Source organism: Hemiscyllium ocellatum, chromosome 37 (assembly GCF_020745735.1).
Source record: "Hemiscyllium ocellatum isolate sHemOce1 chromosome 37, sHemOce1.pat.X.cur, whole genome shotgun sequence".
Lineage (NCBI taxonomy): Eukaryota > Metazoa > Chordata > Chondrichthyes > Orectolobiformes > Hemiscylliidae > Hemiscyllium > Hemiscyllium ocellatum.
The window spans coordinates 45,504,111-45,576,199 of NC_083437.1; the positions used below are offsets into that span (position 1 = coordinate 45,504,111).

General features: G+C 41.8%; 2 protein-coding genes across 3 annotated transcripts; one reads left to right on the forward strand and one right to left on the reverse strand.

Annotated features, from left to right (window-relative positions):
* Positions 1 to 17,821: 17,821 nt before the first annotated feature.
* ppih (peptidylprolyl isomerase H (cyclophilin H)) lies at positions 17,822 to 41,376 on the reverse strand. 2 transcript variants are annotated; one of them, XM_060852243.1, is made up of 9 exons: positions 41,228 to 41,376; positions 35,828 to 35,892; positions 35,703 to 35,726; positions 34,589 to 34,633; positions 27,675 to 27,717; positions 23,014 to 23,106; positions 22,441 to 22,528; positions 21,081 to 21,121; positions 18,372 to 18,534 (listed from the first exon to the last, which is right to left on the reverse strand). In XM_060852243.1, exons 1-9 carry the CDS (start codon positions 41,291 to 41,293, stop codon positions 18,466 to 18,468), a joined length of 534 nt encoding a protein of 177 aa, XP_060708226.1. In that variant the 5' UTR covers positions 41,294 to 41,376; the 3' UTR covers positions 18,372 to 18,465. The 2 variants fall into 2 exon arrangements, with proteins under 2 accessions (XP_060708224.1, XP_060708226.1); XM_060852241.1 differs by lacking the exon at positions 21,081 to 21,121 and having other exon boundaries at positions 17,822 to 18,534.
* Positions 41,377 to 46,407: 5,031 nt separating this feature from the next.
* taf10 (TAF10 RNA polymerase II, TATA box binding protein (TBP)-associated factor) lies at positions 46,408 to 54,565 on the forward strand. Its single transcript, XM_060852244.1, has 5 exons — positions 46,408 to 46,567; positions 47,154 to 47,302; positions 49,336 to 49,400; positions 49,897 to 50,011; positions 53,948 to 54,565. Exons 1-5 carry the CDS (start codon positions 46,495 to 46,497, stop codon positions 54,035 to 54,037), a joined length of 492 nt encoding a protein of 163 aa, XP_060708227.1. The 5' UTR covers positions 46,408 to 46,494; the 3' UTR covers positions 54,038 to 54,565.
* Positions 54,566 to 72,089: the final 17,524 nt, after the last annotated feature.

A 72,089-nucleotide genomic window follows, 5' to 3' on the forward strand; every position in this document is an offset into this window, starting at 1 on the left:
ATAAATGATATTAAATTCACCCCTTTCTGAAAGATGACATTGGTTGTCTGTAAAACTATATAGAGGCATAGTCACGGAGGTGTGCGGCATGAAAACAGACCCTATAACCATATAATTTCGCTGGAAAGAAATGCAGTATTTGCGTATTTCTGAATTCAAGTAGAAGAATATTTAGATCAGTTTCCACATCAATATTCCAAACAATGATAAACAATAAACCAGGTCCATGCTTCCAATGGATCTGACGACTTGCCATTACAATGATCATGATTAACCATTTCAATTAAAAACACAAAAACAATATCTGAACATTAAAATGTTATTTAGGCGATCAGTCGATGAATTAACATGGTTAAAACTAAAATTTGCATTATTTTTCATTCTATTTACACAAAACTTTCACCACAAGCTTGTAAACTGTTGTAAACAATACTCATTGAGAATCAGTTGGAGAGTGCTTCTGAAAGGACTGTACAAGAAGCAGGAGATGACAGGGAATGATTTGTGAGAACTACATTGTCTGAATCGATATGTTGGATCATACAGAAATGATAAGCTGAGGAAAGCACCCTTCCACAATAAGCCCTTCTCAATAAATTGATAAGAACGATTGTTGAATATCTATAAGAGACCAACATTCAATGCTATCATGCAGATGTGATGAGAATTCAGTGACTGCAGGAGCTTTGAGTAAATGTAGCAGGTTTTTATTGAAACATACTGACCCATAATGTAATGAGAATTCAAGGTTGGATTTCTTTACTTCTGCTGATGGTCTCGTGAGGTCATACAATAGAAATGCCTTCGAGAGGAGAAAATGGAAGATAACTAGCCTGTTCTCAGTTCCTGAATGAAGAGCTATCTTGCTGAACAATATAGACAGATTCCACATCTGCCCTTTCAACAAGGGGATAATGAGTGCAGTGACAGGGATTGAAACTTAAACAAAGGAGAAGATAAAAATTGAAACCAGAACACAAAATTAAGTGCATTGATTGTAATCATAGAGATGTATTCCTAAGTAATGAACCTGAAACATTCTGAAATTAAAGACATTGAAAATAGGAAATGTCACATGGATTCCAAAGTGCCATCATCTTTAAATAATGAATACACTTGATCAAGTAACAATGAAGCAGTCAAGAGTACAGGCAAATTCCCAGGTTGTGAATGAGTTCCGTTCTTGAGTCTGCTCACAGTCATACAGCAGTACACAAGTAGGAAAACAACACAGGACAATATGAAAAGCCTTTTCTAAGTACAGGGAATGTTCTTATTTCAGACGTTTAAACTGAATATCAACACACCCCTGCACGGGAGTGTGTTCTAACATCACAAGTGTTCTTAAGACAGATGTTTGTAAATCAGAAGCTGAGTGGGAGTAAGAGTTCACTCCCAAAAACTGGTGTGGGATTAGAGTGCACAGTGAAATTACACCTGTTCATTATACAACCATAAGAAACAGCAGAAGTAGACTATTCAGCCCATCAAGTCTGCTTGACCATTCAATGCGATTATGGCTAATCTAATAATCCTTAACTCCATTTTCCTGCCTTTTCCCCATAACCCTCGATTCCCTTAATGATTAAACTCTCAGCCTAGAATTCACAATGACAAAGACAGGGTACAAAATGATCGAGCCTTGACAGCTCTTTGAGGTAAAGAATTCCACAGTATCACTCACTTCCGAGAGAAGAAATTCCTCCTTATCTTTGTTTTAAATCAATGAACCTTATTTGGAGATTATTCCCTCAGGTCCTAGATTCTCGCCCAAGGGGGATAATCTTTCAGCATCTACCCTGTCAAGCTTCCTAAAAATGCTGTACATGCAGATGTCCCTACTCCCTGGAGCTCAATCATCTCTCACCATTTAGATTAAATGACTTTTGTTATTTCTTCCAGATTGAACTCTATTTGTCAGATCATATGTATTTCCTATTACGGTCTCCTTATGTCCCATCATAGCTTACTTTCCAACCAATTTTTACATCATCAGCAATCATAGTTTCTGTTCCCTCTTTCGCCTCATTTATATAAATTATAACATGGTGAGGTCCCAGCAATGAGCCCTGTGACATGCCACTTATTACATCTTGCCAACCAGAAAACAAACCAGTTATGCCTATTCTGTTTCCTGTTAGCCACCCAATTTTCTCTCCATACCACGACATTACACACTACAGCATCAGCCTTTATTTTCGGGAATCACCTTTAATGTGGCACTTTATCAAAAGCTGTCTGAAAAATCTAATTATTGCCCATCGACGGATTCCCCCTTATCCACAGCATGTGCCTCTTCCTCAACAAACTCCAAAAATTGGATAAACATGATTTCCCTTTCAGCAAACCATACTGACTCTGCCTGATTATAGTGAACTTTTCTGAATGCCCTGTTTTAACATCTTTTGTGATCGATTTTAGCATTTATACTACAACAGACACTAAGCTAATTTGACACATAGGGTTGGAACCTTGCCAACTCTTGTATGACATGGGCATTGGCAAGTCAGTTGAGAAAATAAGCTGCGATTGATCGAAATAAGTTTCTTGAAGTCAAGAGGAAGTAGTGAGATTGAACACCCAAGTGTGAACAGAGAGATGAGAATCTCCTTAGTGAGTGATAAGCAGTTCATTGGCATTAATTTTCATGTATTCACGTTAAAATTACCTAACCCAAGTCCCCTGGATAAAGTCCACCCAAACTGGAGCACCTGTCCTCCCACAGCTCCACAACTCATTCCGTGCCACTTCACGGTGATGTAATTGAGTTTCTCCTTTCCTTCCATTTGTGACGTATGTTTCACTGGGACTAAAGGTGTCGGTGGGGGAGCACTTTGGGGCCAGCGACCATAATTCTATTAGATTTAAAATAGTGATGGAAAAGGATAGACCAGATCGAAAAGTTGAAGTTCTAAATTGGAGAAAGGCCAATTTTGATAGTATTAGGCAAGAACTTTCAAAAGTTGATTGGGGGCAAATGTTTACAGGTAACGGGACGGCTGGAAAATGGGAAGCCTTCAGGAAAGAGATAATGAGAATCCAGAGAAAGTACATTCCTGTCAGGGTGAAAGGGAAGGCTGGTAGGTGTAGGGAATGCTGGATGACTAAAGAAATTGAGGGTTAGTTAAGAAAAAGAAGGAAGCATATGTAAGGTATAGACAGGATAGATCGAGTGAATCCTTAGAAGAGTATAAAGGCAATAGGAGTATACTTAAGAGGGAAATCAGGAGGGCAAAAATGGGACATGAGATAGCTTTGGCAAATAGAATTAAGGAGAATCCAAAGAGGTTTTCCAAATACATTAAGGGCAAAAGGGTAACTAGGGAGAGAATAGGGCCGCTCAAAGATCAGCAAGGCCGCCTTTGCGTGGAGCAGCAGAAAGTGGGGGAGATACAAAACAAGTATTCTGCATCAGTATTTACTGTGGAAAAGGATACGGAAGATACAGAATGTAGGGAAATAGATGGTGACATCTTGCAAAAATGTCCAGATTACAGAGGAGGAAGTGCTGGATGTCTTGAATCGGGTAAAGGTGGATAAATCCCCAGGACCTGATCAGGTGTACCCAAGAACTCTGTGGGAAGCTAGAGAAGTGATTGCTGGGCCTCTTGCTGAGATATTTGTATCATCGGTAGACACAGGTGAGGTGTCAGAAGACTGGAGGTTGGCTAACGTAGTGCCACTGTTTAAGAAAGGTGGTAAGGACAAGCCAGGGAACTATAGGCCAGTGAGCCTGACCTCGGTGGTGGGCAAGTTGTTGGAGGGAATCCTAAGGGACAGGATGTACATGTATTTGGAAAGGCAGGGCTGATTAGGGATAGTCAACATGGCTTTGTGCGTGGGAAATCACGTCTCACAAACTTGATTGAATTTTTTGAAGAAGTAACAAAGAGGATTGTTGAGTGCAGAGCAGTAGATGTGATCTATATGGACTTCAGTAAGGCATTTGACAAGGTTCCCCATGGGGGACTGATTAGCAAGGTTAGATCTCATGGAATACAGGGAGAATTAGCCATTTGGATACAGAACTGGCTCAAAGGTAGAGGACAGAGGGTGGTGCTGGAGGGTTGTTTTTCAGACTGGAGTGCCAGAAGGATCGCTTCTGGGTCCTCTACTGTTTGTCATTTACAACGATTTGGATGCGAGCATAAGAGGTACAGTTAGTAAGTTTGCAGGTGACACCAAAATTGGAGGTGTAGTGGACAGTGAAGATGGTTACCACATGGGCCAATGGGTAGAGACATGGCAGATGGAGTTTAATTCAGATAAGTGTGAGGTGCTACATTTTAGGAAAGCAAATCATAGCCGGACTTATACACTTAATGGTAAGGTCCTAGGTAGTGTTGCTGAACAAAGAGACCTTGGAGTGCAGGTTCATAGCTCCTTGAAAGTGGAGTCGCAGGTAGATAGGATAGTGAAGGCAGTGTTTGGTATGCTTTCCTTTATTGGTCAGGGTCTTGAGTACAGGAGTTGGGAGGTCATGTTGCGGCTGTACAGGACATTGGTTAGGCCAATTGTGTGCAATTCTGGTCTCCTTCCTATCGGAAAGATGTTGTGAAACTTGAAAGGGTTCAGTAAAAATTTACAAGGATGTTGCCAGGGTTGGAGGATTTGAGCTATAGGGAGAGGTTGAACAGGCTGGGGCTGTTTTCCCTGGAGCTTCGGAGGCTGAGGGGTGACCTTATAGAGATTTACAAAATTATGAGGGGCATGGATAGGGTAAATAGACAAAGTCTTTTCCCTGGGATTGGGGAGTCCAGAACTAGAGGGCATAGGTTTATGGTGAGAGGGGAAAGATATAAGAGAGACCTAATGGGCAATCTTTTGACACAGATGGTGGTATGTGTATGGAATGAGCTGCCAGAGGATGTGGTTGAGGCTGGTACAATTGCAACATTTAAGAGGCATTTGGATGTGTATATGAATAGGAAGGGTTTGGAGGGATATGGGCCAGGTTCTGGCAGGTGGGACTAGATTGGGTTGGAACATCTGATCGGCATGGACAGGTTGGAGTGAAGGGTCTGTTTCCATGCTGTACATCTCTATGACCCTAGGATGTTACTTTTAATGCCTACAGTGAAGACTGATTCAACATACCTGTTCAAATCATCTGCCAACGCTTCACTTTCTCCAAATGCCCAGGCCAACACTCACTTTCTTCACTTTTTTTCGGACCTCCTACCTATCTTTGTGTAGTTGGATGCTTTTTCTTTAGTGTTGCTGCTACTGTTTAAATTTTTCACATCAACTCTGGATGTTGGGTTCTGCCTTTTGAATTTTTCTTTGTGATTGAAAGTGACCCATAATGTGATTTTATGGGATGCGGGTATTGCTGGCTTAGCCAGCATTTAACACCCATCCCCAACTGCCCAGGGTCAACTACATATGACTCTGATATCACTTTCCTTCCCTACAGTGTGTTTGTGAAGCAGTTGGGTAATCATCTTTGTGAATTTAAAATACTCGTCTTGGATCCACTTTTCTCTCCTTTAATTGAATGCAAAATTAAAATATATTATAATTGCTGCTATAAAGGGATACCCTCACTATCAGGCCATGAAAGAATCCTATGTCATTGCACAACATCGGGTCCAGTTTCGCGTGCTCTCTGGTCAGCTCCAGAATGGGCTTTCCTAACAATTGGTAAAACATTCCATGAACTCTTCAATGACCTTTAATGTGGCACTTTATCAAATTCTTTTGCCAATCTGATTTTTCTGGACTAAATAAATTAAAATTTCCCAGGATTATTACTGAACCATTCTGACAAATTTAAGTGTGTCTTCCTTTCTCCACCATCCTACCATGTGGTTTCTGTTCCAGGGCCTATACACCACTTGCACATGATTTCTGATCTTTATTATTTCTTATTTCTACACCCTAGTTTCCTGAACTTTGATGATCCCTCTTGATTATGCTAATACCATAATTAATTAACAGAATATTATGTCACAGGATCACAAGAACCACTCTTGCATCCTTTCCTGTACTCTTCAATATTCAGGTCTGAATCTGTCATCCTGCAGCTATGTCTCTGCAGTGCCTCTTAGATTATACTTATTTATTTCTATTTGCACTCTCAGGTCATCTGTTTTGTTTCAGAAGCTATGTGTGTCCAGAAAATGTCTTTGGTCTTTTTATTATATAAGCAACCTCTAGCCTTATTAGCTGATTTGTACTTGCAACCCTCTCCTGTCATACTCTTTATCATTTTCTATATTAATACCATCTTCTCTTGCCTTGTCTCTACTTTTTAGTTTATCAAATCTTCTCAGATGTAATCCCTTACATCCACGACTTAAGTCTAAAGCACTTCCAGCTGGCCTAGCTGTATGACTTGCTGCAGCATTGGTGCCAGCATGGGTCAAGTGAAGACTGGTCCAGTCGTACAGATCCAATTTTTCCCAGCACTGGTGCAATAGGGTTAGTGAACCCTAACCTAGTCCTCTCACATCAGCCAAAAAGCCATGCATTCAACACTCTAATTTTATTTATTCAATGCTAACTTGCCCATGACGGAGAGAAAAATAGAAAAGGTTATTACCTGAGACTCTGCTCTTTAAATTTATCCCCAGTGTTTTTACCTTTCACCATTCCTATTGCTACATGCCTGAGATAATGACACTGGTCCCCTCCTCCCCAACCGTGAGCATATATCCTGAACATTATCTTTTTATTTGCAATAGCTGTCTTCCACAGTTTTAGCTTAAATTCCAGTGTCTGTGAAAATGATATGCCTTCTTCGGTAGTGCTGTTTTTTTTGGACTTTCATTTTATTTACATGTATATTTTCTAACCAAGCTTTAGACATTATTACACACCTCCTGGAACCTGAGCCACCTGTCTCAGAGTAGGGTCATTACCATTGCACCACAACAGCTCTCACACCAGTGATGCACCTTGTACTAGAGCAGACACAGCTACTAACAAACACCAAATTAGTCTGATTAAGGGCAGAAGCATTCTCCCAAACTCCCTGCCTATGATGTACTGGTTTCTGGTAATTTGTCTATCATTGAAACATCGCAGAAGGCTTTGTGCTATTTTCAGCTCATTAACTATTAATGAGGAGAAAATGCATCCTAAACTTTAGACAAGAATGACCATTCATGAAATAACCATTTTCTCTAATCCATGTAACTATTAATACAGTAAAAAAGACTTTCTTTTCAATACTCTTTTTTTAAAGCTGTGAGACAGATTTTGAAGAAACAAAGTCAATCATTTGAGATGTGCAGAGAAATTCTTGGAAAACAGAAAACGCAAATTAGGGATCGATATTCTCCTTCAGTGCTCAGTAACATGGGATTCTTCAATCAATTTCAAATGAATGAGGAGAAGAAATAGAGACTCTAGAAGTGAAACCATATAAAACCTGCTGGATTGTCAACAGCTTTTTAACTGACTTCACCAACCCTTTTAAAAAAAGTCATGGTGCTTGTTTTCCAAAGCGCAGTCTACTACTGCTCTTCAATTGAGAACAACCACTGCATACACTTACCAGTTTCTGATAATGAAATGAACCAGCCTGTTTGCTTAAAAAACTTCAGAGTTTAAATTACTTCCTTCAATATTATGGGGGAAAAAAGGCAAGTTAGGATTTGGAAAAGCAAAGACATTGGAATCTCTGGTTTGTCTGCTTCACAATCACCCACTTCCAAACAGATAATCACTGACCTGAAAATCGACACAATGCTGTTTATCAGGAGACATTTTTACTCACTCAAAGGGCTCCTTTTGGCTTTCAGGAGCTCCTCTTTCATTTGCATTGACTTATTTATCAGTTGATGCAATCACGTAGTAATAATCACATTTATACTTGTGTTAACGCATGGGGCATTCGGACTTTATACAGAAACAAAATTAGAAGAATTCATCAATATCCCACCCCCGAATAAATTCAAAGTCGCAACTTACAAGTATTAATTCCCTCGAAATTACAATATTTTAATTGGTACAGGACCACAGGCATAATAAGCATCGGAAGTACATTTTCAAAATAACTGATGCACACAAAAAGACCATCACCTAAAATATATCTTCAAGGTTGGTAAAGACAGCGAACACATTCCCATTGCATATTCATAAATTTGGAATAGATCAACCAAACAGTTACTATCTTTTTCACAGCACCTCAGATTTAAATTGAACAATTATGTCCATGTTCCTGATAATAACATCTGCTGCATTTTTCCCATATTGTGACTGTTGAACATTGAAACATGGAAACTACAAGCAATAGGCCATTTGGCCTATCAAGCCTGCTCCACCATTCAATGTGATCATGCTGATCCTCAATCTCAATGCAATATTCCTGCTTTCTCTCCATTACCTGGAGACCAGTAATATACAAGTTGCATACTCCACCTTCAGGTGTTCCCCTCAATCCATGTGGAAATGTACACAGCCTTAAAGTATAGATTCCACATTCGTTTGTAAGCAATTCAATACCCCAATGAATTTTCAAGTGTTCCTGGCTTTCAGTTAGCTGAGTGTTTACTTGCTGGCTGTTTAACAAATAGAGAGTTACTAACACGTGAGTGTGCCTCAAAATGAGATCATGCACATCATTTTCAAGTAATTTTGAAAATTCCAAAACATGTTTAAAGTCTGTCCAATAGAAAGGCTGCATTTTTGCGTAGAGTGGGTTCTTTTCTTGATATGTTTTTGAAGGTAAGTTTCTTGACTAAACTTAAAATATAAGCCATAACTATTAATTTAACCTGAGGCAGTGTTTTGTAGAGGAATAAGATGGTGTTATTTTATGGGTCTGTAGATTGTGAAGGAGCAAAAATGGCCTATAGTAGAGTGATATGTACTTCTTATCAGATGTGGGAGTTTAAAGAGAGTTTAAGGGTTACTGCGGATTATATCTGCCATAAATGCTTTTGGACGACAACCTTATCAGATCGAGTGGATCAGTTGGAGAGACAGTTAGAAGCGATGAGGAATTTGCAACAGTAACAGTATGTGATGGATGGTAGTTATAGGAAGGGGGGAAAGTCTTTGATACAGGAACATAGACGGGTTAACGCCAGGAAACGTAAGAGAGGTAGGCACCTAGGCCAGGAGTCTTTTGTGGATATACCCATTTCAAACAGGTATGCTATTTTGGAAAACGTAGGGGGTGATGGATTCTCAGGGGAACGTAGCACAAACAGCCAAGTTTCTGGCATTGAGACTGGATCTAATGCAACAAGGTGTACGTTGCCTTCCAAGAGATCAATTGTATTAGGGGATTCTGTAGTCCAAGGTACAGACAGACATTTCTGTGGCCAACAGTGAAAAAGCAGAATGGTGTGTTGCTTCCCTGGTGCCAGGATCAAGGATGTCTCAGAGGGTGCAGAATGTTCTCACGGGAGAGAGGGGCCAGCAAGAGGTCATTGTCTACATGGGAAACAACGACATAGGAAGGGAAAAGGTTGAGATTCTGAAGGGAGATTACAGAGAGTTAGGCAGAAGTTTAAAAAGGAGCTCCTTAAAGGTAGTAGTACCTGGATTGCAACCAGTGCTATGAGCTAGTGAGGGCAGGAATACGAGAATAGAGCAGATAAATGCATGGCTGAGGAGCTGGTGTGTGGGAGAAGGATTCACATTTTTGGATCATTGGAATCTCTTTTGGGGTAGAAGTGACCTGCACAAGATGGACTGATTGCACCTAAATTGGAAGGGGACTAATATACTGGCAGGGAAATTTGCTAGAGCTGCTCGGGAGGAGTTAAACTAGTAAGGTGGGGGTGGTGGTGGTGGGAGAACCTAGGGAGATAGTGAGGAAAGATCAATCTGCGACTGGTAAAAGTCAGGGCAGGCAGGGACAAGGTAGGAGTAACAAATTAAACTGCATTTATTTCAATGCAAGGGGCCTAACTGGGAAGGCAGATGAACTCAGGGCATGGTTAGAAACATGGGACTGGGATATCATAGCAATTACAGAAACATGGCTCAGGGATGGACAGGCAGCATAATGTTCCAGGATACAAATGCTACAGGAAGGATAGAAAGGGAGGCAACAGAGGAGAGGGAGTGGCATTTTTGATAAGGGATAGCATTACAGCTGCGCTGAGGGAGGATATACCCAGAAATACATCCAGGGAAGTGATTTGGGTGGAAATGAAAAATAAGAAAGGGATGGTCACCTTATTGGGATTATATTATAGACCCCCTAATAGGCAGAGGAAAATTGAGAAAGAACCTTGTAAAGAGATCTCAGCAATCTGTAAGAATAATAGGGTGGTTATGGTCGGGGATTTTAACTTTCCAAACATTGGCAATCCCAGTCTTAGTATTCAAGGTTTAGATGGAGAGAAATTTGTTAACTGCGTACCAGACAATTTTCTGATTCAGTATGTGGATGTATCTACTAGAGAAGGTGCAAAACCTGACCTACTTTTGAGAAATAAGGCAGTGCAGATAACTGAGGTTGTCAGTGGGGGAGCACTTTGGGGTCAGCGACCATAATCCTATTAGATTTAAAATAGTGATGGAAAAGGATAGACCAGATCTAAAAGTTGAAGCTCTAAATTGGAGAAGGGTCAATTTTGACGGTATTAGGCAAGAACTTTCAAAAGCTGATTTGAGGCAGATGTTCGCAGGTAAAAGGACGGCTGGAAAATGGGAAGCCTTCAGAAATGAGATAACGAGAATCCAGAGAAAGTATATTCCTGTTAGGGTGACAGAAAAGGCTGGTAGGTATAGGGAATGCTGGATGACTAAAGAAATTGAGGGTTTGGTTAAGAAAAAGAAAAAAGCATATGTAAGGTATAGACAGGATGGATCGAGTGAATCCTTAGAAGAGTATAAAGGAAGTAGGAGTTTACAAGAGGGAAATCAGGAGGGTAAAACGGGGACATGAGATAGCTTTGGCAAATAGAATTAAGGAGAATCCAAAGGGCTTTTACAAATATATTAAGGACAAAAGGGTAACTAGGGAGAGAATAGGGCCCCTCAAAGATCAGCAAGGCCGCCTTTGTGTGGAGCCACAGAAAATGGAGGAGATACTAAACAAGTAATTTGCATCAGTATTTACTGTGGAAAAGGATATGGAAGATATAGAATGTAGGGAAATAGATGGCAACATCTTGCAAAAATTTCCATATTACAGAGGAGGAAATGCTGGATGTCTTGAAATGGATAAAGGTGGATAAATCCCCAGGACCTGATCAGGTGTACCCGAGAACTCCGTGGGAAGCTAGAGAAGTGATTGCTGGGCCTCTTACTGAGATATTTGTATCATCGATAGTCACAGGTGAGGTGCCAGAAGACTGCAGGTTGGCAAACGTGGTGCCACTGTTTAAGAAGAGCGGTAGAGCGGTAAAGACAAGCCAGGGAACTACAGACCGGTGAGCCTGACCTCGGTGGTGGGCAAGTTGTTGGAGGGAATCCTGAGGAACAGGATGTCCAAGTATTTGGAAAGGCAAGGGCTGATTAGGGATAGTCAACATGGCTTTGTGTTTGGGAAATCATGTCTCACAAACTTGATTGAGTTTTTTGAAGAAGTAACAAAGAAGATTGATGAGGGCAGAGCAGTAGGTGTGATCTTACATGGACTTCAATAAGGCGTTTGACAAGGTTCCCCATGGGAGACTGATTAGCAAGGTTAGATCTCACGGAATACAGGAAGAACTAGCCATTTGGATACAGAACTGGCTCAAAGGTAGAAGACAGTGGGTGGTGATGGAGGGTTGTTTTTCAGACTGTATATGACCAGTGGAGTGCCACAGGGATTGGTGCTGGGCTCTCTACTTTTTGTCACTTACATAAATGATTTGGATGTGAGCATAAGAGGTACAGTTAGTAAGTTTGCAGATGACACCAAAATTGGAGGTGTGGTGGACAGCCAAGATGGTTACCTCAGATTATAACAGGATCTTGACCAGATGGGCCAATGGGCTAAGAAATGGCAGGTGGAGTTTAATTCAGATAAATGCAAGGTGCTGCATTTTGGGAAAGCAAATTTAGCAGGACTTATACTCTTAATGGTAAGGTCCTAGGGAGTGTTGTTGAACAGAGACCTTGGAGAGCAAGTTCATAGCTCCTTGAAAGTGGAATCACAGGGAGATAGGATGGTGAAGGCGGCGTTTGGTATGCTTTCCTTTATTGGTCAGAGTATTGAGTACAGGAATTGGGAGGTCATGTTGAGGCTGTACTGGACATTGGCTAACCAATGTTGGAATATTGCATGTAATTCTGGTCTCCTTCTTATCGGAAAGATGCTGTGAAACTTGAAAGGGTTCAGAAAAGATTTACAAGAATGTTGCCAGGGTTGGAGGATTTGAGCTATAGGGAGAGGTTGAACAGGCTGGGGCTGTTTTCCCTGGAGCGTTGGATGCTGAGGGGTAACATTACAGAGGTTTACAAAATTATGAGGTGCATGGATAGGATAAATAGACAAAGTCTTTTCCCTGGGGTCGGGGAGTCCAGAACTAGAGGGCATAGGTTTAGGGTGAGAGGGGAAAGATATAAAATGGTCTTAAGGGGCAACTTTTTCACGCAGAGGATGGTACGTGCATGGAATGAGCTGCCAGAGGATGTGGTGGAGGCTGGTACAATTGTAACATTTCAGAGGCATTTGGATGGGTATATGAATAGGAAGAGTTTGGAGGGATATGGGCTGGATGCTGGCAGGTGGGACTAGATTGGGTTGGGATATCTGGTCGGCGTGGATGGGTTGGACCGAAGGGTCTACTTCCATGTTGTACATCTCTATGACTCTATGTTACTCTTCCAGACACTTTCCATATCATCAAGTCAACGTTTTGGAAAAACTGTCATGTAAAATATTAATAAAACTATTTAAAACATGCAGGGCAGTTTATAGCTAAGTTTAATCATAATGCTTTGAGACATATCATTTTGCCTTGTGTTACTACTTTAACTTTCCATTCTGCACCTGATACCTTCTGTATTGCCATTTTGCTGCTTTTCCTGAAATTTTGTCTGTTTTATCTGTGTCCTAAAGGAACTGCAATGCTGCCTACTGTCAAGCTTTTAAATCCTGAAGTAGAATGCTATTTTTCTCTATCAGTCACTAAATGCTTCTGAATTATGCCCAGAATATTAAAATCTCTGATCCTGGCAATTAGTGAAGATTTAAATTATTCATAATGCTGATTGGCCCCATTCTGGCCCCTTTCTATTTGTCAGATTTATTCAAAGAATGTTACCTTCAAGCAACAATTAGGAGTTAGGAGTCTTTATTTCTCATCTAGGCAATAAAGCCATCAAGTTTTCTAATTTGCCAAAATCCATTTTAAAATGAACCACTACAAGGAAGTGACAATGAAGTGTTCAGAGAAGTGATGAATAGTGAAAGGTTTCTTTATGTATACTGCATTATTTCATTACCAATTATTCAAACAATAAGATTTCATTAAAACAAAATAAGATTGTTCTCCATCAAGCTAATTCATCTTTGCCAAACAAAATTACACCAAGTCACCACCAAACGTCTTCATTTTAAACTGGGTTACTACAATGCAAGTGTAATGAAACCCATGGCCATAAACCTGGACTTTATGACATTAATTACAGGTGAACTTTAGAATGCACAGAGTAATTTAAAATACTTGAGAAAATGATGCCTTTAAACATGAAAATTACATAAAGTGAAAAGATAAAGCTTAATTAACTGACTTATATCGGAATTATTGACACCTAAGTTTTTACTTAGGATTATTGGAATGATAAACAACAAGTAGCAGATAACAGTTCATTAAAACTCAAAGAACATAGTTTGAATTGGAGGAGTTTCATTCAAGGTTCAAGTGGTTGATGTGGATAATTTCCTGCTGTACTGTGTCAAGCTCAAGTCCAAAGTGCACTGTAGGACCAACAGTGGAGGAAACGCCTACTTGAATGAACATGCACTTCAGTTAAGCATAAGCGTTTCAATCTATTGGATGTTTGCCTCATTTTTCGCTATTGGTCCATGCAAAACTCTACAGAAGGAACAGGTGAAATTACTTTGAATGAATGCTACAACTAAATATTTGTATTGATTATGGAAAGTTCTCTAAGATTAAAACAAATATATTTTGGAAATTTCTTAATTATATTATTTCCTGCTTGATTTCTAGAAAGGTTTGTACCAATTGTTAATCTTTTTACCACCAAATAGATTTCTAATGGCATTGCCTACTTGACTTTGGAGGAAAGTGTTTTTGCTGAGACATGTCACATTGCATGGGAGATACTCCATGTTTATCAGCCAGAGCTCCTGGTTACTGTCCTAGTTATGGCAGGGAAAGAGGCCATTTAGCCAAATGAGTCTGCACCAGTTGAAAAAAAAACTCACTCATTTTAAACCTAGTTTCCAGCACCTCATTTCGAAAGGTGTTTAGACAGGGTTGCATAAGTATGTTGTATGCATTTGGATTCTTGTTTGATGAGGTCAAATCACTTTAGTCATACCTTCAGTTATACACTAAGTCTAACCAGCAGCGCTGTGATACTGTTCGGGTTAGTTCTACCTGCACTAAGAAACCCACCTGGAGTGATGGTGGGGAAAAGATCTTCGCAGCTAGAGTCAGCTGCAGAGTCATGCCATTTTGTGCTTGAAGAATTACAGCTACCTGCAATATTGGACTCAGAAATCCAGTGACAGTGCTAACAGTCCACTACATCTTCAAATAAGACACTACCTTCTTATTGATGTATGGTTTCATGTCGGTAATTCTGCAGTATGACACAGATGATCACTGTCTTACTACTGAAACCAACAGCACAGGTTCCAGTTTGGAGCTATATTGTTGAATTGCTAGTTGCCCGCAGTCAGTTTTAGAAAAACTGTTTATTTACATTTCATAGTTCAATACAAATTCCAATCGGCTCTCTCCCTTTACCAACCATCTCCCATTACTGAAGAAAATGAGCCCACCCTCTTTTTTTTTTTACCTCCACTAAATCACCTCCAACGCTAAATTAACAATTTTTAAAAAAGACATCCTGAAGAAATGAACCCCTTGTTCCAAAATCAACTTGTTCAGAGATGTTATTGAGAAGGGGTGATTGAACCCAGGCTGCTTAGCTCAGAGGTAAGAGCACTGCCACTGTGCCACAATAGCCGCAGAGCGGACGTTTAGATATTTTCCAAACAAAGATATTACGACACATCTCTCAAGCAAGTTGCTTCACATGAGCCTCAGTTTGTTCCAGAATGAGCAAATCTATTCAGAAATGTCAGGATCCATCACGGAATTTGTAAAGTGTGACTTACACTGGAGATTCAATGTTAAACATGCACAACACTAACAGTGGAGGCAATAGCCTCGTGGTATTATCACCAGATGATTAATCCAGACACCCTGGTAATATTCTGGGTGCCTGGGTTCATAGGCCACCACAGCAGATGGTGGAATTTGTATTCAATGAAAATGCGGAATTAGGAGCCAAACAATGAACCCATGGCCGATTGTCAGAAACACCCATCTTGGTCACTCATGCCCTTTAAGGAAGGAAAGTATCATCCTTACTTGGTCAGGCCTACATGTGACCCCAGACCCACAGCAATGTGATTGACTCTCAACTGTCCTCTGGGTAATTAGGCATGGACAATAAATGCCATTCTAGCCAGCAAAGTCCTCACCCCATGAATGAATTTTACAAAAAGGTCTGATTCAGTGCTGCAGATTTGAATTTTAAAAGTTTTCAATCACCATCATTCCAGTTAACAGGCTCCTGAATGTTCCAGCCACATTCAAACAGAGGATAAAACATGACCAACTTCACCTTTGCTTTTCTTATAACCGAAATTACTTCATACTATCATATGGGATGATAACTGCATTGTAAACATGTTTAAAAAACCTTTATATTTCTTCAACATACCAATGTAAGGACTGTATGTTGATCAGTTTCAAGTTGCAATCTATATTAAATTGTTTGAAGGTTTGAGTTAATGCAATAAATCAGCAATTGAAGCAGAACCCATAATTCTACTTTTATTAGACAGTGCTGGTTTCAAATCAACAAAATAGATGACAGCTATTCTCCAGTTCACATCTCAGGGCAAGGTTTTAATCAATTATGTGTCAACTTGCCTGGTTTAAATTTAAACCAAAGTATATCTGATAACATCAGTCATCATTAACTCATGCATTCACCATCATCAATGAATCAGCATTGGAAACACAGATCTACAGTACAGAAAAAGACCCTTCAGCCCATTGGGACTGTGCCTATTTTAATCCCATTTTATAGCACTTGGGCTATAGCCTTGTATGCCTTGCCTTGCCTTCACAAGCGCATATCTGAATATTTCTTAAATGCCATGAAGGTTTCTGCCTGTACCACCCTCTCAGACTGTGATGCCCAGTGTCCTCAGTGGAAACGATTTTCCTCTAAACATCCTGCTCGGATATATTCCCGGGCCATCGATCCCTCCAGCAAGGGGAGAAGTTCCTTCCTACCCAGACCCCTCACTCCTCCGGTCAGACAGCATCCAAGGAGCAGGAGAATCGATGTTCTTACTGTAATCTAGGGATAGCGAGAGGCCTACATAGTAGAGCAGAGTGCAGGGACAATCTTTCAGAACTGAGATGAGAAGGAATGCTTTCAGCTGGAGGGTGGTGGATCTATGAAACTCTTACTTGCCACAGACCTCTGCAGCAAAGTCATTCAGTATCTTAAAGACAGAGGTTCTTGATTAATTAGAGGGTGAAGGGTTATGGGGAGAAGGCAGGAGAATGGAGTTGAGAAACTTATCAGCCATGATTGAATGGTGGAGCAGACTCAATGGCCAAATGGCCTAATTCTGCTCCTATCCTTTATGGTCTAAGTCAGGTTACCTACATATTAATCAGAACAACACTTAGTGGAAACAGACCTTTAGAATCCATATGCCAAGGTAATATTAATGAGTATTTTGAAAGGCATGCATTTATCAAGACAGATGGAAAGGATTTATTTCTACAAATTCAATCAATTTAACAGCTCTGAGATAATTAGAAAAACAAAAATCTACTGGAAGTCAATATGGATTTTCAGATGGTATTTAATAAGCTGCCTCAAGAGATTTGTTAAGAGTATTGCTGGCCTATCTTACACAGAAAATGTAGCAACAGATAGTTAATTGACTAATGCAAGGTTGTCAGTCAGGCTTTCAGTGTGGCTGCCTTCCAGTACTGGGAGTTACATACATTGACACTCAGGGCCTTGTTGTTTGCAGAAAGAACAAATCGGTACATTCACTGCACCCACGGTTTCATTTTGCACGGCAAGGCCTTGACCAATTAAGAGTCAATTTGTCAGGTTTAAAATTTAGACAAAGCTTGACAGCTAACTGTTAGTCGTCATTAACTGGTGCATTCTTTGTGGCAATGTATCTACCAACCAGAGTCCATTTGCAAACCAACCATCACTTTCCTATCTTACAGTATAAATTCCTTTTACATTGCTGCTTCGAGAATTTCTCTGATGTTTAAGAAAATATTTTTGTAAGAACATACAATACTCAAGTTTCATAATACCAAATACCTAAGCTGTTCGCAATTCTATTCTACACCAGTTCAATTAAGTTAAACTCTCTCGTTACTGAAGAAACACGCTTTGCTGTCACCATATTTGGCCTCATGAAAATTTTTTTTTTTACGTTTGACAACTTCTATCAGTGTATTTGTTAATTTATGTTTAGTTGGTTTGGGCCAGTTCCCTTCTTATTGCTGCCAGTGTCTGTACTTAACCAGAAATCAAAAATTTTAAATGCATTAGCTGTAAATCAATGAATTTCAATGTTCACTATTCGTAGAGCATTTTGGTTCCAAAATGTGCACAAAAAGAACTCCATGAAATGGTTAATACTGGGAATTATCAATCACTCACTAAATAACATACAATTGAAAGTTTTATTTCAGATCTAATGGTATAGATCATTCATACCGCTCAAAACAAATTGCAATTGTCTGAAAAGCGAATATGAACTGAAAATATAATATAAAACAAAATCACAACTGCAATAATATTCCTTACATTCTGTTCTAGGTAAGTGGGAAATTTACAATTTGGTTAACAATATAGACTGCTTCTCAAAAACAAAAATAAACGATTTGATGTTTTGGCTGTTAAAAAGACAAGTGAATTCAGATTTCACTTACAAACACAATGGATGAAAGTATTTCCAAAAACAAATAAAAAATGCACTGGGCAACTCAGACTCTACTTGTTCACCAGGGCAAACTTTGGTTTCAAGTTGAGGTTTAAAACAAGAACTCTACTAAAATGATGTTTTATTTTTAAGAGAGAAATGGTTTTGGAGTAGCTCATTCACAGCACAGGAATTTCCTATTCACCTTGGTCTCAGGATGAAATAAATTAAGTTGTCAAAATCCCAGATTGTGCTTGTTAATTATTTAAACCAAAGACCCCTGGCCTCTCTGAACATCACTACAATAGTGTGCAGGGCATTAACAGGTCTCTTTCCACTTCTAAACAAATAGCGAAGAACTGCTTCTTCTCTTTTCTCAGTAAACTCTACATTTCTCCACATTGTGCAATCACCACAGGAAGTTTCGGCTTGTTGCTGGGTCCAGCAGGAACATTCTGTGGGCAGAAGTTTTATAATGACTAATAACAAACAATAAAGCTTTCTGAAAGACTATGCTGCTTTATTCTCATAATCACAATTTAATTAACTTGTCCAACTTTCAAACAGCTGATTAAGAGGAGCCAAAACAAAGTTCAACATCCTGATGAAGATAAACAAAAAAAACACACTTACGCTGATTTCTCTCCACATCCTGCCAAACCTGCTGAGTTTTTCCTTCTAATGAGGCAAACAGTTTGAGAGGATGGGGGGGGGGGGGGGGGGGGGGGGGGTGGGGGGTGGGGGAAGAAGATTCATGACACTGGGCCAGGATTGATGGAAGTGTTGACTGTGAAACAAGGACTGATGGGCACAGGGAATGATCTAGTAATGAAGGTTATATTGTTCAGTTGTGGGTCTATGGCAGTTTAAGGATGGCAGGGGAGGGACTGGGCGGTTGGTTATGACTGGCTGAAATCCTGACTTCTCAAAGTCTCTTCACCATAAACAAGGCGCAAATCTGGAGTGTGATGAGATTCTCTTTATTTTCCTGGCTGGGAGTAACTACAATATTGAAGAAGTTCTGCACCATCCAAAACAATGTACTCCTGTTTAATGCTATTTTATCCACAAGTTAAGCATTTATTCTGCCTAAACATGTTTCAATGGTACAACCTGCCATAGCCTCTTCAAAAGCACCAGAGTTCACTGTCTCCCACCACCCTGAAGAGCAACAGCAACAGGGGTATTGCAACATTTTCACCTCCAAGGCATGAAACTTTGACTTAAAGGTTATCACTGCCACTTTATTGTTGCTGGGTCAAAATCCTGCAACTCACCACCGGCCAGGCAGGATCACATCCGTCACCACCAGCCAGACGGGAAGTAAATGGAAGTTCCAAGAATTAAGTCTTTCTTTGGAAATTCTGTAAAGTGATGGGTGAAGAAAAAATAAAAATCTAACTAAGCTGTTGTCACTATTTTGCAGTGTGGTTCAGTGATGAAAACACTGACCAAATGGGAACAATAATTCAACAGTGTCTCTCACTGGAGGGTCAATGCATAGACACAGCTCCTGTGCATTGTTTCAGCACTACATTGTTTTCATTTACCATTTTCAATTTTGTTCTCTTCAATTGCAAATGAATTACTTGCCCAATGCATCGTAAGATGGGGTAAAGCAGAAGCTGGTAGAGCTGCTTGGTTATGTGCAAGAGTAGGAATTAAACATTGAAGATGGTGTAGTCTGAGCTGCTGCCTGAAGTAAACAGTGTTCCTTTGGAGGCTGCAGTGAGAATAAAAGTAGATAGGCATGCTACAGAGACGGTAGAGCAGCTGGTATGAGTCAACAGGACATTGGAAGCTGGTTGTAAGTTCCCAAGCTCCAGGCACTTAATGTGTGTGCAAGCAACTCTGAATCCTGTGTGTTGGTGAAGATGGAACATTGGTGTAAACATCCAATCCAGGAACAATAACGGTGATACAGATTATTGACAGTAATACCAGTCGTATGGCAAGTTAAATTAGCCATACTTTCAACTAGTTAGGTTAGTTAGCATCAATCATGATCTTAGTTTTACAATCAAACTGTGTAAACTTGCAAGGGTGTACAAGATGCAACAAGGACAGACTGTGGGGAAGGGAGGGAGAAGGACAGAACAGAAAATTGGCATGAAGCTTCCAGGTAGCTTCACATGCCTGCTTGCAATTGGTCACATGAAGGATTCCATGAATCACCTAGCTGCTATTGGACGAAGACTAAAGATAGGAAGATAATTCAGAGTGAGAGTAGAGGGAAGGACAACATTATTTAAGAAAGCCATACAAAGCAGCTTCTTTAAAAAGAGTTGGATGAGTATCTGGCTAAAAGATTCTATTGCAGAAAATGATGCTGACAATAACTGTGGAACATTTTCACCCAACCCTGCCTAACTCAAAAGTGCGTGCGGAATGCAGTTGGTCAAAGATATGAAAGCAGAAAATGCTGGAAAAACTCAGCAGATCTGATTGTATCTGTGGAGAAACAGTCAACATATTGAGTGTGATCTATCAACAGAATTTTGTTCAGATTTCCAGTAAATGGAGTGTTTTGTTTTGGTTGCAATATTATATCAAGATCCCAATGGAGTATTTTTTAAACTCAATCACTTGCAGGCTCAAGGAGGCATCTGAAGGGTTGTTCAGAGTTCTGCTCTCTCAAAGTTTTACCTGCCTCTGGGAAGAATATGTGGTGAAAAACTTACAAATGCAATTGCACATTGATTTTCAAGAGAAATCTATGATTAATTTGAATGAACTTTTTTGGTCCATCTTTTATATTCCAATTATTAGGCTGCAGTTTATTTATCTGAGTCAAGGAAGAATGATCGTTTTACCACACCGCCCCCTACCCTGGTCCTCACTGGAAAAAATCCAAGGAATGTTTTTGCTGAAATGTGTACACATTAGATGCAAATGAAAAATATTTAGCAGAGTGCACTAATCACTGTTTATACAGCAAATGTTTAACTTTGCGACAGTACTTGCTTTGCAGCAATAATTACCAAAACAGATAACTGCTTACCTCAATTTTCCTCATTATAAGTAATCCATCAATTATTCTACCTGGATAAAATTAAGATTTTTAAAAAAGGTATTAATTCCTTCAAGAAGCTAAATAAATAAAGTTACTTTCCAAGGAAGTGGCAAATGAAAGATAAGTGTAGATGACTAAGTGGCTATGTTTCTGTACCCTTTCTATGCTGACAGGGAAGGCATGCCACGTACAAACGCTTTGCACTGCAAGCATTCAGTGACTGGAAGCCCCTACCCACAGGGAGAACAGGAAAAAATGCAAAAACCACTCCATTCAGAACATTTAGAGTACCATTGATAGCCCTAGAAGCAGGTCACATCAACACTCCTGTTGAGTGTTAAAATACACAAATAACACTAGAGCTTCTTCTTAGATATGGAATCTCAATTTTCTGTAGGAAATTCTGGAAACATGCTCATTTCCACAACTAAGAATCATCAAATCTGCAATGAACACAAACTATTGTCTGCCTTGGAGGAGAAAGTGAGGTCTGCAGATACTGGAGTAATCAGAGCTGGAAATGTGTTGCTGGAAAAGCGCAGCAGGTCAGGCAGCAGCCAAGGAACAGGAAATTCGACGTTTCAGATGCTGCCTGACCTGCTGCGTTTTTCCAGCAACACATTTTCAGCTCTATTGTCTGCGTTCTCAACATTATGAAGACTGCTGCAGTTTTGAAAGTTGAATTCCAAAATTGTTGGCATGCAATTTGCAAGACGTTACAGTCATCAATAATTTTAAAATGAAAGCTATTTATAACTGCAGCCTGGTAACACAAAAAGTGCCACTTTTGGCCTCAGCTTCCCCAAATTGACAAGTGGGAAATTGGTCAGGATTCCTGCTCGTAATCACTTTCCAGTGTAAGGAGCCTGGATGATGGCAGAGTTAGGAGGAGAAAATGAGGACTGCAGATGCTGGAGATCAGTGTTGAGAGTGTGGTGCTGGAAAAGCACAGCAGGTCAGGCTGCCTGAGCTTCTCTAGTACCATATTCTCGACGTTGATAACAAAGTCATGATTATGACAGTGCCACATGTCACCTGATATCATTTGCATGAAAGGGAACGAGTAACTACTCTGAGGAGGCATTGGACAATATTGGAACAGAGGTTTCACCTGCCAGTTACACTCCAGGTTACCTGGTACTCCCACACTCGACCACAGATTGGTTAACTTTAGTAACAAAGGGAGTTTAGTCATCTGGTTTCATCAGTAAAATCTGGATTGAAGATTTGGAAATTTGTCCTTCCTATACTTAATGTAAGATTGACTTTTGTACTGACTGTATAGAATAGACATATTCCCAGAACAACTGCTCCTACTGAAACCTTTCAGACAGAACTGCTTCCTTACCAAAAACAACATGCTTTCCATCAAGCCAATCACATTTAGAACATGTGATGAAGAACTGACAACCATTTGTATTTGGGCCACTGTTTGCCTGTTAGAGACACACAAAAAAAGGTCCTGGTTAGTAAAGCACAGAAATTTCATAGCAGCTTTTGGAGTTTCCCTCTGTCAGGTTCAAGTTCCACTGCAAGGTTTGGGCAGATCTTCTGCACTTTTGGAACTGCAGTTTTTCAGATATTCATCTTAGGGCCCACCTGCCTGGTCAGATGGATATGTAGACCCAATGGCATTATTTTCAAAAAGAATATGGGCGAAAGCCCCATTGGTCTGGGCAGCATTTATGTTTTAATAACAGCTTAGCTAGAATTGATCCCATTGCTGTTTGTGCAATCCCAATGTATGTCCTACATCATGTTAACAATTACACTTCAAGAACACTCCACTAGCTTTAAATTGTTTTGAACATCTTGTGATCATGAAAACGGTTACCTCAATGCAAGTCTCTTTTTCTTCTCTTAACAAATACATATTTTTCATTCGTATCAATGTTATATAAACAATTTGAATCTCCCTTACCATGGATAAGAGACCAGGGGCATTGTGCTTCAGTTTGAAGTTTTCATCTGCAAATGGTCCTCTGTAAATACTACACACACCAGTCCCATCGCCCTGTGTACAAGAGATTCACTACATTATCACAAGCATTCAGTAGATTACACAGAAAATTTATAATTTTAAAGTTAAGATCACATACCAAGCACTGGACTATCACACTTTTATATGTCAAGAATGCTGATTAATAAAGGGGGACAGTATAGGCTGCAACAATGTCCCACAGCTTTGGCGAGTACAAATGTTTTATAAAAATGGAGAATAGTTGTGCTGATACAATGGTCACAAGTACTATGTTTAAACAAACAGAGAATGCTGGAGAAACTGGAAGGTCTGGCAGCAAAAGTAAAGACAAACAGTTTATGGTTGGTGAGACTGCACCTGGAATACTGTGTTCAGTACTGGTTACAAACTTACAGAAGGATATCGATGTGTTGGAAGCAGCTCAGCAAAGACTAGACCTGAATCCGTTGGAGTTTGAGTCAGAAGTGACTTAATTGAAACATAAAAGGTCCTGAGGGGACTTGACTGGGTGGACATTGAAAGGATGCCTTCTCTGGTGGGGGAATTTAGAACTAGCATTTATTGTTTTAAAATACGGACTCACCCATTTCAAACAGGAAACATGATTTCTCCAAAACGATTGGCAGTCTTTGGAATTCCTTTCTTCAAAAGGCATTGAATGCAGAGTATTTAAATATTTTTAAGGCAGAGATGGTAAATAGTTGATTACCAAGGGGATGAAAAATGATCAGTGGATATGCAGAATAAAGAATTGAGCATAAAATCTGACCAACCATGATCCTATTAAACAAAGGGACAAGTGGTTTACGTGTTTCTTGTTTGTAATCTGGTATGACTCTTCTTTAGAAGAAGTGGTGGAGTAAAGTCATTGGACTTGAAACACTAACTGTTTCTCTGTCTCCACAGATGGTGTCAAACCTGCTGAGTTTCTCCAATATTCTTTCTTTAAACAGATTTCCAGCATCGTGAGCAATTTGCTTTAGCTCCATGCTTATTGGCATCTGGCTTTTATTCGTCTTACAATTACACAGCTGTATTTGAGAGGCATGGGCAATTCCATTCATGTTGTTACACAATGCACACTTCTGCATTTACTGTCCAGTATCGATAATAGGGTCTGCCTTACAAACCTTTCCTGTCTTCTCTATACGTGCTTGTAAAAGTTAAGCCTCATTCTAAAAGGGATCTCTTGTGTTTTGCACCATTGTAACTCAGAAACATGACCACTTTCAGCTTATCTCCTTGGATGACTTCTACAGCAAGCTTTCAGGTGCCAACTAATTCTCACCTGATATTCAAACCTTTAACTTGGTTTACTCGATATAAGCCAGGCAGCAGTATGGTTATGGAGCTGGAAAGAGCACAGCAGGTCAAGCAGCATCAGAGGAGCAAGAGAGTCGACATTACAGTGACTCTGGCTTTCCAGCATCTGCAGCTCTCACTATCCCCAAGCAGTATATAGAGGAACCTCGATTATCCAAACAACACACGCAGGGAGTATTTTGTTTGGATAATCGAATGCCAGATAACAGTTTGACCAAGCATTGGGACCTTTCTGATAATCTGAAATTCAGATAATCAAGTGCAGGCTAATTGATGTTCTTCTGTAGTTATTATTAATTAGAAGATTGGATCCCCTGCTCAATTTCCCAGTGCCACTATATGCTATTCAGTGTTTCTGTGGGTGATCACACACCCATTGTCTGTTGATTACTGAGTCCCTTGGACGAGTGGTTGAGGGTAATATTTAAATCCAACTGATTATGTCAATCCAGCTTTCCCCATTATTGCAAGTCGAATTTTTGCTGATTCTGCTCCCTGATCCATTTACACCACAATCACTCTCACCTTGGAATTCTTGAACACTAATGTAGGATGAAAGTTCCATCCCACTGCTTCAACAATCGCCCCCAGCATCACTCCATTCAGTTCCAACTGCCATAGAACTCCGACAAATCTCATTCTCCTTCATCCTGTATACTGCACTCACTGTCAGGTTAACCAAGGTCTGGATTGATGTCGCTGAAAATGTGTTGCTGGAAAAGCGCAGCAGGTCAGGCAGCATCCAAGGAAGAGGAAATTCAACATTTCGGGCATAAGCCCTTCATCAGGAATGGCTTATGCCCGAAACGTCGAATTTCCTCTTCCTTGGATGCTGCCTGACCTGCTGCGCTTTTCCAGCAACACATTTTCAGCTCCGATCTCCAACATCTGCAGACCTCACTTTCTCCTCTGGATTGATGTCACAGCATTGAGAGATAGCAGTGGCTCCTGCTGGTCACCAAGATCAGCTAGCTGTTGGCAGCTGTGTGAGACAGCTCAAGCTCAGTTCCAAGTCTTTAGGTTTCTAATCACATAACATCCCACTTCTGATACCTCTACCTGGTCAAACAGCTTCATTTCCCATTACTGTTAGTTACACAAGATAATGGTCATAAAAGGGTTAATGTTCATGTTATATCTACTCCGTTCACTCTACTGATGTTATACACAGGCTGTGGGTAGAGACAGAATTCTACTTGAGCTTTCACAGGGAATAGATAGATCTGTAAGAGCCTTCTAAAGGCTTTTATAATTTTGCTTGACCAAATGTAATTGTACTTAGACTCAGATGTGCAGCACAGAAACATATCCTTCAATCCAACTCGTCCATGCTGACCAGATATCTTAAGTTAATCTAGTCCCATTTGACAGCACTTGGCCCATATCCCAGGATTATAAGAGATAAGATATATAATCATCTAGCAAGCAACGATTTGATTTCAGATAGTCAACATGGTTTCATCAAGGGCAGGTCGTGTCTCGCAAACCCCACTGAGTTTTGTTGAGAAGGTGACCAAGCATGTAGATGAGGATAGGGTAGTTGACATGGTGTACATGGCCTTTGATAAGGTTCCACATGGTAGGCTGTTAGAGAAAATGCAGAGGCATGGAATTGAAGATGATTTAGCAGTTTGGATTAGAAACTGGCTTTCTGAAAGAAGGCAGCGAGTGGTGGTTGATGGAAAATATTCAGCCTGGGGTCAGTTTACTAGTGGTGTGCCACAAGGATCTGTTTTGGGACCACTGTTGTTTGTCATTTTTATAAATGACTTAGACGCAAGCACTGGTAGATGGGTCAATAAATTTGCAGATGACAATAAAGTCGGTGGATTAGTGGACAGTTTGGAAGAATGCTTCAGGTTGCAGGGGGTCTTGGATAAACTGCTGAATTGGACTGAGAGGTGGCAAATGGAGCTAAATGTGAGGTGACGCACTTTGGGAAGAATAACAGGAAGGCAGAGTACTGGGTCAATGGAAAGATTCTTGGTAGCGTGGATGTGCAGAGGGATCTTTGGGTTTATGTACATAGATCCCTGAAAGTTGCCACCCACGTGGATAGTGCTGTTAAGAAGGCATACGGTGTGTTAGGTTTCATTCATAGAGGGATTGAGTGTTGGAGCTGCAATGTCATGCTACAACTGTACAAAATGCTAGTGCAGCCACACTTGGAATATTATGTACAGTTCTGGTCCCCATATTTTGGGAAGGATGTGGAAGCATTGGAAAAGGTGAAGAGGAAATTTACCAGGATGTTGCCTGGTCGAGTGGGAAGGTCTTATGAAGAAAGGCTGAGAAACTTGGGTCTGTTCTCATTGGAAAGAAGAAGGCTAAGAGGGGATTTGATAGAGACATACAAGATGATCAGAGGATTAGATAGGGTAGACAGTGAGAGTCTTTTTCCTAGGATGATGACATCAGTGTGTATGAGGGGGCATAACTACAAATTGAGGGGTGATAGATTTAGGACAGATGTCAGATGCAGGTTCTTTACACAGAGAGTGGTAAGGGTGTGGAATGCCATACCTGCTAATGTAGTCAACTCAGCCACATTAGGGAGATTTAAACAATCCTTAGATAAGCACATGGATGATGATGGGATAGTGTAGGGGGACAAGCTGAGAATAGTTCACAGGTTAGCGCAATATCGAGGGCCGAAGGATCTATTCTGCGCTGTATTGTTCTATATTCCAAACCCTTTCTATTCATATACTCATCCACAGTTTTGTTTTAAATGCTGTAATTGTACCAGCCTCCACCACTTGCTCTGGTAACCTATTCCATACACACTGCATGAACAAGTTTCCCCTTAAGTCCCTTTAAATGTTTCCCTCTCCTAAACCTATGCCCTCTAGTTCTGGATTAAACTCCATCCGCCACCCTTCGGCCCACCTGATCAAGATCCCATTGTACTTTGAGGTAACCTTCCACGCTGTCCATTACACCCCTAAATTTGGTGTCATCTGCAAATTTACTAACTGTACCTATACTAACTATACCAAATTTACTAACTATAGCTATGTTCATTGTTACGTTGCAGTAAACCTTCCTGTTGAAAAACAGTACTCCTTCTGCAAATACCCGAGGGTGCTATATCCTCTGCCACTGATCATTAGACAGACCCAAGACAAAAGGAAACTACGTGGCAATGAACGATCTCAAACAACCCTTGCCTAGTCCCAGACACTGGTTGAGGTGGCAAATACACAAGGTGCCAGCAGTACTTGTCTGGGAAAACAGCACAGTTACTGTCACAAAATGTCATTCAATAACTTACTTACATTTACAAAGTCTCCCCCTTGTATCATGAAGTCCTTGATTATCCTGAAAAAAGAAATACTCTTTTGCAGCAAATGAATGGAAGTTACAATTAATGCACAGAAATGAGCACTGCAATAATTGAATGTTTTGAACACAGATGAAAAACTGCAACTATCAAACGGTCAAATAAAAACAAAATGTTGGAAATATTCAAATCAGCCATCAGCAACTATACAGGGCACAGATCAGTTTGCATAAACTAAGGACTCAAATTTTTAAAAATTACAAATGAGCAGCATTTACAAATAAACTGAACACAATAAAGGAAAAGAAAGAAAACAGACAGATAAGAAAGGAAATAAATTTCTTCCTGACATCCCTTTGCCACTCCACTTTCCTTACTGCTTTTAAGTCCTTCGTATGATAAAGCTGTCATAGTTGTGGGCGTGTTCACTGAGCTGGGGAGTTGATTTGCAGATGTTTTGTCCCGAGTGACATCTTCAGTGCTTTGGAGCCTGCTGTGAAGTGCTGCTGTACTGTCTCTTCTGGAATTTATTTGGTTCCTTTCCTGCTGCATCCGGTTGCTGGTTTCAGTTTTTTTGTTGTCGTAGTTGGTCTATGGGTCAAGGTCTGTGTGCATGTTGATGGAGTCCGTGGATGAGTGCTTCTAGATATTCTCTGGCTGTTCTCTGTTTAGCCTGTCCTATGAACATACGTGATGTCCCAGTCGAATTCATGGTCCCAGTCATCTGTGTGTGTGGCTACTAGGGACAGCTGGTTGTGGTGTTTAGTGGGTTGTTGGTGTTCATGGATGTGGATTGCTAGCTGTCTGCCTGTTTGTTTGTTCTATGTAGTGTTTTGTACAGTCTTTACATGGAATCTTGTTAATTATATTGGTCTTGCACATGATGGGTACAGGGTCTTTTGTCCTGGTGAGTCATTGTCTGAGTGTGCTATTGGTTTATGGGCTTTCATGAATCCCAGTGGTTGGAGAAGTCTGGCTATCTGTTCAGAGATTTTTTTTATCTAAGGTAGCGTGGCTAGTGAGTTAAGCATTGCCATGTCCTCGACGCGTTGTATGCCTGTTCGGCATCTGCAGATAAAGTTGTGGGGATATCTGTTCTTGGTGAAGACTCTGCAGAGATGTTTTAATGCAGCTCTCGTGTGTTCAGGTGGTTGCTGTTGTCATGCAGGACCGGACTGGTGTGTGGCTTTTCTGTACACTTGTGTTGTATTCATTGTTCTGTGTTCTTTGTACCATCACATCCAGAAATGGGAGTTGATTGGTGGTTTCCTTTTCTCTCGTAAATCTAATCCCTGTGAGCATGGTATCGATAATCTGGTGTGTTCTCAATCTATGTTCTCTTAATGATAACAAAAGTGTTGTCCACATCTCCGATACAAGGTTTGGGCTGGATTTGTGGGAGGGCTATTTGTTCCAGTCTTTGCATCACTGCTACTGTTATGAGCCCAGAGATGGGCGAGTCCATCAGTGTTCCACTGATCTGTTGTTGAATGTGATATTTGTCGTCAAGCAAAGGTATAGAAGTTTGAGTACGCAATCCTGGCTGATAGGTTCCCCATCATTTTCTGTTCTGCCTGTCCGGGAGATTGGCTATTGTTTCTCTGGCTCACAGGGACCAGGCTTACGAAAGAGGAAACCAACAATCATCTCCCATTCCTAGATGTAACGGTAGAAAGAACAGAATGTTGTATGCACCACAAAGTGTACAGGAAAGCCACTTACACACCAGTCAGCTTCTGCACTACAACAGGAACCACCTGAACACAAGAGAAGCTGCATTAGGATCCTGCCCAAAAGAGCTACTGCAGCACTCCTGACCTACAAGGTGAAGAACACCTCTACAGAGTACTTAGCGAGAACGGATATCTCCGCAACTTCACCCGCAGATGCCCAACAGCATATAACGCGGCAAGGTCATGCCACTACCTAAATCATTAGCAACACTACCTTACATAAAAATATCTTGGAACTGATAACCAGACTTGTCTAACCATTGGGATTCATGAAAGCCCATAAACCAATAGCCACGCTCAGACAATGACTCACCAGGACAAAAGACCCTGTACCCATCATGTGCAAGACAAATGCAATTTACAAGATTCAATGCAAAGACTGCACAAACCACCATGTAGGACAAACAGGCAGACAGCTAGCTATCCACATCCATGACCCACTAAACACCATAACCAGCTGTCCCTAGCAGCCATACACCCGTGACAGGGACCCCAAACTCTACGAGGACAACACAACAATCATAGGACAGACTAAACAGAGGACAGCCAGAGAATTTCTAGAAGCATGGCACTCACCCATAGACTCTACCAACAAACACGTAGACCTGGACCCAATATACCGACCACTCCAACGAACATCTGGAACCAGCAACCGGAAGCAGCAGGAACAAAACCAAATAAATTCCAGAAGAGACAGTACAGCAGCACTTCACAGGAGGCGCCAAGTCACTGATGATGTCACAGACAGGGGACAAAATGTCTGTAAATCAACTCCCCAGCTCAGCAAACACACCTACAACTACAACAGCCAGCACCCAAGCAATAAATCTTAACGCAAATCTTGTATAATAAAACTCTTTGGACATGCATCATTTTAGTTTTTGAATACATTTTTGAAAGGCCTCGAGGTGTTAAAGAATGATAAAAATGCAAGTAAGTTTTGCAAAGAAAAACCCAGAAAAATGTGGTGAAATGTTTATTACAATGTTAACACAAGATTATATGAAAAACAAATTATATTGTAACAGAAGGAATCAGAATAGTCAAGGTTGTTGGATGTGGCTAATGTATATTGACAATGGAGAGTGTAGGAGCTGGCAAAGTGAAACACCATTTTAATAGCCCCACCATTTTCCATTTCAGACTTACCACAACTCCACCACCACAACTGTTCATACACGCATTCATCAATTATCTAGTCAGAGTTGCACAGCACAGAAACAGACCTTTCAGTCCACTCATTCATGCTGACCTGGTATCATAAATTAATCTAGGCCCATTTGCCAGTATTTGGCCCATAGCCCTCTAAACTCTTCCTATTCATATACCCATCCTTTTTCATGTTGTAATTGTACCAGTCTCCACTACCTCCTCTGGCAGCTCATTCCGTATACACACCACCCTCTGCATGAAAAAGTAGCCCCTTAGGTTCATTTTGAATCTTTCCCCTCTAATCTCAAGTCTATGTTCTCTAGTTATGGAGTCCTCTACCCTGGGAAAAAGATCTTAGTTATTCACCTTATGCATGGCCCTCATGATTTTATAAACCTCTAGGGGAAACAGCCTCAGCCTATTCAGCCTCTCCTATAGCTCACACCCTCCAACCCCAGCAGCACCCTTGTAAATCTTTTCTGCACCCTTTCAAGTTCAACAACATCTTTTCTACAGTAGGGGGACCATTAATAGAACACAGTACTCCAAAAGTGGCCTAACCAATGTCCTGTAATGCTGCAACCCTTACACTCAATGTACTGACGACCAATAAAGGCAAGCGTAGCAAACACCTTCTTCACCCTGTCTACCTGCGACTCCACTTTCAAGGAACTTGGAATCTGTACCCAAAAGGTCTATTTATTCGGCAACACTACCAAAGAGCTACCATTAAGTATCTGACTTGCCTTACCCCAAAATGCAACATCTGACATTTATCAATATCAAAACATTGAATATATTCAAGAAGCGACTAGATATAGCACTTGGGGCAAATGAGATCAAAAGGTTATGGGAAGAAAGTAGGAATAGGCTTTTGAATTGGACAATCAGCCATGAACATGATGAATGGTGGAGCAGGCTGGAAGGGCCAAATGGCCTGTCTCCTCCTCCCCCCTATCTTCTAGGTTTCTATCTAAATTAAATTTCATCTGCCATATCTCAGCCCATTGGCTTACCTGATCAAGATTCTGTTCTACTCCGAGAAAATCTTCATTACTAGCCACTACACCACCAACTTTGGTGTCATCTGAAAACTCACGAACCATTCTCTCTATACTCGCATAGAAATCATTTACAGAAGAACCTTATGATCCAAACAAGATGGGCGGGCACTATTGTTTGGATAATTGATTATTCGGTTAAGTGATTCAATGGCTTTCCTCTCAGGCTTGGAGTTTTTTTTAATATAAAGTCCACTCCCTGTTCAGGATACTAGGCAGCAGCACACCACTCGCAAAGACCCCACCCCCCAACCCTGTCTAATACCACCTGTGTGCCCACATCTGACCCCATCTCCCAGCCCACCCTCACTCATGCCCAATACTGCCCTGCACCAGCCTCCTAACTCCACCCAACACCTCCCTGTCCCCAGTCCTAACCCTCCTACCCCATCTGCCATCACCCCCTCCTCCTGCCCTCCCCACCAAATCCGTCCAAACCCCCCCCCCACACACCACCCCCTACCCCCCATGACTTCCTGCATCTCACCTGTTTCGTCCTGTTAGAATGAGTTTTCTCTGCAAGATCCCCCTCAATCCTCTAAACACGAGATAATATAACCCTAAACTACACAATCTCTCCTCATACACCATCCCAGGAGCCAATTTGGTAAACCTTCACTGCACTCCCCCTTTAGCAAATATCCTCAGATATTCCAAGTTTGGATTCATTAAAGCCCTATATAATTGCAGCCAGACAACCCTGCACTCGAATTTTCTTGCTATGAAAATAACATACATTCGGCTTCTTTCCTGCCCTTTGCTCCTGAACATTTATTTTCAGAGACTGTTACAGAAGGATGCCCACGTCTCATTGAGCATTCTCACCTCTCAATTTACAGCCATTTAAGTGTGTATCCAAAGTGGATAACCTCACTTTTGTCCATATTTAATTCATCTGCCGTGCGTTTGCCCACTCCCTCAGCCTGTTCAAATCACACTGCAACATCTCTGCATCCTCCACACAGCTCATCCTTCCACCTAACTTTGTGTCATCTGCAAATGTTGAGATATTACATTTAATTTCCCGAGCTAAATCAACAACATACATTGTCAACAGCTGATCCATTTATTCCTTTTTGTCTGTCTATTAACCAATTTTCTGTCCGTCTCAGTACATTATCCCTAATCCCATGCACTTTAATTTTGCACATTAAACTCTGATGTGGGACACTGTAAAAATCCTTCTAAAAGTCAAAATAAACCACATGTACTGCCTCCTCCTGATCAACTCTACTAGTTACATCCTTGAAGAAGAATTCACGTAGGTTTGCGAAGCATGATTTCCCTTTTGTAAATTCATGCTGTAGCTGTATCTTTGCAGGTCATTCGATTTCCTTTCTAGTGTATTTTCACCATCTTCTGCTGCTTTCTAAATAACATTCATTTACAATTTTGATCTGATTCTTAATGTGTCACACCTGAAACAAGGACCTGGGGCTTGTGGTGGCACTGACAATAAAATGATCAGTTTTCACCATTGGTACTCCTCTGTAGCTGACAGCAACCTTTGGAATCCACGTAAGCAGAAACTGAGAAACTGTTGTCAGTAATTCTATTTGGAGAAAACAGTGTTCCAAGTATCCTCTAATTGCAATCAATTGAAATCAACTGACCATTTTGTCAAAACGTTTCACCTCACACTTATCAGGACAATTCACAAGAATAAAAATTCAATGGGAGTACCAACGTTTATACTGAGTGAGAGGACATTGCCGACCAGTAGCCAAGTGGGTTCTGGTTAGTTGAGGTGTTACATTGGAAAGTGCTCACGTAAATGCTGATTAAGATTTTAAGATATAAGATCAGAATTACATCACACAATATCAAATCCTTCAAAAGTTTTGAAGACTTTGACAAAGTCACTTGAGTTTGTTTTCAAGATGAAAGAAATACCTTCTCAGTCTCTGCATGTTTTCTATTACTGAAAGGATGGAGACACAAACTTCCAGTGATTTGCAATGGAAACAAAGCAGACATGAAGAAAAACATATCCTGCAGTGAGTGGTTATGGTATGATGCATTAGAGGCAGACACAATTGAGGCAAGAGGGAACTGAATTGTTAGCTGAAGAGGAAGAATGTGCAAGGTTAAAGGAAAAAGGTGGGAACTGCCACTAGAAGAATGCTGCTTAGGAGAGCTAGTGCTGACATGATGGGCTGAATGGCTTGTTCCTGTGCCGTAACAATTTGGTGATAGATGTAACTTCACAGCTCTTGTAAAATTTGTACACTTTCCATTGCCTCTGTAGCCATTTAAAAATATACCAACCAGAACCTCATTCAATACTCCAAATTTGGTTGAACTACTGTTTGATACAATAGGATAACAAGCCAGATTCTAGTGTTGGATTTCAGGTGAACTGGAGGCTTCATCTACTTGACCAACGTTTAAGTCACAGCCCGGTTTAAGGTATCCAGTGTCCTATGGAGCGGAGAAACAGAAGCAAAATACTGCTCATATGGAAATCAGATAAGAACAAAATTGGTGGAAAATTTCAGCAGGTTTGGCAGCATCTATGAAGAAACACAGTTAACACAGTACTGTGTGCAGTTTTGGTCTCCTTATCGCAGGATATAATCCCTAAATAAGAGGGATGCCATTTAGGTCAGAGGTTTAAAGAATTGTTTTTACTCCGTGTTGTAAACCTTTGGCAATCTTGACCACAAAGGTCTGTGGAAGCTCAGTCTTTGAAAATGTTTAAGGTAGGGATTGATAGATTTCTGATTACCATTGGTGTTCAGGGTTATGGGGATGGGAAGGTAAAAGGCATTGAGGAGTTTAAATCAGCCACGATCATATTGAATGGCAAAGTAGCTTCAAGAACAGGAACAAGAGCAGACCGTCCAGCCTATTAGTCTGATATGACTCTCCTTCAGTTCTGTTCTGTTTTCATTTCTTAGGAAGTCGTGATTGAGTAATATAAGTATGTCAAAACCCAAAGAGTTGTAAAACTTACGGCATACCTGTGAAATGTACTTCCTTTATAACCTATAGGGACACCATCCTTCCTGTTGAAAGAAAAATCTTCAGTTTATGCAGTTAATAAATTAATTCAAGGCAAACTGACATGAACCACTTATTTTGAAGAACGTAGTGGGTTTTTTTCCTAATTCAAAGCAGTGACAATCCAAAATCATTAGAGTCTGACCCAAGGCCACAGATCAAACAGCTGTTTCTATCCGTATGAGGTACAGAAGTAACATTATTTCAGAAACAGCCTCTAGTGGCTGATGCCTAATCTATTACATAACTGAGACAACAGTCTGAAATAAGGGAACAAACAACATCACAACCTGAAGGTCTGCAGAAGCATTTCCTATGCACACAGAACATTTCACCTCTCTTCTTTACCATGCAATGAATTTGATTTCATTTTCAGTCCATTGCATGAGTAGCATGTTCAAAATAACTGAGAGTTGGCAGTTTATATCGTGGTGAGAGAGCAGGCAAATTAGAGTGAGAAAAGCAGCCTCTGTTGCTTAAAAAAACAAGTTGCCCATTCAATAGGCCACATACCATGCTGTCATTCTTATCTAATAACCAATTTAGTCAGCAAACCCGTGCGTTCAACTCCACTATTTAAAGTTTGGTGATCTAAATCAGAATAACATGTTTATTATCCCCAGTACTGGAAAATGATGGGAAAAACAAATCAGTCAGGGTTGCTGCATATTATTGTTGAGAGGTTCACTTCATCAATTGATTTGAGACATGGGCTTCATTTCAATGGCCCCCACTGTGGGAAAGAAAGCGCTCACCAACCATGTTTATTCATGATAATGGCTTCACTAGTCTGGGGAAGTCGACAGTGCAGTGAGTATTAAAAGCCAGACATCAGGAAAGATAAATGCAAAAGTGTGTAGATAAAAACAAACAGCAACATGTTTAGTCTTCATTAGACACCAAAATGCCTGATTCAGCCTCTGATTTAAGTCACTGCTCACTCCTGATCTGGAGGAAAGGAAACTACAAGATTGGCTGGCTGAAAAGATAAGATAAATAATTATTTCTTGCACTGGTAACATTGGGAGTCCTTCGGTAAGCCAATAACATCAAACCAAGATCAAATATACTGACCTGAATTCTCCAGTGCAGAACTGCCTAAAATAGGAAAAATATAAAATCATAAATAATGCATGATTACCAAGAGTATTATTAAAAGAGACTGAAATAAATCTTGCAAATTAACAGCAGCTGTATACCTGACATTCTCTGCTACCCTTGGCACTACATCAGCAAATAGTTCAATCTTCATGCGTCCCACCTCCTGTTACAAATAAATAGGTTTAACTGTATAATTTAGTGTGTGTTTATAGCACAAATGCAATCAGTACTTAAAAGAAGTTTGAACAGAATAACAAGCAAAATGCAGAATTGTGAACAAATAAAAGTTGCAGCACTCCTGCTGCTGAACAAATGAGGTCAAGGATTGTTGATATGAATATGGTTTGTCATGAAGGTTGACAGCTCTGCAGCTGCAAGATTCAGCAGAAACTTTCCAAGAGACCATTTCTTGTTCATCATGGGATGTGGGCCTCACTGAAGAGGCAGCATTTATTACCCATCTCTGGGTAAGTCAATCTGTGGTCACATAGAACCAATGGAGTTTTCCAACAAGTGACAATGTTTCATGGTCACTCATTTAGATTCCTAACTCCAGATCTTTATCGGATTCAAATTCCACTATCTGTCACAGCAGGATTTGAAGGCAGGTCCCCAGAACATTACCAGGGTCTCTGGACTAATACTCTAGCAATAATACCACCAGGCCATCATCAGTTTGCCCACTAGCCATTGATTCTGGTCTTGTTCGGCTCCTTGGTGCTACCCTTAGTCAAATGTGGCCTTGATATCAAAAGCTGTCACTCTCACCTTCAGGTAGAAGTCAAGATTAAATTAATCATGATCTTTGTAAATGGCAGCAAAGGGACTGGTTTTCAAAACCATATTTCTTTTGGTATGTTTTTCAGCCTAGTTGTCACTTGTGTTATCAACTTATTTTTTACAACTTTATAAGTTTACTTTTAAAATTTGTCCCTTTTGTCCTCCAAAGGTCTGGCTTTCTTCATGCTATCTGTTGCCCTTTTGGGAATATACTTCAATTATAGCTGAAATAAGAGGCAGCTAATTACATTCAAAACCTTTTTTTAAGGTATTTTAGGTGTTGGAGGTGATTTCCTCAAATTCCAGGAGCAACGATTCTTGTTTTATATGCTGTTGCATTATTTTGGAACTGTGTAAAAAAAAAGTCAAAACAACAGCAGTTTGAAAAGAGAGAGCGAGAGAGCGAGAGATGTTGTTTTAAGTGTGTCCAGAGAAAGGTCGCAGTCGTGGGTACAGTGAATTCTTTCTTGATTATGTGTTTTTGGAGAGAAGTCTCTTGATTCAACTTTAAATATAAGCCATAGCTATTAATGTAACCTGGGGCAGTGTTTGTAGAGGAATAAGACGGTGTTATTTTCTGGATCTGTAGATTGTGAAAAATGGCCTTTGCAGTGATATGTGCTTCTTGTCAGATGTGGAAGATTAAAGAGAGTTTAAGGGTTACTGCGGATTATATCTGCCATAAATGCTGTTGGATGCGAATCTTCTCAGATCGAGTGGATTGGTTGGAGAGACAGATAGAAGCGATGAGGAATTTGCAACAGCAACAGAATGTGATGGTGGCAGTTATAGGCAGGGGGGATGTCTCAGATACAGTCACATAGATGGATTAACTCCAGGAAGGGTGAGAGAGGTAGGCAGCGAGAGCAGGAGTCTTTTGTGGATATACCCATTTCAAACAGGTATGTTATTTTGGAAAATGTAGGGGGGTGATGGATTCTCAGGGAAATGTAGCAAGAACAGCCAAGTTTCTGGTATTGAGACTGGCTCTAATGCAATGACAGGTACGTCGGCTTCCAAGAGATTGATTATGTTAGGGGATTCTGTAGTCAGAGGCACAGACAGACGTTTCTGTGGCCAGCAGAGAAAAAGCAGAATGGTGTGTTGTTTCCCTGGTGCCATGATCAAGGATGTCTCAGAGAGGGTGCAGAATGTTCTCACGGGGGAGAGGGGCCAGCAGGAGGTCATTGTCCACATTGGAACCAACGACATTGGAAGGGAAAAGGTTGAGACTCTGAAGGGAGATTACAAAGAGTTAGGTAGACATTTGAAAAGGAGGTCCTCAAGGGTAGTAACATCTGGATTACACCTAGTGCTACGAGCTAGTGAGGGCAGGAATAGGAGGATAGAGCAGATGAATGCATGGCTCAGGAGCTGGTGTATGGGAGATGGATTCACTTTTGTGAATCATTGGAATCTCTTTTGGGGTAGAAGTGACCTGTACAAGAAGGATGGATTGCACCTAAATTGGAAGGGGACTAATATACTGGCAGGGAAATTTGCTTGAACTGCTTGGGAGGATTTAAACTAGTAAGGTGGGGTAGGACCCAGGGAGATAGTGAGGAAAGAGATCAATCTGAGATGGGTACAGCTGAGAACAGAAGTGAGTCAAACAGTCAGGACAGGCAGGGACAAGGTAGGACTAATTATTAAAGTGTATTTATTTCAATGCAAGGGGCCGAACAGGGAAGGCAGATGAACTCAGTGCATGGTTAGGAGCATGGGACTGGGATATCATAGCAATTACGGAAACATGGCTCAGGAATGGGCAGGACTGGCAGCTTAATGTTTCAGGGTACAAATGCTACAGGAAGGATAGAAAGGGAGGCAAAAGAGGAGGGAGAGTAGCATTTTTGATAAGGGATAGCATTACAGCTGTGCTGAGGGAGGATATTCCCAGAAATACATCCAGGGAAGTTATTTGGGTGGAACTGAGGAATAAGAAAGGGATTATCACCTCATTGTGATTGTATTACAGAGCTCCTAATAGTCAGTGGGGGACTGAGAAACAAACTTGTAAGGAGATCTCAACTTCTGTAAGAATAATAGGGTAGTTATGGTAGGGGATTTTAACTTTCCAAATATCGACTGGGACTGCCATAGTGTTAAAGGTTTAGATGGAGAGGAATTTATTAAGTGCGTACAAGACAATTTTCTGATTCAGTATGTGTATGTACCGACTAGAGAAGGTGCAAAACTTGATCTCTTTGGAAACAAGGCAGGACAGGTGACTGATGTGTCAGTGGGGGAGCACTTTGGGGCCAGCGACCATAATTCTATTTGTTTTAAAATTCTGATGGAAAAGGATAGACCAGATCTAAAAGCTGAAGTCCTAAATTGGAGAAAGGCCAGTTTTGAAGGGTATTAGGCAAGAACTTTCAAAAGGTGATTGGGGGCAGATGTGCACAGGTAAATGGATGGCTGGAAAATGGGATACTATCAGAAATGAGATAACAAGAATCCAGAGAAAGTATAATCCTGTCAGGGTGAAAGGGAAAGTTGGTAGGTATAGGGAATGCTGGATGACTAAAGAAGTTGAGGGTTTGGTTAAGAAAAAGAAGGAAACATATGTCAGGTACAGACAGGATAGATCGAGTGAATCCTGAGAAGAGTATAAAGGAAGCAGGAGTATAATTAAGAGGGAAGTCAGGAGGGCAAAACGGGGACATGAGATAGCTTTGGCAAATAGAATTAAGGAGAATCCAAAAGGGTAACTAGGGAGAGAATAGGCCCCTCAAAGATCAGCAAGGCAACCTTTGTGTGGAGCCACAGAAAATGGGGGCAGATACTAAATGAATATTTTGCATCAGTATTTCCTGTGGAAAAGGATATGGAAGATATAGACTGTAGGGAAATAGATGGTGACATCTTGCAAAATGTCCAGATTACAGAGGAGGAAGTGCTGATGTCTTGAAACACAAAGGTGGATAAATCCCCAGGACCTGATCAGGTGTACCTGAGAACTCTGTGGGAAGCTAGAGAAGTGATTGCTGGGCCTCTTGCTGAGATATTTATATCATCGATGTCACAGGTGAGGTGCCAGATGACTGGAGGTTGACAAACGTGGTGCCACATTTTAAGAAGGGCGATAAAGACAAGCCAGGGAATGACAGACCGGTGAGCCTGACCTCGGTGGTGGGCAAGTTGTTGGAGAGAACCCTGAGGGACAGGATGTATTTGGAAAGGCAAGGACTGATTCAGGATAGTCAACATGGCTTTGTGTTTGGGAAATCATGTCTCACAAACTTGATCGAGTTTTTTGAAGTAACAAAGAAGATTGATGAGGACAGAGCAGTAGATGTGATCTGTATGGACGTCAGTAACGTGTTCGACAAGGTTCCCCATGGGAGACTGATTAGCAAGGTTTGATCTCATGGAATAAAGGGAGAACAAGCCATTTGGATACAGAACTGGCTCAAAAAGGTAGAAGACAGAGGGTGGTGGTGGAGGGTTGTTTTTCAGACTGGAGGCCTGTGACCAGTGGAGTGCCACAAGGATCGGTGCTAGGCCCTCTACTTTTTGTCATTTACATAAATGATTTGGATGTGAGCATAAGAGGTACAGTTAGTAAATTTGCAAGAGACACCAAAATTGGAGGTGTAGTGAACAGCGAAGAGGGTTACCTCAGATTACAACAGGATCTGGACCAGATGGGCCAATGGGCTGAGAAGTGGCAGATGGAGTTTAATGTAAGGTGCTGCAGTTTGGGAAAGCAAATCTTAGTAGGATTTATACAGTTAATGGTAAGGTCCTAGGGAGTGTTGCTGAACAAAGAGACCATGGAGTGCAGGTTCATAGCTCCTTGAAAGTGGAGTCGCAGGTAGATAGGATAGTGAAGAAGGTATTGAGTACAGGAGTTGAGTGGTCATGTTGTGGCTGTACAGGACATTGGTTAGGCCACTGTTGGAATATTGGGTGCAATTCCAGCCTCCTTCCTATTGGAAGGATATTGTGAAACTTGAAATGGTTCAGAAAAGATTTACAAGGATGTTGCCAGGGTTGGAGGATCTGAGCTACAGGGAGAGGCTGAACAGGCTGGTGTGGTTTTCCCTGGAGTGTCAGATGCTGAGGGGTGACCTTATAGAGGTTTACAAAATTATGAGGGGCATGGATAGGATAAATAGACAAAGTCTTTTCCCTGGGGTGGGGGAGTCCAGAACTAGAGGGTATAGGTTTAGGGTGAGAGGGGAAAGATAAAAAGAGACCTAAGGGGCAGCTTTTCACGCAGAGGGTGGTACGTGTATGGAATGAGCTGCCAGAGGATGTGGTGGAGGCTGGTACAATTACAACATTTAAGAGGCATTTGGATGGGTATATGAATAGGAAGGGTTTGGAGGGATATGGGCTGGGTGCTGGCAGGTGGGACTAGATTGGGTTGGGATATCTGGGTCAGCATGGACGGGTTGGACCGAAGGGTCTGTTTCCATGCTGCACATCTCTATGTCTCCCCCTAAACCTGTGCTCTCTAGCTCCGGAATCCCCGACCCCAGCGCCAATCCGGGCGGCCTTCTCTGTTTAAATTTCTGAAACCCCTCGCGATTTAACAAAAGGCCATTTTTCCTGAAAAATCAAACGGCACAGAATTACAGCAGATCCGCCCAGTCCCGGGCTCGCTCCCCCCGGCCTCGGGCCTGGGGCCTGGGGCCTGGGGCCTGGTCCCCGCTCCACCTGCCGCAGGCCGCAGGCCCCGCTTACCCAGCCTCCCACTCGCCGCTTACCTGGCCGCCGATAGTGATATCAAAGAAGACGACAGGGTTGTTAGGGTTGGACTGGACCCCCGCCATTGCCTCACTGAGAGCGGCAGCGCACACCAGCCCCACACCCGGAGACTAACCGCACAGCGCCCGAGGCCCCGCCCCCGACCCAACAATCCCAGCGACCGAGGCCCCGCCTCCGACCCACCTCCCCCTGGCTCGAGGCCCCGCCCCCGACCCAACTATCCCCGCGCCCGAGGCCCCGCCTCCGACCCACCTCCCCCTGGCTCGAGGCCCCGCCCCCGTCCCAACTATCCCCGCGCCCGAGGCCCCGCCTCCGACCCAACGATCCCCGCGCCCGAGGCCCCGCCTCCGACCCAACTACCCCCGTGCCCGAGGCCCCGCCCCCGACCCAACTATCCCCACGACCGAGGCCCCGCCTCCGACCCAACTATCCCCGCGCCCGAGGCCCCGCCTCCGACCCAACTACCCCCGTGCCCGAGGCCCCGCCCCCGACCCAACTATCCCCACGACCGAGGCCCCGCCCTCGACCCAACTATCCCCGCGCCCGAGGCCCCGCCTCCGACCCAACTATCCCCGCGCCCGAGGCCCCGCCCCCGACCCAACTACCCCCGAGACCCCGCCCTCGACCCAACTATCCCCGCGCCCGAGGCCCCGCCCCCGACCCAACTTCTCCTGGCTCGAGGCCCCGCCCTCGTTCCAACTACCCCCGTGCCCGAGGCCCCGCCCCCGTCACCGCTACCGCCGAGGCCCCGCCCGCGACCTAACTACCCCCGTGCCCGAGGCCCCGCCCCCGTCACTGCTACCGCCGAGGCCCCGCCCCGCCCGCGACCTAACTACCCCCGCGCCCGAGGCCCCGCCCCCGACCCAACTACCCCGAGGCCCCGCCCCGCTCCCTCCCCAACTGGCCCCGCCCCCGACCCAACTACCCCGAGGCCCCGCCCCGCTCCCGCCCCAACTGGCTCCGCCCCCGACCCACTCCCCCTGGCTGGATGCCCCGCCTATTCGTGATTGACAGTTGCCTTCCCCTCCCCCACAGTGTCAGGTTAATGGGATCTTCCCCTGCAATCTGAGCTGGGGAGATGTTGGGTTGGGGGCAGTCTTGCTGCATTCCCAACCCGCCTGTACGGCAATCGGACAGCAGGGAAACAGGCCCTTCGGTCCACCCCGTCCATACTGGCCATAACCCCAACCCAGCCCACTCCCTCCTGCCTGCCCCAGGCCTGTCCTGTTCATGGACTTACCCAAATGTCTTTTAAATGTTGTAACAGCGCCCAAATCCACCACTTCCTCACACAAACCACCCTCTGTGAAAAAGGTTCACCCTCCTATACTTTTTAAATGATTAGATTAGATTCCCTACAGTGTGGGAACAGGCCCTTCGGCCCAACAAGTCCACACTGACCCTCCAAAGAGTAACCCACCCAGACCCATTCCCCTACATTTACCCCTGACTAACACTACACGCAATTTAGCATGGCCAATTCGCCCAACCTGCACATTTTTGGACTGTGGGAGGAAACCCACGCAGACACGGGGAGAATGTGCAAACTCCACACAGACAGTCGCCCGAAGCTGGAATGGAATCCAAGTCCCTGCCGCTGTGAGGCAACAGTGCTAACCACTGAGCCACCGTGCCGCCCACAGAAATCTTTCTCCTTTCACCTGAAATCCCAGTCCTAGGGGAAAGATACCTATCATTCACCCTATCTATGCCCCTCCTGATTTTATAAACCTCTATAAGATCACCCCTCAACCTGCGTTCCAGTGAATAGATTTCCATCCTCTCCTTATAATTCAAATCCTCCAATCCTGGCAACATCCTGGTAAATCTTATTTTGAACCCACTCCGACTTCATAACATCCTTCCTATATGAGAGCAACCAGAATTGGACACAGTACTCCAGCAGAGGCCTTAACAACATCCTGTACAACCTCAACTTCATGTCACAACTCCTATACTCATAGGTCTGAGCAATAATTGCAAGCATGCTAAATGTCTTCTTAACCGTCCTATCTGCATGTGACGCAAATTTCAAAGAATATGTGTCTGAATCCCCCCCCAGTCTCTGTTCTCTGAGATGTTTCACTGGTCAGTGAATCCTGGAGAAAGTGAGATCTGTAGATGCTGGAGATCAGAGTCGAGAATGTGTTGCTGGAAAAGCGCAGCAGGTCGGGCAGCAACCGAGGAGCAGGAAGATCGATATTTTGGGTTAGAGCCCTTCATCAGGAATGGCACCCAGACCACCTCTGTGCTTAACCCTGTCCCTGAAAGCTAAGGGCACTTCTCAGTAAAACTGAGTCACCTACCTTCCGAGATTGGGAGAGAGGGGGATCCTCCAACTGTTCCATGCTGGCCCTAGTAGCCAGAAGGGGGTCAGGCAGTGATAGATGCCCCATTAACCTGGCTTCTGACACCCTCTGTCCCATCCAGGGACAATCCCCGTGCCCCCACCTCTGGATTTCAACATCAATGTATCAGCATCAACCTTGGCCACTGATTAGCTTGTTCGATAATTATCCAGCTCCCTTTGGAAAACCGGGATTGAACCAGCCACCAGTGCTCTCAGGCAGTGTACTCCAGACCTTATCCACTTATTTGTGACAATATTTTCCCAAAGGACCTTTACATTCACCTGATATCATTGTGCTTTGGTCCTTGACCCTTCTCCCATCTGATGTTGATTACATAGGAACAGGGAACAAGAGTTGGCCAGTTGCCCTTTGAGCCTGCTTCGCCATTCAATAAAATCATGGCTGATATGATTTTAATCTCAATTCCACATTTCTGGGTATCATTTGATAATCTTTCACCCTCTTGATAATCAAAAATTCATCTACCTCTGCCTTAAAAATATTTAAAGATTCTGCATCCACTACCTTTGAGGAAGGGAATTCCAAAGGGAATTCCAAAGATTCACAACCTTCAGAGAGGAAGACTCTGTCAAGACTCCACGTGATCTTGAACTCCTGTATCAAATTTCCCCTCAACCTTATTTTCAACAATCCCAGTTTCTCCAATCTGCCATGAAGTTCCACATTCATGGGATCTTTCTTGTGAGTGTTTCAAAACTTTACACACTGCAATGTTCACAACTGAATGAAACTGTACAATTCAAGATTGGAGACGGTTACAGAGAGTGGTGAACTCAGCCCGGACAATCACAAAGGCCAACCTCCATCTACCAGGCCCCGCTGTCAAGGAAAGGCCGCCAGCATTCTCAATTATCCATCCCACCCTGGCAATGTTTTTCTACAACCTCTACCATTGGGGAGAAGGTACAGAAGCCTGAACACACACACCAGCCGGTTTCATAACTGTTTCTACCCTACTGTTGTTAGAATACTGAATGCATTTGCAAACTCTTAACATTCACCTGTATCTGTGTTTTGGTTTTTGCTGCTGTTTACCTATTATTTACTTATATTTGCTATCTAACTCTGTGATCTGCCTGTATTGCTCGCAAGACAAAGCTTTTCAGTGTGCCTCAGTAGACGTGACAATAAATTCAATTCAATTCAAATGCACCATTTGAAGCTTTTATAAAATTTCACAATAATACCTTCTTCCCCGCGGTTTTCAGACTTTTGAACACACCTCTCAAATGTTGCTTCTGTTCTCTCTCTCTGCACCTTCCCTATGTTTGTAACACCATATTGTGCTACACTTACATTCTTTGTATACTACAGTCTGCCTGTATAGCCTGCAAAACAACACCTTTCACTGTATCTCAGTACATATGACAACAATAAATCAATCAATATATCATCTTATTACTGTTATCGTGAACCTGTAATCTTATGCAATTTGTCGACCCCTAACCCAAAGCAGATGATTTGATTTGATTTATAATTGTCACATGTACCTAGGTATAGTGAGAAGTTTTAGGCAGAAGTGAGGACTGCAGATGCTGGAAACCAGAGTCTAGATTAGAGTGGTGCTGGAAAAGCACAGCAGGTCAGGCAGCATCCAAGGAGCATGAAAATCAACATTTCGGGCAAACGCCCTTCATCAGGAATGGAGGTAGGGAGCCTCCAGGGTGGAGAGATAAATGAAAGGGAGTTGGGGTGGGGAGAAGGTAGCAAAGAGTACAATAGGTGAATGGAGGTGAGGATAGAGGTGATAGGTCAGAGGGGAAGGTGGAGTGGATAGGCGGAAAGGAAGATAGGCAAGTAGGACAGGTCATGAGGACAGTGCTGAGTTGGAAGTTTGGAACTGGTGTAAGGTGGAGGGAGGGGAAATGAGGAAACTGGTGAAGTCCACATTGATGCCCTGGGGCTGAAGTGTTCCAAAGCGAAACATGAGGTGTTCTTCCCCCAGGTGTTGGGTGGTGAGGGAATGAAGATGGAGGAGGCCCAGGACCTCCATGTCCTCGGCAGAGTTGGAGGGGGAGTTGAAATGTTGGGCCACGGGGCGGTGTGGTTGATTGGTGCGGGTGTCCTGGATATGTTCCCTAAAGCGCTGTGCTAGGAGACGTCCAGTCTCCCCAATGTAGAGGAGACCACATCGGGAGCAACGGATACAATAAATGATATTAGTGGATGTAGAAGGCTCCTTTGGGGTCTTGGTGGGAGGTGGGAGGTGGGGGGGGGGAAGTGTGGGTGCAGGCTTTACAGTTCGTGGTGGCAGGGGAGGGTGCCAGGATGGGGGGGAGATGTGGGGACGTGGACCTGACCAGGTGGTCACGGGGAAGCTGTGAGAAGTTTTGTTTTGCGTGCAGAACGGGCGGATCAAACCTTACAAAGTGCATCAGGTTAATAGAACAGAGCGAGGTATACAATGCTGTGGCTGCATAGAGAGATCAACATTAAATTTAAAATTTGAGAGGTCCATTCATAAGTTTGCTAATATCGGAGAAGAAGCTGTTCTTGAATCTTTCTCTATCCGAGTTGCTGCAGCTCCATCAGGAGTTAATGTTTATTTTATTTTATGTAGTTTCTCCCATTGGCCTCAGTGAGGGACCCCCTTTGGTTTTGAGATTATTCCCTACTCCAGTCCTGACTCCTTGGACACTTGGCTTTGATGTGTGCAGGGGAAACCTTGCTGCTCGGGGTTAATGTTGCTGTCACAGAGAAGCGGGAGGTGGCTTGGTTTGATTTGATTTAATTTATTGTTTGGTCTTTGGTTGGGGGACGAACCAAACTCGGAACCGAGTTTTGGGGCCGTGTGTTTCCGGTGGGAGGGATTTATCCGGGGACCGGAAGGGAGGCTATTTCCGGTGGAGCCCAATGATGGCGGTTCGAGGGTGAGGCGCCGGCAGTCACTCACCATGAACCCGGAGACGGTGCAGCTGAGCCTGGGATCGGGGGGATCCACAGGCGGGGCCTCGGGGACGGCCACTGGTGAGTGCTACCCCCGGGAGGGGGTGGGGGGAGAAAGACAGGACAGTTACCGCATCCTCCACCTCCCCCCCCCCCCACCTCTTCCCCCCCCCCCCCCCCAAAAACCTCCCACCCCCCCACCTCTTCAGGGGAGTTACCGCATCGCCCACACCCCCACACCTCCCCGCACTCCCACCTTCTCTCTCTTTCCCCCCCCCCCCCCGCACTCCCACAATCCCTTCCCCCCCCCCCCCCCCCACCTCTTCTACCCCCCCCCCCCCCTCCATCCTCCCCTATAGCTCCCTTGGAACTATTATACATATATTTTGAGGTATTGCCCCACTATTGGTGTGAATATTAATATGATTAAAACAGAGCTGTTTTATTTAGATTACTTCAAAGAATTTGCAATATAAATATCTTGTATTGTGAATCTCTTCAATAATGTAACAAAGGGGAAAGCTGTTTAGATTTAACATCAGAAAACATTGAATTAAAATAGGAAAATATTTTCCTGTTATGTTGTGAAAGCTACTGTACATAAATGGTTTGCATTGAGTTGCAATACTTTGTTCACAATATATCCTTCTTTCCTGAATTCTTTTAGTTCCAAATGCTGCTGCCTCTGCAGCAGAGACATCTGTTTCAAACGGTGTTTATGTACCTCAAGGGATTGCCAATGGGGATGTCAAACCTGTTATATCAACAACGCCACTGGCAGACTTCCTTATGCAATTAGAAGATTATACCCCAACAGTAAGTTCATTCGTTTAGTTTTAATAATTCTGATTTGTTTGAAAACAAAATTTGACTGTATTTCTGTCCTTTTTGCTTGTTTATTAATTAACCATGTAAATAATACTGAGTTGTGGTATAAAAATAAAGTTGGTAGAGTGACATTTAAACTGACATGGTTTTCAATGTTTTAGTCATCTATCCCAAATCCTGACAAATCTGCGTAGTTAGACCGATTCACTCTAAAATGAGTTGATTTTAGGTTGAATGGATTGGGAGGCTACTAGAAACCAGAATTCAAATCCATGTAGAATTTAATAACTGATTTCTGCAGATGGAATGCACAGTGTTTAGAAATTATCTTTTAAGTCAAGTTTATGAATCGTAGTACCTATAATCTTGGAAATGTGGAACAGGTTCTTCAGGACCAGAAAAAAAATGTTACTTATAAATGTTATTTCACCAGGATGTTATCTGGACTGAAAGGCTTGAGTTCTAAGGAGAGGGTGGATAAGCTGAGATTTTCTCCCCCTGGACAGTAGGAGACTGAGGGAAACCTTTTTACTGGCTTGTCAAATCGTGAGAGGTGTAAATAAGGTCAATAACCCCATGGTAGGGCAGTTTAAAACTAGAGGGCATCGGTTTAAGATGTGAGGGGAGTGTTACAGAAAGGTCAGGAAGGGCAATTTCTTCATATACAGGGTGGTGAGCGTGTCTGGAATTGGCTGTCAGAGGTAGTGATGGAAACAAGTACAATTTCATCATTTAAGAAACATTTAGACAAATACATGGATGGGATAGGTCTGGAAGGATGTGGGCCAAATGCAGGCAAATGGGACTAGTTTAATTGTGAAAACTGGACAAGTTGGGACAAAGGGCCTGTTTCCATTCTGTACACCTTTGACTTTTAGGTGAGATCCTTCAGTGAAGAAATCAAATAATTGCTTAGGATTTACAACACAGAAACCGCCCTGTTAACCCTGAAGGTTAGGGCAGAATGGGCTTATAATTTCTAGCATTTACAAGAATGGGAGGGGATATCACTGACATGTCCACAATAGTGTTGATGCTAAGAAGCTGTTTATCCTTGTTAAAATGAGGAATTGTAGTCACAGATATGGAGTTGGGGTTTGGATGAAGAGGAGTTTCACTAGTGTTGCAAACCTTTCAAATTCATCAGCTGTGAATCTGTCATTGGATACAAAACTGGGAGTTTACGCAGAAATATGGAGATGAGGCAACACTTTAACCATGGTCATATCAAATGGCAGAACAAACTTGAGGGGTGAAGGATTTGCTTCTGCTCCTGCTCCTATTTCCCAATTGCTAATATATCTCTTGACATCAGGAATTCTAAACATGATTGTTTAGAAATTGTTCAAAATCTAGAAGTTAGAACTCTTTTAAGTGCAATGCTTTTTGCAAAGCCTTAGAGCATATAACATACCTTCAGTGACAATATTAAACACAGTATCTGAAATGTTTGATTGTCCAGTCATATTGACCACATGTAATCTCAGTCATCAGTGCTTTGTGTCAGCTTTTATTGCATTGTTGAGAATCTAATCCTAAGACTTTAGATTAGATTAGATTAGATTAGATTACTTACAGTGTGGAAACAGGCCCTTCGGCCCAACAAGTCCACACCGACCCGCCGAAGCGCAACCCACCCATACCCCTACATATACCCCTTACCTAACTCTATGGGCAATTTAGCATGGCCAATTCACCTGACCCGCACATCTTTGTGACTGTGGGAGGAAACCGGAGCACCCGGAGGAAACCCACGCAGACACGGGGAGAACGTGCAAACTCCACACAGTCAGTTGCCTGAGGTGGGAATTGAACCCAGGTCCCTGGTGCTGTGAGGCAGCAGTGCTAACCACTGTGCCACCGTGCCGCCCACTTGCAGCTGGTGATAAAAGTACATTTTTTAAAAAAATGTCAGTATATTCTACCATTCAGTGATGCAGTGGTATGATATTTTGTGTATATATTTCACGCACTTTAAAGGTGGCGGAGAGTTCGCATCTTCTCTCTTTTGTATGTTTCAGATACCAGATGCTGTGACGGGGTATTATCTCAATCGAGCAGGTTTTGAGGCTTCTGATCCTCGAATGTACGTACATGTTTTCACTTCCTTAACACGTTCATTCTGGTGTTGTGTAATAATTTAAATTTACTTAGTTTCTACAGTGAGTAATGTTTAATTTTAAAAGCAATTATAATGTAGATACAATGTGTTTCAAATAGTTATCCATTTGAAGAGTATATATTCAAATAATTAGCTCCAGTTGTGGCAAATATTCTCAATAGTGAATAAAGTCTGTGTATTTTTGGGAAATGTTTCCCTTTTGTGATTAGGTAATCGGAGTAGGAGATGCATATAGTCAGGTGGACATTGTGATTGCTAGAATTTGTAGATTAAATGTCTTCTCTGCAGAGATTTGTTCCCTTAGATGGTCTTCAGTTTAAAACAATACCTTTTTTTGACTCAGCAATATTAGAGAATAGAATTATCATCTATTATTAAATTTATTACATTTAAAAGACTGGTTATATGCATAATACTGAGAGACCATTTGTCAGGCTTTTTACTTGTGTTTTCTAATCAGAATTCGTTTAATATCTTTGGCCGCTCAAAAGTTCATCTCTGATATTGCGAACGATGCCTTGCAACACTGTAAAATGAAGGGAACTGCATCAGGAAGCTCCAGAAACAAAAGCAAGGTTTGTTCACGTTGAATGTGGCAACAGTATTGTTTTAAATAATTCAAAGTACCTACAGTGTATCTTTAATAATAAAAAGAACATTATAGACAGTTCTTATCTGTACTTCTGATAATCACTGGTAAAGGTCACTTGTGCCGAGTTCTAAACTTGCAAAGTTTTCATTTAGTTTAGACTCTGATCCGTGTTTTTATTTGAAATAGTCAGGCCTGTCTGTGTCAGTATTTACTCTGCTGACCTTTGGCTACAAAAACTAATTTTAATAAACCAACAGCCCAGGAAAATTGCATGTATTTAATTGTTTTCAGTACGCATACTTTGTAAATACCCACATTTTGTATTGAAAAGACTTTGTACTTGTGTGGTTACGTTGTTTTATGACCGAAATTGGGGAAGGACGGGAATGCGCTGTCTAGTCTCTCCAGTTCCATTACCCCATGTGTCGCAGCATTAATTTATTTTTTCCAGTTCCTGATGATAGCCAATAGAAAGCTCTCTGTGTATTGGACTTTCATTTTAAAATCTATTGACCATGATTTTTCAGTAAACATAAAATTTTTGATTTTATTATGAAATAAACCGATTCGGTAAAAATGCAAAGTTGGTGAACAAAATTTGTTTGTAATATAAATATTCACTCCTCTAACCCAAAACACATACATTGGGAAAAATAAAGAGGGGGGGGGGGAGAAAGCTTATGTTTTGCATTGATTCACCTTTCAAAAATTATTTTTGGCCAATACATCTCCGTGCTTAAATGCAACCAAGTAAGGTTTGAGATGTTCACATGGCTGTGGATCTGGCCTGTGTGGACAGGTATCACCAAACATCAACAAGGGTTTTGGCAGGTGTAATTGGCTTAAGAAGCACACTATCAAGAAGGCTGTGTTCACCCTTCAAAGGGACAATCGGGATTCACAAGATGTTTTTAGAATCAGGAGAGCTGAGTTTGGAGACTGCTCACCAACTGTTTCAAACAATATATAAAGCATAAACTGCAGCCTAGCAGTTATAAACCTAGGCCTTTAATAAACAAGGAGTTATGCAAGATATGCAACTACAAAAGTGCCTAATTTCCATTATCCATTTATAAAAAATAGCTGATCTCTACAATCCTTTTAACCTCAAAGTCCACAAACATTATTAAATATGAAGCCGTAATAATTGTGTTGAAATGACTATTTCTTGGACCACTCCTAGAAAATATAGAATGAAAATAGATTCTTTGGCCCAACCTGTTCAGTTCAATTCATCTTCTATATGACCAATCTCTTCACACACACAGTGCTATCTTATCCAATCTCTATATTGTCTTTTCCTTCAACCTCAATTTAATCAATTTTTAAACGGTGAGATGGTATATGCTTTATTCACGACATCTGTTAATGCATCTCAGTGTTGATGTCGGCTTTAGAATAAAAATATTTCTCTTACTTTCTGCTATAAATCTTAAAGAGTAAGTGTCCATCATTCTAGATAGATCAACTCATTGGTCAGGAACAATCACCTTCACAATAACTGTGTCTGATCAGCCCCCGATCTCCTCTTCCAAAGAGAGTGGTTCTGATTTTGAGGTCCGAAGCCGTATGACACCAGGTTACAGTCCAACTGTTTGATTTGAAATCACAAGCTTTCAGGGCGTAGGAGTATTATGATGGAGCAGCGCTCTGAAAGCTTGTGATTTCAAATAAACCAGTTGGACACTAACCTGGTGTCATGTGACTCCGGACCTTGACCACCCCAGTCCAACACCGGCATCTCCACATCTTGATTTTTTGAAGTTATTTATATTTGTACCACTTGTGGTAGACTATCCCAGTGACTCTGTCCTACACTTTTGTCCCCTTATAGCCCTATTGTAATTCATCAGCTTTTTATTAATTACTTTAGCCCCTCCAGGATTTTGACCCAGTCACAATGAACAAAAGATGATAGTTCCAAATCAGGATAGTGTTTTCCTTGGAAGGGAGCATGCTGGCTGTGGCATTTCTGTGGATCAGCTGTCCTTGCCCTCAGGTTGTCGAGGTCACAGATTCGGAAGGGGCTGTCAAAAAGAACCTTTAGTGAGTTACCATGGTGCACCTAGTGAATGGTACACAGTGCTGAAGGGTTTGAATGTTGAGGGTATGCTGCCAACCAGGTGAGTGGTTTTGTACTGGATGGTGCCAAGATTTTTGTGAACTGTTAGAGTTGCACATATCTCTCTCCTGATCTGTGATTTGTAAATGGTGAACAGGCTTTGTGTGACAGGAAGTAAGTTACTTACTGCAGTATTCCTAGCCTCTGACTTATTTGTAGCCAAGTTATTTTTATGGTTAGTCTTATTCAGTTTCTAGACAATAGTAATCTCCAGGATGTTGATAGTGGGACATTCAGTGATGGTGATGCCACTGAATGTCAAGGGGCAATTGTTGGGTTCTCTTGTCACTGTTGAGGACTCCCAGGACAAGGCCTGACTGTATTATTATGTTGCCACTTTGACCCTGCAGGTGATATAGGACAGATCTATGGTGGTGTCTTGGATGTACTCTGCCTTTACAGACAATCTCAGGCTGTTGCTTTACCTGTCTGCAAGAAAGCTGTCCCAACTTTGGCACAAGCCCCCAGATGTTAGTAAAGAAGACTTTGCGGTGTTGGCAGGTCAGGGTTTGCTGATGTCACTGTCATGTGGTCTGCCCAGTCTTATTCATTTCTTTCGGCTTTGTAGCTGTTTGTTACAACTGAGTAGCTTGCAAAACCATTTCAGAAGGCAGTTAAGAGTTAAAGGTCTGGAACCACAAGTAGCAGACCAGGGAAAGAAGGCAGATTTCCTTTCTTAAAGGATCCAAACCTGATGAATTTTTGAGAATTGACAATGGATACATCCTTGTCATTAGGCTAGCTTTTACTTTGTTTTTTTAAAATTGAATTTGTTTCACCCTCTACATGGTGGGATTTGCCATAACACTGTAGCACTGCTGCCCCTAAATTTGTTATTTAAATCCCAAATCTATGCACAGTTCCAAATCAATCAGCAGCATCCATTCAAAATATACTTCCAAACGCATTCATTAATTCACTTAGAAAACTGTGACGCCACCAAAGGTGTGGCCATAACAGACGGTGAGAGTGCTGCTGCAGAGTTGGTTTGCTTGGCTAGACAGCGACCAGGAGTCAGATTTATGCCAACAGCTAGGGATTTCATTCCTGTTCTGGCTGAGGTACACCTGGGACCTGTCTCCTCACTTTATTCTTCATAAAATTCACAGCATTTAATGGTGGTTCAGCGACTAATACCAAGGTCCATCCTTAAGGCATAGAACCTGAGGAAAAGGATGTAGTATGATTTATTAGCCAGACACACAACCTGTCAATGTCATCTTCAATGATTTATGTTACATCCAAGTACCTCTGCGTGTGCATCCCCTTTCGATTTTTACCTTTCCTTGTTCTTCCACTGTGAATCATTTCTAATGTCACATTTACTCTACCGGAACGCAGACGCTTGGCTCTCTATACTGATGCTTCATCTGGAGCAGTTTTTGTTTTTCACTCCTAAAGGCTCGACAGAGGCGGCAATACCAAGCCTGCCTCAACCAGAACAAAAATCGAATATGTGGTGTTGGCAATATTAATAGTCTCCAGCTAACCATCTCGTCAACTGAGTGAACTGAGCAACAATTCCCTCACTTAAAACAAACAAACCCAATCCCCATTGAATTAACCATTGTCTTTTATCATTTCATGATCCAGTATTTCTTTTAAAGATACCTTTTGTCCCCCGAATTATTCTCTATACATCCTTTTTCCTGTTTGCTGTTGATGGAGCAAGTGGGAATTTTAAAAAAAAACTCGAGTCTTAATGTGAAAATAATTTGCATTTTAATTCCAGGAGTTGTGTACTGAGTTATTTTCTACTTTCTACATTGTTGTTTCAATACATTTTGTTATTTTTAGGATAAAAAATACACCCTCACCATGGAGGATTTAATCCCGGCTCTTTCTGAATATGGTATAAATGTGAAGAAACCTCATTATTTTACATAAAGATCTGGAAGCATCATCAGCAAATTAGTGACTACTTATTAATATCCAGAACCTACTGTGCAGTGACAACTCCAGTGATCTTTCAGAAACTTTGGTCAGAAACAAATGCCACAAGTTAAAATTTTCCAGTTTGATGAACTGAAAAATGGTTCTGAATCTCCATGCAACGTTTCGTCATTCGGAAGGCTGCATTATTTTACAGCTGATTTATGCATTTCATCTGAAATTGTTACTTGTGGTAGGGTTGAAATAATCTTTGGATCTGTATACAGAGTTTTGAAAGTTTATTTTTCATGTGTGAAGCTAGTCAAGATCAGTTTAACATAAGTTAAAAGCCTACAGAACATAGTAACTTCTTTTAAAAAAAAATGTTGTGTATATTAGCTTTTCAAAAGTAGCAAGCTAGTATTAGCAAACGAGTAAGGGATTAGCCAGATTATTTTCAGATGCAGTTGTATGTTTTTCATATGCAAGTCAAAAGTGTTCATCTTTAAATTTGTTCTCGTTTTAAATAAAATGTGGAGTGAATTTCCTTTCTTCATGAGGGTAGCACAAGGATAGCACGATTAACCTCCTTTTGTATTTGGGAAAAGGACCAAGCAACCATCTGCTTTCCTGGTGTAACATCAGCTTGTCTAAACCCGTGTAGAAGGGAATAAAAAGTTAGCAGTTTGAGAGAAGAAAATGGTCATTTTAAGCACTTTTCTAAAATCCACAACTAAGGATTGAACCAGTAGCTTCATATAGATTTGAATAAGAATGGAGATTTAAACTTGATATCATGTATTTCTGTAAAAAATAAAAAGTCCAACAAAGTAATTACCATCCAAGGGATCAACATTCACCTGAGCAACTTTCTTGGTGCAGCCTCTTCTGGAGTGTTGTGGTCGGTTCTGGTCGCCATGTTCTATGAAGGAAATTAGTAAGTTGAAGTGGATTCAGAAGATTTACCAGGATGTTGCTGGGAATGGAGAGTTTGTTACAAAAAGAGGAGGAATAGGTTGGGATTTCTTTTTCACTGGAGCGCAGGAAGTTGAGGGGTGATCTTTATAGACATTTATAAAATAATGAGAGGTGTAGATAAAATAAATAGCTGTTGTCTTTTCCTTAGGGTGGTGTGTTTCAAGACTAGGGGACATATTTTTAAGGTGAGCGAAGACAGATTTAAAACGAGAGGCATTTTTATTTTTTAAGTGGTTCATGTGTGGACTGAACTTCCTGAGGAAGTCGTGGATGCTGCTACCATTCCAACATTTAAAAGCCATTTAGATAAGTATATAAATAGGAAATGTTTGGAGGGATTTGGGCCAGGAGCAGGCGTTTGGGATTATGATCAGCGTGGACTGGTTGGACTAAAGTCTGTTTCCATGTTGTATTACTGACTCTGTTTCTTTAAAACAAAATTTTTAAACAATGTTATTTGGTTTAATCTTTGAATTAGATTAGATTCCCTACAGTGTGGAAACAGGCCCTTCAGCCCATCAAGTCTACACTGATCCTCTAAAGAGAAACCTACCCAGACCCATTCCACTACATTCACCCTTGACTAACGCACCTAACATTACGGGCAATTTAGCATGGCCATTTCACCTGACCTGCACATCTTTGGACTGTGGGAGGAAACCAGAGCACCCAGAGAAAACCCACGCAGACACGGGGAGAATATGCAAACTCTACACACAGTCGCCCGAGGCAGGAATTGAACCAGAGTTCCTGGTGCTGTGAGGCTGCAGTGCTAACCACCGAGCCACCGTGAATTGATCACTTTTTTTTTAGAAAGTGATTTAATTTGTTTTTTTTTTCAATGTTTAAGAAGTTCAAGTAACCATTTAATTGCCTTGGATTTTATCAATTTTACCAAATATTTATGAAGGGAATTTTTAGGGACTCTTTGTGAATTTGCTCTTTTAAATGCGTTAAGTTCTTTACTCTCAAAAGATACCTTTTTATACTTTTTTACTTGCAATCTCGAACTCAGATTGATTCCTCCATTCTATATATGTCTGATTCTTACAGTACATGTACCTAACTTATTGTTTTGGCAATAACTGATGTAACAAACATCCTGTGGGAGAGTGGGACATAGTAATTTTAATGGTTTCAGTAGTTTGTTAATTAAGTAGGCATTTCAGTTTATTATTGGTTTATCAGTTTCACTTCCTCAGAATCACTTGCTGCGGGAGTGCTGTCCCATTCAAAATATCTTGTTTTGTTTCAGCCCCAAAGTCCAGCTCATTCTGTTGGATTTAACTTTGTCCTGCAAATCCCACTGTACACCTTAGTGGTGTTCATTGATATTTAAATGACATTTTTGAGGGATGTTTGCTTGTTACAGCTGCTCCTTTAGAAAGTTCAAACAAATTCATTTTGTGTCACTTGTTTTAATCGAGGTCTTTTCTGAATTTGAGTCTGGAAAATCCAATATCACATTGAACATAAATGTCAAAATCATTCCAAAATATTACCTTTTCCTATTAGCTGAAATCAGCAAATATAAATACCTGAATATATAGGATTGAAATTGTAAAACAGTTCTTGTATCAAGCAAACCTGAATTCTGCTGATTTACTCCTGTCATAAGAACAGGAGTAGGCCATTCAATATGATCAAGGTTGATGTTTCTTAAACAAAATTGCTGAAGAAACTCAGCAGGTCTGGCAGCATCTCTGGAGAAAGAGTTGATATTTCAAGTCCAGTATTCTTCAGATCTACCTTTAATTCCACTTTCCTACTTGCCCATTAGATCAAAGACTTACTGGCCTCCAACTTCACCATGTAATGGAGTACCTGTGCTATGAATATTGATTTCAAGGTGGGTATTGTAATGTCGAGCACAACGTGAGTTTAAGCATCTTTGCAGATTCAGGAACTCTTGCAGTTTGTTTGGGAGCGTCGATCACTTTCTGCACGTTTTCCTATCGATAACCAACATCCTCTCATTCCTGAAGGCTAACTGTCAGGTTGAGAATCTCTGAACATCAAACGAGGGGGAGACTGGCCCAATGTGATTCTGACCGTCTTTCTGGATATCTCGATCAAGAGACAGCAATAAGAACAATCAGCAGCATGGTCTACAATTGTCACAAATAACTGGAGCGGGAGGGATGGTGGAGGGAACATAGAATGGGAATAGAACAGGCGAGCAGTTGGCATCAAGTTAATTCATGAAAGGTCTTGGTTTTAAATGTTCTGATCAGTGAAAGGAAACAGTCATCAAATGTTATCTAATTTTTAAAATCTTTACTTAAAGTCCCAGTAAATTAGCCAACACATTGTTTCACAGCTAGTTACAGTAAAGACCTAAGCAGAGGCTGTTGTAAAATCAGTGCTTTAGAAGGTGAGCATATTGGAATGTTTGTTGAAATGTGCCATAACTTTAGAATTTGAGATAATTAGCAGGAGGGATTTTAAAGATTTCACTCAATCCCACACTGACTCGGGGCTAAACTAAAATCAAATCCTTTGGAACAGTAAAATACTTCTGAGCAGTAAAACAGTATTTTGTGGAACTCTGTCATTCCTGGTAGAGCTCAAATCAACTCCCCAGTATGTGTAAAGAGCAAATCTTGGTCAGAGTCCTTGTAGAATTTAATGACACTATTTTACAGATGGCAGTAACTCCATCATTTTAAGGTAATTATTTGTTGAGGTCAGAGTGTAAATGAATTTGTTCAGGTCCAATTAAATCATTTTAGACTTATCTGCTTGCAATTTCAGGCTCCAAACACACTGTCTCTGCATTTTTTTATTTTAGCTCTGAAATGCTAATGATCTTCTTTTGTGCAGGTAAACAATCAGTTAATGTGTGGCTGGGGGGTGGGGTTTAAACAGGAGGGTCTACTCTGACATGTTACCCTAACTTTAATTGCCTGTTTAGGTTGATTTCAGTTTGTTGTTTGCAGTAAAATTCTGAATGTGAAACCTCCCTTTTTCTGGTATCTTCCATCGGTTGGGCAGGTGATTCATTCTTTTAAAAAGTTATTGTTCTATAACGTGGTTAAAACAAACAGGAGTGGGGGCAGCGTTTGTTGGAAAGGGAGTGAAATTTCAGCACTTCAGTGTTGCTGAAAGAAAACCTGTGACTAAATGTTTCATTTTGCACAAAAAAGGACATTTTACAAGAATACAGAAAACCAACATTTGTACTGCATGAGAGGAGAGTGCTGATTGGTTGGTAAGTGAACTCTGGTAAATGCACTCGATGCTGATTGGCATTAATAGCCAGACTTTATTTAAATTTAAAATTGACAGGTTGACTACGAACCTATAAACAGAGACACCAGGAGGCCACTTGACCCTTTTGAGCTTGCTCCATAGTTCAATAAAATGATGGCTGCTCTGATTCTAGCCTCCACTCTGGTTCCTGAATACCCCAGTAATCTTTTATCTCCTTGGTAATTAACAATCTAACTACCTTTGCCTTTTAAAAATATTTAAAGATTCTGCATCCACTGCCTCTTCAGGAAAATAATTCTGAAAAGACTCAAATCTTATTCTGTCCTGTGATTGAAACCAAAACATTGAATGTTTTCAAGATGGTGTGAGATATCGCTCTTTGAGGCAAAGAAATCCAATAGTGCCAGGAGAAAGCAGGGACAGGGCACGGAGTTGGATGATCATCCACTATCATACTGAATGACCTTCTTGTTCTGTTTTCTCGGTGGGCAGCCCCTTTATTTTTAAACTATGACCCCTCCTTTAGATTCCTCCACAGGATGAAACATCCTTTCCAATCCACCTGGTCAAGTCCCCTTGGGCTCTATTTCAATTAAGTTCCCTCTGAGTCTTGTAAATTCCAGAGAATCTGTACTGAGTCAGTCTAGTCTTTCCTCAGAAGGCAGTCCACTCTGGTCTGGGTTTTGCCCTGAGAAATCAGTCAACAAGTGGTATCAAATTGGTGAATATAATGATTATGTTTCATTTGCTTATTCAAATTGAGATGAGACATAATGGTTCACTGCAGACATTATCACTTCATGATTGCTCAGTCAAAATCCTGGCATGCCCTTTCCAGCAGCGTTGTTGCATAGCTGTAAGATACAGACTGTAGTGATTACTACGACCACTCTCTAGGATAGATAAATGCTGCTCTAGCCAGTGATTTTACCATTAAAAAAAATTGGAAAAGATTATTGCCAATGTTGGATGATATTGACTCATTTGTCACTTAGAATATCATCACTTTGAATAAACTTTAATCCTCTCTCACCATTGTAGACTGTTGCCAAACTTGTAATGACAGTTTTTCTAGCTCATTAGATGTATATTCCTTTTGGAGGTTTTACAACAGCAGCCCTTTTATTATTCAGTAGGAGCCCCAGTAATTATACTCGCTGAATAGACCAGGTACAAGCAATGGCATGGGCCCAAATCTGGGAATATAGTTCTGGGTGTGACTACATATTCAGCTTGATCTTCCTCCCCAAGAATTTCTGGAGAGCTAGCAATTCTGCAGCTCCAAAGGTGTAGTTTCTGGTCAGTAATCTTCTGAAAAATTTGGGAGTGATCTCTCCCAATCAGCTGGAGTCTATTTCTCAAACTTCTGTCCAAGAGCATCAACCGATATTTTGACAAACAATTTCAGTTGCTCCTTTGTTTAGCTCTGCAATAGGTCAGGTGAGATTTCAAAAATGGCACCTAGCTTCATCTTTAACTGAAGGGTGCTTCAGTGGTGAGCACTGCTGCCTCATAGTGCCATGGCCCCAGGTTCGAATCCAGCCTTGGGTGACTGTGTGGAATTTGCATATTTTCCCTGGGTCAGTGTGGGTTTCCTCCCTGTGCTCTGGTTTCCTCCCAGAATCCAAAGATGTGCAGGTTAGGTGGGTTAGCTGTGGGAAATGCAAGGCTACAGGGGTAGGGTAAGGAGTTGGGTTTGGGTGGGATGCTGTTTGGTGGGTCAGTGTGGAATCGATGTGCCAAGTGGCCTGTCCCACACTTTTGGGCTTCTATATTTGAAAAGTATTTTTATCTTTAATCCATTTTCTATTCACTGCCTGCATGTAGTCACATGTCAACACTTATGTATGTTTCTAGTTTCAATTTATTTATAATTGCATCTGTATTTTCTTACCCTTTTTAAATACTTAAAAGTAAAACAAAATGCTGGAAAAACAAATGGAGAGAGAGAAAAACAGAATTAACATTCCCAATTGATTCAGACTTGTGTTTGCTACTTTCCCTTGGCATTGCATGTGGAACCTTGATAGTGAATGGTATATTCTGGAGGTACTATAATTATGCATCTCCATCTTGAAAAAAATCTATAGATAAATGCATGAATAAGACAGATTATAAAAGGGAGATTAATGATGCAATATGACCCGTGGTGTTGGAGGTGGGGGGAGAGAGAAGTCATGAATAAAGATCATAAATCTTTGGACTAACAAGTGGCAAGTAATAATGTTCTTGCCCGGCAATAGTCATCTCCAACAAGAGAGAATCTAAGCATAGATTTAGTCAGGGGAGGTCATGCCTGACAAACCTGTTAGAATTCTTTGAAGAGGTAACAAGCAGGTTAGACCAGGGAAACCCAGTGGATGTTATCTATCTTCCAAAAGGCCTTTGATAAGGTGCCTCACAGGAGGACGCTGAGTAAGGTGAGGGCCCATGATGTTCGAGATGAGCTACTGGCACGGATTGAGGATTGGCTGTCTGACAGAAGGCAGAATGTTGGGATTAAAGGTTCTTTTTTTTTGGAATAGCAGCTGGTCACAAGTGGTGTCCGGCAGGGTCCAGTGTTGGGGCCCTAGCTGTTCACTTTATATATTAATGATCTGGATGTAGGGACTGGGGCGTTCTGGCAAAGTTTGCCGATGATACAAAGTTAGGTGGACAGGCAGGTAGTACTGAGATGGGGGGGAGGCTGCAGAAAGAATGAGACAGTTTAGGAGAGTGGTCCAGGAAATGGCTGATGAAATTCAATGTGAGCAAATGTGAAGTCTTGCACTTTGGAAAAAAGAATACAGACGTGGGCTATTTTCTAAACGGTGAGAAAATTCATATAACCAAAGTACAAAGGGATCTGGGAGTCCTGGTCCAGGATTCTCTAAAGATTGACTTGCAGGTTGAGTCCATGATTGAGAAAGCCAACGTAATGTTGTCATTTATCTCAAGAGGGTTGGAATATAAAAGCACCGTTGTGCTTCTGAGACTTTATAAAGCTCTGGTTAGGCCCCATTTAGAATCCTGTGTCCAATTTTGGGCCCCACACCTCAGGAAGGACATACTGGCACTGGAGCGTGTCCAGTGGCAATTCACACGGATGATCCCTGGAATGGTAGGCCTAACATACGATGACTGGCTGAGGATCCTGGGATTGTATTCATTAGAGTTTAGAAGATTAAGGGGAGATCTAATAGAAACTTAGAACATAATGCATGGCTTAGGAAGGGTGGATGCTGGGAAGTTGTTTCCATTAGGTGGAGAGACTAGGACTTGTGGGCACAGCCTTAGAAATAGAGGGGGTCGATTTAGAACAGAAATGAGGAGACATTTCTTCAGCCAGAAAGTGGTGGGCCTGTGGAATTCATTGCCACGGAGCGCGGTGGAGGCTGGGATGTTAAATATCTTCAAGGCAGACTGATACATTCTTGATCTCGCAAGGAATTAAGGGCTATGGGGAGACTGTGGGTAAGTGAATGAAATGCCTATCAGCCATGATTAAAGGGTGGAGTGGACTCGATGGACTGAATTCAGGAGGGCAAAAAGGGGACATGAGATAGCTTTGGCAAATAGAATTAAGGAGAATCCAAAGAGCTTTTACAAATATTATTTTATTAGATTCCCTACAGTGCAGAAACAGGCCCTTCAGCCCAACCAGTCCCCACTGACCCTCCGAAGAGTAACCCACCCAGACCCAGTTCCCTCTGACTAATTTAGCTAACACTATGGGGCAATTTAGCGTGGCCAATTCACCGGACCTGCATATCTTTGGACTGTGAGAGGAAACCAACGCATACACTGGGAGAATGTGCAAACTCCACACAGACAATCACCTGAGGCTGGAATTGAACCTGGGACCCTGGTGCTGTGAAGCAGCTGTGCTGACCACTGAACCACCATGCTGCCCCATATATAATATTCAAAGATCAGCAAGGCGGCCTTTGTGTGGAGTCCCACAAAATGGGGGAGATACTAAATGAGTATTTTGCATCAATATTTACTGTGGAAAAGGATATGGAAGTATAGACTGGAGGGAAATAGATATGCACATTTTGCAAGATGTCCAGATTACAGAGGAGGAAGTGCTGGATGTCTTGAAATGAGTAAAGGTGAATAAATCTCCAGGACCTGATCAGGTGTACCCGAGAACTCTGTGGGAAGCTAGAGAAGTGATTGCTGGGCTGATTGCTGAGATATTTGTATCATCGATAGTCACAGGTGAGGTGCTGGAAGACTGGAGGTTGGCTAATGTGGTGCCACAGTTTCAGAAGGGTGGTATGGACAAGCCAGGGAATTATAGACCTGACGTCGGTGGTGGGCAAGTTGTTGGAGGGAATCCTGAGGGACAGGATGTACATGTATTTGGAAAGGCAAAGACTGATTAGGGATCGTCAACATGTGTGGGAAATCATGTCTCACAAACTTGATTGAGTTTTTTGAGGAAGTAACAAAGAGGATTGATGAGGGCAGAGCGGTAGATGTGATCTATATAGACTTCAGTAAGGCGTTCAACAATGTTCCCCATGGGAGACTGATTAGCAAGGTTAGATCTCACGGAATACAGGAAGAACTAGCCATTTGGATACAGAACTGGCTCATAGGTAGAAGACAAGGGTGGTGGTGAAGGGTTATTTTTCAGACTGGAGGCCCATGACCAGTGGAGTGCCACAAGGATCAGTGCTGGGTCCTCTACATTTTGTCATTTACATAAATGATTTGGATATGAGCATAAGAGGTACAGTTAGTAAGTTTGCTGATGATACCAAAATTGGAGGTGTAGTGGACAGCGAACGAGGTTACTTCAGATTACTACAGGATCTTGACCAGATGGGCCAATGGGCTAAGAAGTGGCAGATGGAGTTTAATTCAGATAAATGTGAGGTGCTGCATTTTGGGAAAACAAATCTTAGTAGGACTTAAGTACTTAATGGCAAGGTCCCGAGGGAGTGTTGCTGAACAAAGAGACCTTGGAGTGCAGATTCATAGCACCTTGAAAGTAGAGTCGCAGGTAGATAGGATAGTGAAGAAGGCCTTTAGTATGTTTTCTTTTATTGGTCAGAATATTGAGTACAGGAATTGGGAGGTCATGTTGTGGCTGTACAGGACATTGGTTAGGCCACTTTAGAATATTGCATGCAATTCTGGTCTCCTTCCTATCGGAAAGATGTTGTGAAACTTGAAAGGGTTCAGGTAGGATTTACAAGGATGTTGCCAGGGTTGGAGGATTTGAGCTATAGGGAGAGGCTGAACAGGCTGGGGCTGTTTTCCCTGGAGTGTCGGAGGCTGAGGGGTGATCTTATAGAGGTTTACAAAATTATGAGGGGCATGGATAAGATAAATAAAATAAATAGACAAAGTCTTTTCCCTGGGGTTGGGGAGTCCAGAACTAGAGGGCATAGAGTTAGGGTGAAATGGAAAGATAGAAAAGAGACCTACGGGGCAACTTTTTCACACGGAGGGTGGTACGTGTATGGAATGAGCTGCCAGAGGAAGTGGTGGAGGCTGGTACAACTGCAATATTTAAGAGGCATTTGGATGGGTATATGAATAGGAAAGGTTTGGAGGGGTATGGGCCGGGTGCTGGCAGGTGGGACTAAATTGGGTTGGAATATCTGGTTGGCATGGACAGTTTGGACTGAAGGTTTGTTTCCATGCTGTACATCCCTATGACTCTAAATAAATACAGTGAGTACAAGAATAGGTCAGAGACTGAGAATATTATGGTGAGTAACTCAACTCATGACTCCCCAAAGTCTATTTATCAGCTACAAGGCACAAGTCAGCAGTGCGAAAGAATACTTGCTTCCTGGGAACCACCAATACTCCAGAATCTTGACACAACAGCCTGCTTTATAAGCACCGTACCCACCAACTTCAACATTCATTTTCTCCATCATTAATGCAGTGCATCTGCAATGTTTGTAACTCCTTACTAATCTGCAACCTCCACTAAATGGAATGACAAGGGCAGGAGATGGAAACCCCACCACCTCCAATTTCTCCTGCAAGCCACTCACCATCCTGCCTTACAGTTATATTTTTATTACAGAATTGTAGCACCTGTAATACAGTTTTTTCTTTAAAAGCAACAGGGGTCCTGGATCCTAGACTTACAGACACCATCACACTGAGCATGGGACCCCCCAGGGCTGTGTGCTCAGTTCATTGCTGCTCATTCTGCTGACACATAACTATGCAGCAATACACAGGTCGAATCACATCATCAAGTTCGCTGATGACATGACGCTAGGCGGTCTCATCATCAGAACAATGATGATGGTGCAGCGGCTAACGGAGTGGTGCAAAGCCAACAACCTGTCGCTGAATGTGCACAAGAGGAAAGGTGGTTGTTGATTTCAGGAGGGCACGGAGTGACCTCTCTCCACTGGATAGCGACAGCTTCCCTGTGGAGATTGTGAAGAGAATCAAATTTCTTGGCGTACACCTAGTTTGACCACAACTTCAGTGTAGTACGCAGTTTTTGTTTCTACGTTACAAAAAGGAAAAATGTTGCAAAAATATTTGCAAGAGCTGAGAGGTTATGTCAGGAAGACTGAAGGAGAAGGATAAGATGTGATCGAAATTAGGTTTTTGCCAAAATGAAGCTGTTTGAGGTAATGAAGTCATGATTTGGAGATGCTGGTGTTGGACTGGGGTGTACAAAATATAACATATAAGATAGACCTCCCACCTTGTACATGGCAGGTACTCCTGTGACTCAGCCAACGTTGTCTATCTTATACATTGCAGGCAGGGATGCCCAGAGGCATGGTACATTGGGGAAACCGAGCAAAGGCTAAGACAACGGATGAATGGGCACCGCCCAACAATCAACAGACAGGAGGGTTCCCTCCCAGTTGGGGAACATTTCAGTGGTCCAGGACATTCAGCCTTGGACCTTAGGGTGACCATCCTCCAAGGTGGACTTCGGGACAGGCAGCAGAGGAAAGTGGCCGAGCAGAGGCTGATAGCTAAGTTCAGTACCCGTAGGGCGGGCCTCAACCGGGACCTTGGGTTCATGTCACATTACAGATGATCACCATTGCACTACACACACACAGATACTCCTATACACACACACACTCTCACATACACACGGACACAGGTACACACAGACACGTACACAGACACACACTCTCACATGCACCCCCTCACAGACTTAAGACACTCTGCACTCACTATACACACACATACACACACTTTCTCACACTCACAACCCCCACACCAGACAGACACACACACACCCAGACAAAGACCCCACACACACATATATTGTGTGGGGTGAATTTGTATTGCAGAGTTACCTTGCACTTTGCTCAAAAACTGCATACATTCATGTAGAACTCTGAGCTCAAAAACTGCAGGAATTTATGTAAAACTCTATTATCTCACTTTTTAGATTAGAATCAATCTAAACATCAGGTCATGGACAGAGAACACAGGGGGTTAACACCTTCAACATATTGTCTAGCTATCACCATTTTTAACAGCTAACCCGAGATTGCAACTTTTAAAAAAAAGTTTTGTGATTTACACATGAAAGAGGTGAAACTATCACTGTATTCTAACAGATGAAAGGCTTAACAGACAATCATTTTTTCAATGTATAATTTCAGTTACATCACATTGCAATTTTTTGCTATAAATTCTGTTAGGATCGAGCCCTCCACAATCACCTGATGAAGGAGTGTCGCTCCGAAAGCTAGTGTGCTTCCAATTAAACCTGTTGGACTATAACCTGGTGTTGTGTGATTTTTAACTAAGGTAATGAAGGTATTTCCACTTGTTGAGGAGTTTGTATAAATTATATTTAATAGTCAATAATAAATCCATTAGGAATTTCAAAACAAGCCTCATCACTGAGAGAGTGTTGCAGTGGAGAACTCGCTCCTATAGGGAGTGGCTGAAATAATAAAACAGATCCATTTAAAGGGAAAGTTGTGTAAACACAGAGAGTGGAAGAGGTTCGGCTGAAGGGGTTTGGTGAAGAGGAGATGACAGGAAGCTTGTACAACACAAAACACCTGCACAGATCAGTTGGAACAAGTGACCTGCTTCTAAGTTGCAGCTTTTATATGTGTATTAGGGGTGCAAGCTGATCTGTAGTTACCTTTAACTCAGGAATTGCTCTGCACAGTTGCTCACAAAGCCACGTAGTGGTGAAACCATGAAACTGCACCACCACAAGCTGTCCCATTACAGTACTGTTCTGCAATAATAAGGAAGGCTTCCCTGACCGGACTGGAACTAACACAGCTATCATTGAAAATCTCAGGTCTGAAACTATTCACAACGATCTCATTGAAAATTTGGCCAAGACGTGTAGCTTTTGAGAATACCTGTATAAGGTAAACTGTATTTTACATTATTATTTGTTATTTGATCATTATATATTTGCAGATTATTCATACTGGACAACCCCTTCCAATTTTAAAGCAAAGTCCCCCTATTTACAATAGCAAGTAGTTTTCCGAGTAGTTGTAGTTGCCCAAACATAGGGCAGAAAGCATGCATAATTTTTGGTGTGATTCATGTCTGTTCATTTTTTTAGAGTTTGGATTTTAAACTAGTGACGTGCATTGATGGTCCTTCTAGATGACAAGATTGCATTCTCTGGCTGGTACAAAACAACAGGAGGAAGAGTGGACTGAGCTCGATAAGGACTTCCGCAGTTTGGAGTTGTTAGGAAATTGTAATCAAAACATGAAGCCACAATCTTAGCTCAGTGATTATGCACAATCCAGAAGAAAATGCATGTAGAAATAATTTGGAGATGCCGGTTTTGGACTGGGGCGTATAAAGTTAACTATGATTTTTAACCATGTAGAAATAATTTACTTTTTACCTTAGATGAGAAAATTCAGCAGAAAAATCTAATGTATTATCTATACATTGTATCAACTCAAAACACAGCTTCGTATGATCATAACTCAAAAGCTAACTGCTTTGCTTACAATGCTTTCAGAATGCTTTTCATTCTGCATTTCATTATGAAAGCAGGAGACACCTGTAGGGTATGAATAACAGGAAGTAGCACAGTGAAAATGATACATGCATTTCAGGTCTTTCTCAGTTCTCAGCCAACTGTCTTGGAATATCAGCTGCAGCTGTAGTTCTCAGTTCAGGTTGTGGCCTAACGTTTATCCTGAAGGCAATTAGTGTCAGTGACTAAATCCTCAAAAATACTTAAGGCCTTTTATTAGAATCTAACTGGGATTTTATTCAATATTTCTCAGAATGTGGATGTTGTTGGTAGAGGTAACATTTATTGTCTGGTCTGAGTTGTCCTTGGTGAGCTGTCTTCTTGAACCACTGTAGTCCACCTGCTGTAGATATACCCACAATGTGTTTAGGGAAGGAATTCCAGGATTTTAACTGAGCAACACTGAAGGAACTGTAATATATTTCCAAGTCAGGATGGTGAGTGATTTGAGGGGATGTTCCTATGTAGTTTCTGTCCTTGTCCTTCTAGATGGAATTGATTGTCTGTTTGCAAGGTGCTGTCTGATGGGATGAGTGTTATTACCTAACATGGCCTGAAGGGATGCCTGAGATCAAATGGAATGTGGGAAAAAGCAATGCATAAATCAAGAGTTAATTAGTTGTGAATTGGTTATATTAGTATGGGGAGCTCGCAGTCTTTAGGGTGAGAGTTTATGGAGTGATGCTTACTGAAATAAACCTCTGACAAAGTATTGTGGACTTGGACTGTGCTTAAATACAGTCATCTTTTGGACTATAATAGTGAGTTCTGCAGTGCAACTTGTAGATGGTGCACACTGCAGCGACTGAGCATTGCTTGTTGAGAGAGTGAATGTTTGTGGATGTGGTGCCAATCAAGTGGGCTACTTCATCCTGCACAGTGTCAAGCTTTTTGAGTGTTGATGAAGCTGCACCCATTTTAGGCAGATGGGGAATATTCCATCACACTTCTGACTTGGGCCTTGTACATCATGAACAGAGTTTGGGGGGTTGGAAGTGAGTTACTCGCTGCAGTATTTCCAGCCTCTGACCTACTCTAGGTAGCCACTGCCATTATATGACTGGTCCAATTCACTTTCTGGTCAATGGTGACTTCCCATGATGTTGATAGTTAGAGATTCAGGTATGGTATGCCATTGAATATCAAGATTCAACATGATTTGTGATTGTCGAGTGGAATCCATATGGATTTTGCAATCTCTACTCAACTTTGTCTGTGAGAATACAACATATGTAAGGTTAGTGTGTACATTCAGTAAATCCCAGCATAGCACAGTCGCTTCTGAATCAGTGGGATGTATGTTCATGACCCACCGCAGAGACCTAAAGACAAAATGCTGCACTGACACAGCTAGAACATTACTGAGAAAGTGCTGTATAGTGATTGTAATGAGGTCAGCCAGGTGGATCTCATAGAATATAAGTTTCTTGATTGGGGCTGTCAGCCTGGTTCAGTTAGGGATATCTGGTTGACAGATATAAACAGGAATATCAAAGTTTCTGTCCCCTCTGAGAGCCAGCTCTGAGGGAGCTGGATCAGTGTAAATCAAGGGTGACCCAGTGATGGGATACTGGCCCCTGTGGAGTTATTTCATACTGCACTGTCAGAGATGCTATCTTTTATACATGCATTAAACATTCCACTCACCCATCTCTGTGTAAAAGAACTCATGGCACTATATCTAGATGGGCTTAGGTATTCTTCCCATACTCTAAGGCTCATACGTATTCTCAGTCAAAGTCACTCAAACCAATTATCTGGTTGTGATATTCCTGCTGTAAATAAGTTTTCTGTTGTGTTCTAACATTAATCAGTGACCACTTTTTAAAACAATATCTGAACAAATTGCTATTGGCTCGGTCCCATGTCAACTTTGAATCGTATCATTATGTTTTAAATTCTTTCTTTTTTTTAGTGTATAATGTTCCACTTGGAATTGAAAATTGACACAATTTTTGTAAACAGTAATATCTGTAGAGTCATAGAGCTGTACAGCATGGAAACCAACCCTTCACCCAACGTGTCCATCCCGATCCGATTTCCTGAACTGATCTAATCCCATTTGCCAGCACTTGGCCCATAACCCTCTAAAGCCTTCCTATTGATATACCCAGCTAGATGTCTTTTAAATATTGTAATTGTACCACCATTTCCTCTGGTTGCTCATTTCACATACAAACCACCCTCTTCAAGGTTTGTGCAAAGATTTGTAGCTCGGGTGCTCGTTGTTGTGGTTCTGTTCGCCGAGCTGGAAGTTTTTGTTGCAAACGTTTCGTCCCCTGGCTAGGCGACATCATCAGTGCTCTGGAGCCTCCTGCGAAGCGCTTCTTTGATGTTTCTTCCGGTCTTTATAGTGGTCTGTCCTTGCCGCTTCCGGATGTCAGTTTCAGCTGTCTGCTGTAGTGGTTGGTATATTGGGTCCAGGTCGATGTGTTTATTGATGGAGTTTGTGGATGAATGCCATGCCTCTAGGAATTCCCTGGCTGTTCTCTGTCTGGCTTGCCCTATGATAGTAGTGTTTTCCCAGTCGAATTCATGTTGCTTGTTGTCTGCGTGTGTGGCTACTAGGGATAGCTGGTCGTGTCGTTTCGTGGCTAGTTGATGTTCATGTATGCGGATTGTTAGCTGTCTTCCTGTTTGTCCTCTGTGTGACAAAATCTGCTCCTTTGGTCCCTTGTAAATCTTTCCCCTCTCAATTTAAACCTATGCCTCTAGCTTTGGACTCCTCCACCCTAGGAAAGACGGCATGGCTATTCACCCAATCCAAGCCCCTCATGACTTTAGAAACCTCTATAAGGTCACCCCTCAGCCTCTGCTGTTCCAGGGAAAACAGCCCCAACCTGTTCAGCCTCTCCCTATAACTCAAACCCTCCAACCCTGACAACATCCTTGGAAATGTTTTCTGAACTCTTTCAAGTTTAACAACATCTTTCCTGTATCAGGGAAACCATATATGTTTTTTTTAAAAAAATAAATGTTTCCTTTAAGCATTAGGTCTGAGTGATCGCAGTTATTACTCTCAATGTCATTGCAAAATCGTCAAAGAATCATTGATAAACAAAAGAAAAGTTTAAATAGTTCCAATTCGAAAGATGTCCTCAATCTGTGGAGCATGAAGAAATAATTTTTCTTTTACACAGGCCACAATCATAGTCCATTGTAACTGTTCACTTCCAGAGAACTGCTGAGCAGAGAGACAACTACAAGAAAGCAAGCAGCAGCTCAAAAAGAAACGTTGCATTTTTGCACACTAACCAGCTCTGAAAGGTACGATATCCATGATGGTGTGTGTGTGTGTGTGTATGGTGGGAAGGTGGGAAGGAATACTGTCAGTCTCCCAGCCACAGCTTTCCAGTCCCGATGGTCCCTGCCACCATCACATGTGGGACTGGCCACCCAGGGGAGTTGTCTCCTCCTGCAGTGATTGTAATGAGGTCAGCCAGCTGGATCAGATTAACAACCCCATTTTAGAGCCCAGACTGACAGATCAAAAGGGTGTGTGTCAGGGATACTGACACTCTAGTACCTCACTCTGTACAAGGCAGTACTAAATTCAAGATGGCAAAAATTATCACATAAAAGCAATGATTTCATTGCCTTTTCTCATGTGTTTACATTCCAATGAGACCCATGTGTAAATAAAGGGAGACTTGGTGATGGGATATTGGCCTCTGTGGAGTCAGACTCAGCGTCCTACAGCACCGAGACAGGTCTTTGGCCCAAACTGGTCCATGCCGATTAGAGCCAGTGGGAGGTTATTTCACCTCCCACTGCTAACCTTGCTGCTGATGCAATGTCCATTTCAGTGGGGTCTCATTGGAATATAAACACATGAGAAAAGGCAATGAAATCATTGCTTTTATGTGATAATTTTTGCCATCTGTTGGCTTTTCAGGATTGTTGCATGTTTGAACTACTCCCCGGAAGCTCAGTGAAGTGACCATTCACCATTTGAGAGTCTGAACAATGAACCTATGTATCACAGCTTGTTCTGAGTTAACTTGACAAATGCACACATGCACTCTCTCTGGCTTTGAGATGCATCGAATGCAGCAATAATCAAGTCCTAGGTTCTTTGGGTCTGTCCAGCTCATTATTGCAGTTTGGGTTCACGGCCAAATCTTATTTCTGTTTTCATTAATACACAATCCCGAATGTTCTTACTATTCTCTGTGGCTCAGGGAAACACACTGACCTCCAACATTCAGCTGAATGGAGCAATGAAGGAATAATATAATAGAACAATATAAATCTGAAAGAAAGTACTGTTACATTTTTATACAAAACAGAGTCTCAAAGTAATTTGTGGTCTGTCCAAAACATAAAATAGAATCTAACATGTTTATTCAATAAAATAACAAATCAGTTCCTTCCTTTCTCAGGTGACTAATGTTCAGAGTCTGTACTTTATAATTCTAATGGAAAACTGTGTCAAGTTTAAAATTCCCCTCCTCATGCTCAACTTCCTCTATAGTCTCCCTGAGTCTGCGATCTTCTACATCTCTACAACTGAGAACGCTCTCCCTCCAACTCTGGCTTCTTACACACTCCCTACTCTCATCGGCAATTGGCAATAGCCCTCCTGCATCTAATGAGAACTGAAGCTCTGAGCTGCCTCCCCTAAAGCCTTTCATCTGTTCGCCTTTCCCTCCTCCTCCAAAACCCTTCATCAAACTTACCATTTCAACAAGTTTGTAGCACCCTATATGTGACTCCTGTTGGTTTCTTCAGTCTCTGAAACACCTGGAATGCTTTCCCGCATCGAAAGTGCACGTGGATGTCTGAAAGTGTGGTATTCAAAAGGGAACTGAACCATTGTCTAAAAAAGGTAAAGCATGCAAGAAGGGAAAAATGCAGGAAGTGGGATAGGCAGCTGCATGAACATGATGGATTGAATGGCCTGTTTCT

Bases quoted from the DNA above. Each gene is read 5' to 3' on its own strand.
- ppih (XM_060852241.1), bottom strand. From the start codon at position 41,293: ATGGCGGGGGTCCAGTCCAACCCTAACAACCCTGTCGTCTTCTTTGAT. The intron at 34,634-35,702 runs GTCAGTATATTT...TTCTTTCAACAG, and splicing joins TTCTGCACTGGAGAATTCAG to GAAGGATGGTGTCCCTATAG. The intron at 23,107-27,674 runs GTAAGTAAGTTA...TCTTGTACACAG, and splicing joins AAGGGGGAGACTTTGTAAAT to GGCGATGGGACTGGTGTGTG.
- taf10 (XM_060852244.1), top strand. From the start codon at position 46,495: ATGAACCCGGAGACGGTGCAGCTGAGCCTGGGATCGGGGGGATCCACA. The intron at 49,401-49,896 runs GTACGTACATGT...TTTTCTAATCAG, and splicing joins GAGGCTTCTGATCCTCGAAT to AATTCGTTTAATATCTTTGG. The intron at 50,012-53,947 runs GTTTGTTCACGT...TGTTATTTTTAG, and splicing joins GCTCCAGAAACAAAAGCAAG to GATAAAAAATACACCCTCAC.